The sequence below is a fragment of the Brachypodium distachyon genome, chromosome 1 (genome assembly GCF_000005505.3).
Source record: "Brachypodium distachyon strain Bd21 chromosome 1, Brachypodium_distachyon_v3.0, whole genome shotgun sequence".
Classification (NCBI taxonomy): domain Eukaryota; kingdom Viridiplantae; phylum Streptophyta; class Magnoliopsida; order Poales; family Poaceae; genus Brachypodium; species Brachypodium distachyon.
The window spans coordinates 10,879,400-10,937,956 of NC_016131.3; the positions used below are offsets into that span (position 1 = coordinate 10,879,400).

The following is a 58,557-nucleotide window of genomic DNA, read 5'->3' on the forward strand; positions in this document are numbered from 1 at the left end:
GTGCTATGTTCTAATCACTCGGGTTGGAACCCTTTGACCGGTGGCATTGGTCCTCCTTTTATAGACAAGAGGATACCACATGTGCCAGTGCATGCAGCGTGACACGTTGCCTAGACGCGTGTCGCAGCCACACGAAATACACTTTTGTTCATTCGCGCTGGACGCCATGCAGCGCCCTGTCTACTGTACACGGTAGAAAAAATGGGTCGTAGGGTAGTCGCCCTAGCCTTGCTCAGCAAGGCTAGGCCTGCCGATAAGACTCCTGTCAGTGCATTAAATGCACTGCGCCCGCCGTTTGTCCTGTCTTCACTGTTCTGCAGGTTCCCGGGAGCATCTTGTACTCGGCCCTTAGCTTTAACTTTGCCAAAGGGCGCCTCCTCGAGGCAGGCTTCCCGGGCTCGTCACTTCCCGGGAGGCCTTCCTGACGGGGCTTCGTCACTGGCGACCCACGCATCCCGTATCAGTGGGACCCCGCGGGCCACTGGTACGACAGTAGCCCGCAGGCGTGGGCCAGCAGCCCTGAAGCTCTCAGCAAGTGCTTTCCTCGGTCGATTGCCGGGCTACGTCCTATCCGACGCGTGGGTCCCAAGGGGGGAAACCCTTGGCACCCGGCTTCGCGGGCCGCATTTGCAGTTTCACTCCTCCGAGCAAAACGGTCGGGCGCACGACTTCTTGCCTTATCCCCCTTAATCACCAAGGAGTTAAGGCCATGTCATGCACCCCCCCTCTTAATCTGCAACTCTTTAGGGCTCTTTATTGCCGATCGTGGGGGTGTCCGTTGTAGGCTGCCAGCCCCGGTAAATACCCAAGGCCGGTGGCGGGCACTCCCCACTGTCTCTCGCTCCTACCATTGCCTCCTCTCAATCTCCCCACGCCCCAACTCCAACCAAATCACCTCTCCACCTCCGCCGATGACTTCCAAGGGCCAGAACCGTCCCAAGGGGAGCACCAGCAAAGGGGGAAAAGCACGAAAAGGCCAGCAAGAAGGAACTGTCGGACCGAGCTCGGAAGGATGAGGAAATGCGGGCTAAGTTCGCTTTCTTCTCCCCCGGGTACAACGGCGAGGGAGTCGACAAGCTGGTCTTGGCGCTCGCCACCAAGCACAACGAGCATGGGCCGACGCGGGTCCTCCCCGTCGGTGCGGAGCGCGACGGGCATTACTTTCGGATCTTCGGGAGGTTCATCCTTGCCGGGTTCGTGCCGCCGCACTCCTACTTCCTTTCAGCCATCATGGAGACCTATGGGCTCATCATGGCGCAGCTTCACCCCACATCGTTCTTCACATTAGCTGTTTTCCAACACCTCTGTGAAGCGTTCGTGGGGATGATGCCGTCGGTGGCGCTATTTCGCCACTACTACTACCCGAGGGTGGAGAAGAAGGCTCCCCTGTCCTCGGGGGTAGTGTTCTGATTTCGTAATAGGATCAAGTCGGAATTCATCGAGCTGGGGAAGAAGAAGATCGAGCATGAGTGGCGCCGCGACTGGTGCTGGGTGCACACTGACAAGCTCCAGGAGTTCCACGAGGAGCCCCTCGGGCCTCCGAAGGGCTCTGACGACTGGACGCTCCGCAACCAAAAGGACGAGGAGCTGGCCCCAATCTGTGCGAAGATCAAGGCGCTCCGTGAGGCTGGGCTCACGGACATGGATGGGGCGCGCCACTTCATCGGGAGGCGCGTGGCTCCCCTGCAGCGGCGCTCGCATCCGGCGTGGATGTACAACGGGGTCGGCGACCGGACCCGGCTGCAGCGCACGGACCTCCTCCCGGAGGAAGTGCAGTTCTGGTTGAAGGGTATCACCGGCGAGGACGAACCTTACCGGCTGCCCCCGCTTGGAGCGCACCCGCTCCACGCCGGGATCCTGAACCCGGGAGCCCGGGATCTCCCACTCTGCGACGAGTGGGGGATCGTGGAGGACCCCTCGGTGCAACCTTCCCCCTCGCAGCCCAGGCCCCAGAAGGGCAAGGAGCCGGCGGCCGACTTGGGGGAAAGGGGGCCAAGGCCTGGCCTCCGCCACGGCTGAGGGCTCGGACTCCGACGACTCCTCGCTGGGCGTCGGAGGAGACCTCAGCGACGACAACGGTGACGACGACGTCCTCCGGCAGCCGGCGGAGTCGTGCCAGAGGAGGACGGCAAGGAAGATGACGTCCCCCTAATGAGGCGGTCTGCGGCGGAGCGGGCGGGCAGGCGGGAGGCCAGCCCGTAGCGCCAGGAGCCTCACAGCGACACGGGGGCTGGGGCCTCCGATGGCAGTAGCGCGGCTGCTCCAGCCGCCCCGCACGAAGCGGCCCTCCGGCGAGGAGCATCCTGGCGGACAGAGTGCTCAAGCTCAAACCGGCAGGGTAAGTCCAATGTTGTCCAGAACAGCTTTGATTTCGTGAAATTATTCTGTGCTTGTCTAATTTGTTCTTGTGTCTTTCAGTTCGTCGAGGAAGAGGGGGCAAACCAGTGCGTCACCGCAGCCCCAACCAAGAAGCCTCGCCCGGCATCGGGCGGCGGCGATCAAGACGCGGCTGACGCAGCGGTTGTGACGGCGGCACCAGCCGCTGGGGACCCAAGGGTCCCTGACTCGAGCTCGCAGGGCACTGGCCTGGCGGCAGGTACATGCAAGTTCGAACATTTCCTTTACCTATTCGCGCCAATTCCCATGCTTGACGTAGGTGCCGTTCGTGCAGCTGCCGGAGGGGTTCCGACTGCACCCGTGCCTACAGAGGTGTGGGTAATCGACCTCACGGGTGAGGTCGACGACGACGCTCCGGCTGAGGTTGCCTCCGTCGGAGCTCTTCAGCAATCGGTCACGGCGCCTGCCGGGGCCATGACTGCCGCCACATGTGATGCCACGCAGGGGGCGCCGTTTGAGGCGGGTGACACAGAGCAGCCTCCGCCAGCCGGGGCGGGCGGTGGTGCCCTGGAGAAGCCCCCGAGCCCCTATCTCGCCCCTTCGGACGAGCAGGGAGCAGCGGGGCTCGGCCAGGCCGGGGGCGCGCCATCAAATCTTGACGCGCCCTCGGGGTCACAGACGGTCGCGGCTGGGTCTTCCTCCTCCGCCGGAGCCGCCTTCAGCCTGGGAGCAGGGGAGCTCGCCGGGCGGACTTGGGGTCAGATCACCTTCGACCCTAGCCTCTTACAGCAGGGACACTAAGTGATCGACAACATCCAGCAGCAGTAGCGGATGGTCGTCGATTTCTTTAACGACGCGCAGCAGCACCACGCCCGCGTAGTGGCGGATCTGGTTGTAGCGCGTCGGGAGGCGGAGGATAGTGCACCAAGCTGCGGCGGCTCCGGGAGGAGCTCTAGCAGGCGCGGTAAGCCGGGGCAACGCCTGCTGTGCAAGGGGTGCCGGAGGCGCAGGTCCTCCAGCAGTTGTGGGATCTCCAGCAAGAGCACCAGCGGGAGCTCGAGCTGGTGAAAGCCACACATGCCAAGAGCGAGGAGGAGCACCAGGCGGCTCTGGACTCTTTCCAAGGGCATCTCCGGGAGAAGACGGACTTACTGTCCGGTTACTCCCTGGAGATCCAGCGCCTCCGCCGCGAGGTCGGAGAGCTGGAGACGGCGGCTGCAAAAGCAGCCGAAGCCTCAGCGCGCCGAGAGAACGAGCTACAGGACCAGGCCCGCTCCCGGGAGCGCGAGCTTGCAGGGCAGCTCAAGGCCGCCCAAGATGCCAGCTTGTCCCTTCAGGGCGAGCTCGACATGGTGTGGCATGAACTTCGGCTAGTCGACGACGACAACACCAAGAAGGCGTCCGAGATCGGCAGACTGAAGTCCAAGTGCCATGAGCACAAGCTGCAGGCCCAGGAGGCTCGCGGTGCGTGCACCGAGCTGCGGTCCCGTAGGACAGGGGAGGGGGCCAGGCTGAAGAAGCTGGCCGACTCGGCGGTGGAGGCGCTGCAGGGGTTCGACATCCCTATGGCTTCCCTCGATGGGGCAGACATGGGAAACTTTACTTCGTTCTTCGCAGACTTCGTCGGCCGGCTGAGCAGTCTGCAGAGCCGTGTGACCGCCTTCGGAGACCGGCAAGTCGGCCTTGCGGCCGAGCAGGTCGCCGGGCATATTCTCACCCGGGTCCACTCTGCCCATCCCGACTTTTCATTCGAGTCGGTCTTCGACACCTGGTCGGACGAAGAAGAAGCCAAGACCGACCGGGAAGCGGTGCAGGGCGTCGTGGACGAGATGGTTGCGTGGATGCAGGGCAAGGTTGACGAAGACGAAGCCGCTGCCGAGGAGGTTGCCGGAGAAGCCCCCGATGCCAAGGACGCATCTGACACCGACGCAGCCGCCCCGGGAGCACCTCCCGCATAGTTTCCTTCCCTTTTTTTTTTATTTTCCTGCAAGTGGCGCGCGGCGCCTCAGAACTTTTTATGTTAGCTTTCCCTTACATTATCAGTGTTACTTGTTAACCCGTTTTGCTCAAGCCTCAATATACGTCCAATGCTACTTTTACTTGCCTCTTTGCCTAAGACTAGCTTGTCAGGGAGGGGCTTTGTCCTTCTCGTGTTTTAGCCTTGCGTACCCGGAGACTCGCCAACCACGTGCTTGGCCAGACTAGGGACCCGGGACGGACCCGCGGTGCCGACCTAGGACCAAACAGCAGCGACCAGTCACTCCGCCTGAGGGTTAACTACCCCAGCGCGCACGCCTCCGGGACGGACCCGCAAGCCACGTGTGGGGGGCGTCCTCACCCTACAAGCGTCCTTCCTACGCTCCAGCAACACGGGGACCGAGCTTACCCCAACAAACCGGTGTTACTAAAGGAAAAAACCAAGGACCCAGGATGAGATACTTAGCTTCCCATTCTTTTTGGACTTGTTGCACCTTGTTGAGAGCCGTGGCAAGGACGCGGTGGCAGTGCACCCTCTAGCAGCACCTTCGGAGCCGCGGAGGCATGCACCACCACCGTGTCTTTACGACGCCTCTCGCTTGTCTCATCACCATTTCTGGTATCGTTTCGTAAGAGATGTGGCAGGGCCGCGATGGTGGGAACACCCTCAGTGACAAGCGCAGAGGGATGCACCACCATCGCCTCTCTGTGACATCTCTTGCCTTCTTACCCATTGCTGGTGTTGCACTTGACCTGGTCTCCTTAAATAGCTAAAGCGCTGCTCTTGCCTCCACACGCCTGGGACCACCAGTCGCCGCGTGGAGGCACTGGCCCAGTCTCAGTTTCCTGCATCAAGCCTCGAAGTAATTGCCATATATGTACTACTTACTCGCAAGACGACGACACCTGTGACCACCCCACGAGCATCACAATGTGCCTTCGCCTTATCTCTACCCTGCATGTCAGATTCCTGCAGTGCCCAAGGTACATTCAATTTTTTTTCGGAATGTACGAAAAACAGTATAAATTGTGGATAGCTGATAACCTCCTGCCTCCCAGCCCCCGAGCACAGAAGAGTTGACCTCAAACCTGGGTGTGAGCATCTTTACATTTCCACGGTGCCTCGCTGGCACGTAGCACGTTGCGGACGGGTCTGGCAACTGCTAGGCCTCGTTCCGGGGCGTCCTGGCAACGAGCTTGGTTTTTGGGGTTTCGGCAACCCCCTACTCACAGCCAAGGATGAGGAGACAATTCTGTGTACCTAGAGCAGGAGACAGAAGCACTGACAAACAGCAAAGCACAATATTTACCAATGCAACACTTATCTTTATTCAACTTTATGCTAGCGGATTACAATCGGGCCTTACCCGGCTACACTAGCTTAAAGAGGCACGCTGCCGCAGCGTCACCCGTGGGTAAGGCGCCACCGTTTTACAGGTAGAACTTGTGTAGGTGCTCAATGTTCCAACTATTGGGGACCGGCAAGCCTTCTTCGGTTTCCAGCCGGACAACCCCCGGTCTGGTCACTTGCACTACCCGAAAAAGTCCTTCCCAGATTGGAGTCAACTTGCTCCCGGCCTTCGTCCTTGTATTCGGCGCAGGACGATGTCTCCAACCTCCGGACTCTTTTGTCGTGACAACGACGGAGTCCCTGATGGTAGCTTGGAGCTCGTACATCAGCCCAGCATCGAATCTCCTCGATGAAGGTAAGGTCATCAATCCTCTACGTGTGTTGGCTCTTGTCGCTGTACGCGCGTACCCGAGGTGACCCATACTTGAGCTCGAGGGGCAGCACAGCTTCTGCCCCGTAGACGAGGGGAAATGGAGTTTGACCTGTTGCCCGAATCGGTGTGGTCTGCAGTAACCACAGCACGGGCTGGTGTTCTTGAACCCAGTGTTTCCCGTGGCCTTTGAGCTTGACAAAGGTTCTCGTCTTGAGCCCCCGCAGCACCTCTGCGTTGGCTCGCTCAACTTGCCCATTGCTCCTCGGATGAGCAACAGAGGCAAAGTGAATCTTAGTGCCCATGTCCTCACAGTAAGCTTGGAACACCGCACTAGTGAATTGCGTGCTGTTGTCGGTGATAATGCCGTTAGGCACACCAAATCGGCACACAATGCCCTTGAAGAACTTGATGGCCGCCTGCGCCGTGACGGCTCGGATAGGCTCCACCTCGATCCACTTTGAGAACTTGTCGATGGCCACGAGCAGGTACTCGTAGCCACCAACTACTCTCGGCAGCTTGCCGACGATGTCCAACCCCCAGACCGCGAACGGCCACGAGGACGGGATGACTTGCAGGGCTTGCGCTGGTTGGTTGCTCTTCTTGGTGTGAAACTGGCATGCTTCATAGGTCTTGACTAATTGCTCGGCATCGGCTAGCGCTGTCGGCCAGTAGAAGCCGTGCCGGAACGCTTTCCCAGCTAGTGCCCTGGAGGCCACATGGTGCGAGCATGTGCCTCGATGTATATCTTCCAGCAACGCGCGCCCTTCCTCCCAGGGCACGCAGAGGAGCATGACTCCGTTAGGACGCCTCCGGTAGAGTTCTCCGTCCACCAGGGTGTACATTTTAGTTTGCCGTGCTACTCGCTCCGCGGCAACGTCTTCCTCCGGGAGGGTCCCGTCCCTGAGGTAGCGAATAATATCCGTCCCCTAGGGTGGTGGCTCCTGGCTAGTTTATGCTACCAATTTGGCGGCATAGTCTCCTGCAGCTGCAGGGTCACCTTGAGTTGCCGGAGGGGCTTCCCCGGCAACTGCCTTGGGGTCGACAGAGGGCTTCAACTTGTTAGGTTCGTTGCATAGGAAACAAAAAATTTCCTACGAGAAGTGCGGAAGAAAACCCAAGAATATATATACTAGATGTATGTAACGAGAGGGATCATGAACACCATACCCTCGTAGACCGCTAAGCGTTACGATCACGAGATCGTTGTTGGTGTAGTGGAACTTTCAATGAGATCAATCTCAGTGCCGAACGGACAGCACCTCCTTGGTATCCACACGTTCAGCTTCACGTTGTCTCCTCCTTCCTCGATCCAGCAAGCGAGAGGGAGAGGTAGACGAGATCCCAGCAGCACGACGGCGTGGTGACTATGGTGAATATTCTCACGGGCAGGGCTACGCCGTGCGCGTGAGAAGAGGAGGAGAGGAGGGCTCAGGGGAGAGAGATCCAACTGAAAGCTTGGGGTGTCTCTCTCCCTTGCCCCCCCTTCTATTTATATAGGGGTAGAGGAGGCGTGGCCGGCCAGGACTATCCCGTGGCCAGGACTCTCATGCGGCTAGGACTCTCCCGCGGCCAGGACTCTCCTCCTGGCCGCATGGGCCCTGTGGGCTAGCCCCTCGGCCCATTAAGGTCAGGGTGCTCCCTCACAGGCCCATTTAGCCCAGGGATAGGTGGGCCTCAAGGTGGAACCCTCCGGATCCCTCCGGAACCTTCTAGAAGCTTCCCGGTCAAAACCGGGAAATATTCCAAACTTTCCAGAACCCTGAAAACAACTTTCCATATATAAATCTTTATCTCCGGAACATTCCGGAGCTCCTCGTTGCGTCTAGGATCCCATCCAAGACTCCAAATCATAATTCGATATCATCATCATTTATCTCATCTAACCCAAGCAACATGAAACGTTAAGTGTGTGACCCTACGGGTTCGAGAACATGTGGACATGATCAAATATCAATAACCAATAGCGGGACCTGGATGTCCATAATAGTTCCCACATATTCCACGAAGATCTCATCGGTTGAACCACTATGTCGAGGATTCAATTAATCCAGTATCCAATTCTCTTTGTCTCGCGATATATTACTTGCCTGAGATTTGATCGTCGGTATCGCCATACCTAGTTTAATCTCGTTACCGGCAAGTTCTCTTTACTCGTTCCGTAATATAATACCCCCGCAACTAAACACATTAGTCGCATGCTTGCAAGCTCATTAGGATGTTATATTACCGAGAGGGCCCAGAGATATCTCTCCGTCACAAGGAGTGACAAATCCCAGTCTTGATCCATACAACCCAACAAGCACCTTCTGGGATACCTGAAAAACACCTTTATGATCACCCAGTTACGAGATGACGGTTGATGCCCACAAAGTATTCTTCCGGTATTAGGGAGTGGCATGATCTCATGGTCTAAAGAAATAATACTTGACATAATAAAACATAAGCAACTTAAACTTAAGTGACACGATCAAAAGCTATGTTTAGGTTTGGGTCTGTCCATCACATCATTCTCCTAATGATATGATCTCGTTATTAAATGACAACACATGTCTATAATTAGGAAACCTTAACCATCTTTAATCAACGAGCTAATCTAGTAGAGGCGTATTAGGGACACGGTATTTGTTTATTTATCCACACATGTATTTGAGTTTCCAATCAATACAATTATAGCATGGGCAATAAACATTTATCAAGAACAATGAAATATGATAATAACAAATTTATTATTGCCTCTAGGGCATATTTCCAACAGTCTCCCACTTGCACTAGAGTCAATAATCTAGTTTACATTGTAATAAATCTAACACCCATGGAGTCTTGGTGTTGATCATGTTTTGCTCGTGGAAGAGGTTTAGTCAACGGGTCTGCGACATTCAGATCCGTATGTACTTTGCAAATCTTTATGTCACCATCCTTGACATATTCACGAATAGTGTGAAACCGGCGTTTAATATGCTTGGAATTCTTGTGAGACCTCGGCTCCTTGGCGTTGGCTATGGCACCAGTGTTGTCACAATAGATGTCCATGGGATCCAACGCACTCGGAACCACACCAAGTTCAGATATGAACTCCGTCATCCAAACTCCTTCCTGTGCCGCTTCTGAAGCAGCCACATATTCCGCTTCAGTTGTTGATGCTGCCACAACGCTCTGCTAGGAACTCCTCCAGCTAACTGCACCACCATTCAAAATAAATACGTATCCGGATTGAGACTTAGAGTCATCCGAATCAGTGTCAAAACTAGCATTGACGTAACCCTTTACGACGAGCTGTTCGTCACCTCCATAAACGAGAAACATTTCTTTAGTCCTTTTTAGGTACTTAAGGATATTCTTAACTGCTGTCCAGTGTTCCACTCCTGGATCACTTTGGTACCTGCTAGTCAAACTAACAGGATGACACACGTCTGGTCTAGTACACAGCATGGCATACATAATAGAGCCTATGGCTGAGGCATAGGGGATACTATTCATCTTTTCTCTATCTTCTGCCGAAGCTGGACACTGAGTCTTACTCAATATCTTACCTTGCAACATGGGCAAGAACCCTTTCTTTGCTTGATCCATTTTGAACCTTTTCAAAACTTTGTCAAGGTATGTACTTTGTGTAAGTCCTATCAGGCGTCTTGATCTATCTCTATAAATCTTGATGCCTAATATGTAAGCTGCTTCACCAAGGTCTTTCATTGAAAAACTTTTATTCAAATAGCCTTTAACACTTTTAAGAAGTTCTATATCATTCCCAATCAGCAATATGTCATCCACATACAGTATTAGAAATGCTACAGAGCTCCCACTCACTTTCTTGTAAATACAAGCTTCTCCGTGAGTTTGGACAAATCCAAACCCTTTGATCACCTTATCAAAACAGAGATTCCAACTCCGAGATGCTTGCTTCAGCCCATAAATGGAACGCTGAAGTTTGCATACCTTATTAGCATCCTTAGGATTGACAAAACCTTAGGATTGACAAATCCTTATTTACCTGGTTGATCACGAGTTGGGAGCCCCCGCGAACAACCAGGCGCTTGATGTCGAGGGCGATCGCCGCGCGCAGGCCGACAAGCAGTCCCTTGTACTCTGCCATGTTGTTGGTGGAGTTGGCGAAGTCAAGATGTATCACGAACTTGAGCTGGTCCCCGGTGGGCGACTCGATCACTACTCTGGCACCGGCACCCTGCAAACAGAAGGTGCCGTCGAAGTACATGACCCAGTATCCTTCGTCCAATCTGCCGGGAAGGCTCGCTTCTGGCTCTTCTTCCTCTATGCCCGTCGATGTCCACTCCGCGATGAAATCAGCGAGAGCGGTGCTCTTGATGCTCTTGGTGTTTGCGAAACGCAGCCCGAACTCCGCTAGCTCCATTCTCCACTCGGCCACCCTTCCGGTGGCTTCACGGTTGGTGAGGGCCGTCTCCAAGCAGAACCGTGCTAACGAAATACACGGAATGCTGCACTAGCCGCTTGCGGGGCGCAGCCTGCGTGGGCTGTCCCTCAGATCCAAGGGAAGAGGAGATAGTCGGGGGTTCTTTCGGCTCGCCGGGAGCCCCCGGCCCTTCCGCCTCAGCCCCCGGGACTTGCTCTTCCCTCTCAGAAACGAGCACGGAGCTCACTACCTGGTCCGTCGCTGCTAGGTACAGCAGCAACGGCTCGCCCGGTTTGGGGGCGATAAGGACCGGCGGAGACTTCAGGTACCTCTTCAAGTCCTGGAATGCCGCTTCCTCCTCGGGGGTCCAATTGATTGGACCATTCTTCTTCATCACCTTGAAGAAAGGCAGGGCTCGCTCGCCCAGCCTTGAGATGAAACGCCCGAGCGCCGCAACGCACCCGTTGAGGCGCTGGACGTCTCTAACCTTGCGGGGTGCCTCCATCTTTTCAATCGCTTCGATCCTCTGTGGGTTGGCTTCGATTCCCCGGTGAGAGACCAAGAAGCCCAGAAAATGTCCCGAGTCCACACCGAACGTGCACTTCTCGGGGTTGAGCTTGATCCTACGGAGATTGTTGAACGTCTCCTATAGGTCGCCGACGAGCGAGTCCCTACGTCGTGACTTGACGATGATATCATCCATGTAGGCCTCGATGTTCCGGCCTAGCTGGGGCCCCAGATACTCGCGCAGGGCGCGCTGAAATGTCAAGCCCGCGTTCTTGATAAACATTGCTTTCTCCTCGTTCTTGATAAACATTGAAATGTCAAGCCCGCTGAAACAGTAGCAGGCAACCGGGGTGATAAACATTGTTTTCTCCTCGTCTTCGACTGCCATCTTGATCTGATGGTAGCCAGAGAAGGCATCTAGAAAGCACAAAGACTCACAACCCGCTGTAGAATCTACTATTTGATCGATACGGGTACAGGGAAGAGGTCCTTTGGACATGCACGGTTAAGATCAGTAAAATCTACACACATGCGCAATTTATTTCTAGCTTTAGGGACTACAACAGGGTTTGCTAACCAAGTGGGGTACAACACTTTCCTGATCGCCCCGGCGTTCTTGAGCTTTTCCACTTCCTGCTAGATGAAGTCCTTGCGTTCTTGTGCTTGCCGGCAAACCTTCTGCTTGACGGGCCGTGCGTCCGGCCGCACCGCCAGCCAATGCTCGATCACCTCCCTAGGGACTCCGGGAAGATCTGACGGCTCCCAAGCGAACACGTCAGAGTTCTCCCGGAGGAAGGCGACGAGGGCGCTTTCCTATTTGCCACCGTGGCTTGCACCAATGGAGACGGTGCGTGCCTCGTCGCCGGCATGCAGGGGCACCTTCTTGACCTTGCTGCCCTCCTCCTTCAGCTTCGTGCCCTTGCTTACGCGCGGGCTGGAGCTGAAGATGCCCCCGGCATCCTGTCCGAGAGCGTCTCGCGCCTTCTTCTATGCGGGTTGTTCACCTGCAAGTGGATCCTCGGTCCCGGTAACGTCCTAGTCACCGGGATCCGCCACTGCGGAGGTCTTCACGACATCGCCCACGCACCAAGCAGCGTCCTTCAGGTCGCACTTGATGGAGAGTACGCCGTATGTTGACGGCATCGTCATCACGTCGTAGGCGCAATGGGTTGCCGCCATGAACTTAATCAGTGCTGGCCGACCAATGATCCCGCTGTACGGCAACGGCGGTGTGAGAAACATCGAAAACGATGTGCTCAGTCCGAAACGCTTCCCGGGAACCGAAGGTCACCGGGAGCGTGATTCGCCCCATGGGCTGCACCACTCCGGGGTTGATCCCTCGGAACGGGTCCATGGGCTTCATCTGCTCCAGGGGCAACTGAAGCTTCTCCACCAGTTTGGCGGACAGCAGGTTGAGGCTTGCCCCACTGTCCACCAGTACCTTGGTCACCGTCACATTGTTTATGATCGGTGACACTACGAGGGGGAGCACCCCTGAACACAAGGGACGGATCGGATGATCGTCTGAGTTGAAGGTGAACGGCACATGCGACCACCTCAACGGCTACTGCGCCTCCACGCTGGGGAGGAGGGCGCAGACCTCACGTGTGAGCCGCTTCACGGTGGTGTGAGACGTGAGAGCATACGCTCCCCCGTGGATGCAGGCGACGTCGCGAGGCTCCTGGAAGCCGGGCTCGTCGGCGTTGTCGTCGTTGTAGACATCCTCGCACTGCTCAGCGCGAGGCTTGTTGCATCCCCGGGGAGGCCGGTCCTTGCCGTCGCGGGCCTGACCGTGACCCCCTGTGGGTTCTCCTTTGTCACCGCCGGCTGCGCCTCGGCTTGCTCCACCGCGGGGGTTGTTCGGGCAGTCCCGGGAGAGGTGCCCGATATCCCCGCAGTTGAAGCAAACCCCGGCAGCGCGACGCTCCTTGTGGTGCTGCTCGCGCTTCTCCTTGATGGTCTGGAGAGTGCGGCAGTCCTGAGCGTCGTGGGTGGCGTTGGTGTGGATGGGGCAGCGCGTGGCCGCTGCCGGCTTGCTACCCGATGCTCCCGCCGACGCTGCCTTCTTGGCGGGCCTCTGGGGAGCCCCCGGCTCCGTGGCAAGCACTTGCTTCCCGCCGCGTTTTCAGGAGCTCTTCTTCCTGGAGCCCTCCGGTGGGTTTGCTGTTGCTTTGGCGGCAAGCTCGGGCGCCAAGCGCCCATCCTCAGCCATTGCGCATTTGTGCGCGAGAGCGTAGAGATCCCTTGTGGTCCGGATCCGGTGCGTGTTGAGCTTCTCACGCATCTTCGGGTCCCGGACGTTGATGGCGTACGTGTTGATGATGGCGGCCTCTTCCGCCTCAAGGATGGAGTAAGAAAGGTTGGAGAACCTGTTGGTGAAGTCCCGCAATGTCTCCCCCGGTTTCTACATGACCGTGTGCAGTTCCGCCATGGTTCCCGGGCACTTTTAGCCGCCCTGGAACGCGTTCACGAACTGCTCGCGCAGGTCAGCCCTGGAGGCTCTGGACCTGGCGGGCAGGTTGAGCAACCAAGTCCTCGCTGATTCTTTGAGGACAATCGGGAACCAGTTGGCCCTGACCTTGTCGTCGGCGTCAATGGCATGCATGCCCAACGTGTAGGTCAGGAGAAAATCCTTGGGGTTCATGGTCCCGTCGTACGTCCTGAGCGTTGGCGCTCGGAACTTGCGGGGCCACGTCACTCGGCGCACCTCGCGAGTAAATGCGGCGCAGCCGTCCTCGGCACCCATGGGAGCATCTTCCTGCTCCTCGGGGCGCTGGCATTCTGCCTCATGCCAGCGCTCCAGCCGCTGGCGGAGGTCTTCTTGCTGGCGGGCGTTCAGGACGCCTCGCACGTCACCCCGTGTAACGGTCAGTGCCGAATCCGAGGACCCCATGGGATCCTCGCCTCCTTGCCCTCCCAGTGGGGGAGGGTGTTCTCGCTGCGCAGTGCCGCTGCGCGTCTTCGGCCCACGAGTGGACTCGCTGGCCGGCGCGTGCGGCGTTGTGGCCGCTCGTGCGGCTGGCTCCGGCACTGGGCGTCGCAGGCCCCCTGGGTCGGTTGTCTGCCGACGGCCGAGGAGGCGGAGGTGGCAGCTGCGACTGCTGCTGCCGTGGAGGGGACCCTGGTCCCCTTGTGCTTGTGACGCACGCGCGGCATCATGGGACCGAGTGTGCATGGCGAGAGTGTCGCGCAAGTCGACCCGGGGCTCATCTGCCTTCTTGGGCGGCATGGCGAGCTAGTCGTTGAAGATGTCGCATGCGAAGACGCCGGTGTTGACGACGATGACGCCGGCGGTCAACCGAAGCTTTCTGCACGCCCCCCTACCTAGCGCGCCAGATGTCGGAGCACGGTCTTCGGCACTGGGGATGCCGAGCACCCCCTTTTTGGTTCGGTGGAGGGCGAGTTGATCGCTCCGGCGATCGCCGACGTGACGATAGACACGAAGTGTGGACACAAGAGTTTTACCCAGGTTCGGGCCACCCAGAGGTGTAATACCCTACGTCCTGCTTTGAGTTGTATTCACAAGTTTGAGTGCGTACAATTCACTCGGGGAGTTCCCAGGTTGGCTACTTAGGTGAACGTTGTGCTATGTTCTAATCACTCGGGTTGGAACCCTTTGACCGGTGGCATTGGTCCTCCTTTTATAAACAAGGGGATACCACAGATAAAGTGCATGCAGCGTGACACATTGCCTAGACGCGTGTCGAAGCTACACGGAATACACTTTTGTTCATCCGTGCTGAACGCCATGCAGCGCCCTGTCTACTGTACACGGTAGAAAAAATGGGTCGTAGGGTAGTCGCCCTAGCCTTGCTTAGCAAGCCTAGGCCTGCCGATAAGACTCTTGTCGGTGCATTAAATGCACTGCGCCCGCCGTCTTGTCCTGTCTTCAGCTTCCCGGGACCGGGTTCCCGGGAGCATTTTGTACTCGGCCCTTAGCTTTAACTTCGCCAAAGGCCGCCTCCTCGAGGCAGGCTTCCCGGGCTTGTCGCTTTCCGGGAGGCTATCCTAACGGGGCTTCGTCACTGGCGACCCACGCATCACGTATCAGTGGGACCCCGCGGGTTACTGGTACGACAATGGTGTATTCCATTTCTATGATTTGAAAGTTGTATGATGAAATACACAGTCGCTTGCTATGTAAACTATTCAATTATATTTGTAATTAAGCCTTAGTTGGGATTTCTTTTGCCAGCAATTGCAAGAACTGTACTCATCGAGATTTGGAGTATTTCACAGAACTCTGAATATCTCTTTCTTATTGTGTCACTTTGGATCACATTTTGCATCAGGAAATTACCAAGTTTTGCTTAACCAGCAACGAAATGTAATCGAAACCTTTTCTCCTGACCATTAGCTGGTTTTATGGCCCGATATTTGTGTGATTCAAGTGGTTAATGCTATATTAAATTGTGGTAAAAAATCTGAAAATATCCCATTAAACTATAGTTGTGGAGAGAAAAAAGTGTCCTGACCATAAATAGTACTCCGTAGTCCGTATCTTGTTTAGAAGAGATCTTGTGGTCAATCGTAGTCAAAGAAAAAAAAAGGGATAAATTGTACTCACCCAGTCCCATAATTGTTAGGGTCTTGCTTTTAGTTTAAATTTGAACTAAAACCACGACAAGAATTATGGGACGGAAGGAGTAGTTCGTATTAGCTCTCCAACCCTCATGAATGTTCATCAAGAATTTAAGATATCAATTGAGAAATTAGACCGATTTGATCTTGGTGAGTGCAGGACGGATTAAGCGCGCCCTAAAGCGTGCCGCAGCCTCCGGTCATTTTTTTTTGACCGGAGTCGGAAGAGGAGACCCCTACTTGATTTTTATAAAAAAAGGGAACCGAAAGAGTTCCAAGCCGTACAAGTTCCAATAGGGAGATTACAAAGGCTAGGAAAGCCAACATTAAAACAAAGAGAAGGAAATTACAAGAGGGAAGAAAGGAATGCAACTAGTCAGGCCAAACTTCTAACCAACGATGAGCAGCCAGCTTCTCTTTCCCTTTGAGATGATGAGACCAAATTTTCAGCGTTTCAGAACAGTGCTTCGCAACAATCGTCAGGGGAACAATGCGATTATCAAAGACTTTGCGATTTCTTGCTAGCCAAATATTCCAAAGCACAGCCACAATAACCACCTCCCAAGCAGCCACCTTTTCGGGAGCGGCAAGCGTTTTCCAAGAGTAATAATATCCTCAATTGGTTCCATCCCTGAGGTAACGACACCCAACAGCTGAAAGACGAGCAGAGAACGGGGACACACCAGGGCCAAATGTGTGGGAGATTCGCTCGTAGTACTACCAAAAAGGCAATCATCATCAGCAAGGATATGTTGTTTCTTAAGCAGATCTCACTTTAATTCTCCCTTTCAACCAAAGCCAAACAAACACCTTTTGTTTATTCGGAGCTGAACAACCCCAAAGAGCAGAGCATGCAAGATCAGAGACACCCTGTAACAGCCCAAGAGCAACATTTACATTTAAACCCTTGTTTGGACCTGTTTGTAATTTATTTCTTCTTGCATAACATTTTACATTTGCATCCATGCCAAGCCATGTCTATTTATTTGTGTCACATGAGTTTTAAATTTGCATCTCAACTTGTGGTTTGAATTCTTGTTGTTTGAATATGCTAGAAGATCCAAAGATGGATCACCCTTCTATGAGTTTGAATTCCTTTTCCATAATTTATAAAAGAGAGTCAAATGGATTTTTTTTCAATCTTTAAACCCATTTGAATATTTCCAAATACTAGTATCATATTTGAATTCTCCTACTTCTCAGCTTTTCAAAATGGTGTTTGAAATTTGAATCTAAAAACTATTTGCAAAAACAGAAAACAGAAAAAGAAAAAGGAAAAAGAAAACCTTACCTGCTTACCTCAGGCCCGGCCCGGCCCAACAGCCACCTCGGCCCCGCCTCGCGCGCGCCTGCCTCGCAGCCCAGCAGCGCCGCGACCCACTTCTCCCGCGCGCCGCCCTGCGTTGCGCCTCCCCGCGTTGAAGACGTATTCTCCAAAAATGCGCTTTGTCGCACAGTGCCTTCTTCCTCCTCTGCCTTTTCTTCCTTCCGACCAGTGAGCCCCGCGCGCCACGTCCGCCTCGACATCGACAGCCACCCCGCCTCGCCTACTTAAGCGCCTCCAGCACCTCCTCCTAGCCGCGCCGTCATTAGGAAACCCTAGTTAGGGTTTCTTCTTCCCTTTTCTTGCGCCGCCGTCGCCGTTTCTCCCAGGGCCGTGGACGCCGCCATGTCGTGCCGGCGCCTCCGGCCGAACTGCGACAAGCTGACCGCGTCACCGGGAGCGCCTCGTCGTCCTCTACGCACATGTGCAAGGAATTGGACAGGGATCGACCACCGCGACGCCTAGAATGACTCCTTCCTTGCCGGCCGTCGCCGCTTCTCTGACAAATTCCGGCGAGCCCGTCCTCCAACCTTCGTCAGCTTCCTCCAGAGGAACCGGGGTGAGCTCCTCTTCCTCCCTCTTCTTTTCGCGCTCGTTTTGGTGCGTCGTATCGCCGTAGCCGAGCGCGCGCGCTCCGCCGTGCCGCCGGCGAGCTTTGGTGCTCAGCCGCGCCGTCGTTCACGCTAAGGCTCATATGGTGGCCTTCGTGCCACCTAGGCTAGTTGTTTCCCCGCTCTGCTTTTCCCTGTTAGGTAGTCCCCTCCGCCGCTAGCTTGGTCGCCGGCGACGAGCCTCGCCGTGGCCGCCGCGCGTGCCCCAAGCAGCCGGCTTGGGTTAGTTCAAAGGGGTCTGCGCCCTGGATCTTGTAAGATCCGTTTCGCAGCCCGCCTGGCTACCTTGCTTGTCCGTTCGCTCGGTCAAACCGACCCGTGTTCGAATCCCCACGGCGCAAGGGTAAAATCCCCATTTTTGTGCTTTAACCGGCCACTGACACGTGGGCCCCATGGACCCACCTGTCAGTCGCCTGGTGCACCGATGCGCCCGGTGGACCGACTCCATGCGCCGGATCCGTGTGGATTCCTTTTCGGTTTTTGTTTAATTGCAGAAAAATTGTGTTAATCGTGTTTAAATCCTAGAAAATGCATGCTCTATCCAAATTGGGCAAACCATATATGTTTTGGAATCAGAAAAATGCAACGAATTTAACTGTGCAATTAGATTTACATTTTGAGGTTTCAAATTTCAAATATGTCCCAGATTTGAAATTCAAACGTATGAACTTGTTTGGTCTCTAATTAAAAATTGGTAACCCTTCTGTAATTAGTGTAAACATCAAAGTTGATTGTCCTCGCTCGGTGCTCCGACACCGGGGGCGTGCGGCCACGTCCCCCTTTTAGGTTCGGTAGAGGCGTCTGGGACGGAGATCCAGTGATCGCCGACACGCCCGATGAGGCCCTACGGGGCCGGTGACACAAAGTGCTAAGGGTGCGCGCTAGTCCAAGAACAGGTGCACGCACGTTTTTTACCCAGGTTTGGGCCACCCGGAGGTGTAAAACCCTACGTCCTGCCTCTCTGAACTGATATTGATTACGGATCAAATGTTTACAAGTTGACGAGCAAGTTCCCGGGTTTCCTCTCAATGTCTAAGTACTCCTTACTGCTCTCTGCTGGCTGTCTACTGGAACCAACTGATCATCAATCTAACGAGCCAGCGAAGGAAACTTGTGGAACTGAACGACTGTCCAACAAACCCCCTTGACCGCTGGCACGGGTCCTCCTTTTATACACAAGGGGATGCCACATGTGCCACGGCGCATGAGCTACAAGTGTCCAATGGGGAGACATGCAACTCCCCCCGGTGAGCTGGTGGCATGTATGGGTGCCACCTCCGCTGCTAGGGGCCTAAGACCCTAGGGTAGAATTAGACAACCACTGTTCCTTGGATCAGACGGGTTACTACCCGTTGGTCGGCTCGTTTACTGAGCCGTGCGCCTTACTCCTTGCCTTAATGGGACCGCGCGTCCCGCGCCCGCCACGCGCCCGCGTGGCGCTGTCCACTGGGCTCCACGCCCGAGGCGGGGGCACGCGCCCGGGAACCCCCAGTCCCAGCAAGTCAACCCCGGGAAGCACCCGGGCCCAACGCACCCGGGAACCCCCTCCCAGGAAGCAGCTTCCCGGGAGGTGCCCAGGCGGGAATATTCCCTGAATCCCCGCTAGCCCTTTTCGGGCTGGTAGCTTGCCGGGGAGCTCATAGACACTCCCCGGGATGAGACCTTCCCAGGAACCCGGGAACGGGCCCACGCGTCGCGCAGCGGTGTTACCCTGGGTGCCACTGGTGCGACAGTAGTCCCCGGGCGTGGGCCGGCATCACCTGATCCCGGAAGGGTCTCCCCCTAGTCGGTTGCCGGGCTACGCCCTTAACCGACGCGTGGGCCCCAATCAGTCGCGGGCCCGCGTCCCTTCGCTGCCCCGTGTGCGGCGCCGTTACAAGTGGAGCAGTGGATGCGCGATCTCCACCCTAACTCCCCCCCTAAATAGGGTAGTTAAGGCCACTCCGCGCATTACTCCCAGTGATTAGGAGTTATCCCTGCGCACCCGTAGGGTACGAAGCCGGCCGTTACCAAACGGCCGGGCGTCATAAAGCCTCTACTGTTGCCAAAAGGGGAACAACACTTTGCCCCTTCACCTCCATCCTCTTCCGCATCTCGTATCCCTGCGCTCCTGCCAGCTTCCACTCTCGCTTTCCATGGCGCCCCCCACCACCAGGAAGGGGAAGGAGGTCCAAACCTCGAAGAAGGCCGCGACAAGCAAGACCGAGGTGGCAATCAAAGCGGCTGCCGCCAAGGACCACAAGAGGCGGGAGATGCGCGCCACAGTCGCCTTCTTCCGCCCCGGCTATAACGGCGAGGCGCTGGGGAAGCTCCGGCACGCCGTCGCCTCCAGTTTCAACGAGCACGGGGAGACACAGATCTTCCCGGTGGGCGCCGACCACCAGGACAGCGATTTCCAGGTGTTCGCGCGCTTACTCCTCTGCGGCATGGTGCCGCTCTTCTCTCTGTTCCTCCACGCACTGATGGAGTCTTATCAGTTGCGGGTGACGCAGCTCCACCCCACCTCACTCTTCCTCCTCGCCACCTTCCAGTTCCTCTGCGAGGTGTTCGTGGGGGTGATGCTGTTGGTGGGGCTCTTCCGCCACTACTTTTACCCGCGCATCGACAATGCGAAGGCGATGTCGTCAGGGGTGGTCTTCCGCGCCCGCGACCAGATGAAGTCCGAGTTCATTGTCCGGTCGGGGAAGAAGATTGAAAAAGAGTGGCGGGGTGACTGGTGCTGGGTCCGGGTGGAGGACCCCCAGGAGTTCATCCAGTCGCCGGCGGAGTTGCCGGTACCCCAGAACGGCTGGCAGGACAGGTACCACCGCGACGCCGACCTCCTTCCCATCGTGGAGAAGATCAAGGCGCTGCGGCTAGCGGGGCTCACCGATGTTGACGTGGCACGCACCTTCGTCCATCGGCGCATAGCCCCGCTGCAGCTACGCTCCCGGCCCGCGTGGATGTACACGGGCTCCGGGGACAGGACACGCCTCCAGGCGGACGGCATGGACTTGGAGACCCTCAGGACATGGGTGAGGGGGATCTCCAGCGAGATCTTCCAATCAACGGAGTTCCCGCCGGGGGTTTCCGCTCTCCACGCCGGTGTCAAGGCGCTCAACGACATCGTCGGCGCCTTCCCGCCTTGCAACGAGTGGGGGCGGATGGACGACACCCTGACCCGGGTCCCGCACGCTCCCCCGCAAGCATCCCGCGGGAATCAGGTGCTCGAGGAGAGCGAGGGCGGGTCCGAGCCCAGCTGGCCCTCCCTACGGTCGCTGGATGACGAGGCGGGCTAGGTGGCCGCGTCCCCGGAAGTCGTCGCCGTGGAGGACGACGATGAGGAAAGCAGCGACAATGCGCCCTTGATCGTGAGAAGATCGAGGGCGTTCGCAGCGGCCGCAGCCATCTCCTCAACATCGACGTCTGCCCCGGCAGGGGCCACCAACCTGGCGGCGGCGGCCGTTTCCGGGGCGCCCGTCGAGGTATCGACGGCACCCGCGGCAATAGGGGCCGCGGGTGCCTTGGCGGCGGCCCCTGTCTTGGCGGCAGCAGCCAGCACCGCGGCAGGAACCGGTCCCAGGTTTCCCGCCGGTACCCCGGCAGCGCCAACGCCTGCGGGGGTCACCGGCGCCCCGGCAACGGCCTTCGCCCCTATAGCGGGGGCCTCCGCCAGTTTGGCTCCCGGCGCCGTGGCGGCATCGCCGTCAACACCCGGAGCTCTCCGGGTTACAACGACTCCGCGGGTGCCCACGGCGCCGCCCGCTCGTGGAGTCTTCTGGGGTTTCGCGCTCCGGCGCAACCCCTCGAAGTCCACATCGCCGGCGGGTGCCAGCAAGAGGGCGAGGAGCGATTCCCCGCCCGGCACACCAAGCAAGAGGACGCGCGCCGATGCCGACGGGGGTCAGCAGCGGCGCGGGCGTGTCCCTTGGCGACCCAGCCCCAACGGAGACAGGGCCAGCACCGGGTATGTCCTTGTTGATTCTCTGCAACTACAATTTCTGTTAGCTAGGCTCATGAACGTACCTACCTCCTTTCTGCAGTGGGAGGCAGCTCGCCCGCGGCAATCCTTGTGGATGCTCCCACCGGCGCAAGCGAAGCAGAGGAGGCTGCCCCAGCAAGCTCGACGGCCGCACAAGGTAACCGCCCTGGTCGCTCTTGTCCGCCTTTGAAGGCGCCATCCTTCGCAGGTCCTCATGCTTCTCATTGTTGCAGGCACAAGTGCGCCCATGCCCGGAACAGGCGCAGCCGTGGTCGACCCTGACTCGGTCGTCGAGGCCGCGGGGGCGGAGGTGGAGGCGGAACCGGCTTTCACATCCGGCCCCGCTGCGACGGACACAGCGGCAGCAGAGAACACCGCCGCCGTCGTGACGGCACCTGGCGACGCGCCCGAAGCCGCGGACGTGGTCGGCACGGGCTCACTTGTCGTCCAACAGGGGTCAACCTCCGCCGGAGGCAGGGAGCCTTCTCCAGCCCCGGGGTCCCCGAGCACAGGCGCGGGAAAGTTGCCGGGGAAGGACGGCAAGACCCCCGGGAACAAGTGGGCGACCCTGTGCCTAGCCCCACTTTGGCAGCAGGGGCTTCATCATCCTCGGGGGCTCGCCCGGGTACCGACCTCGGCACCCTCGCCGGGGTCGCTTGGACCCCCTTACCTGGGATCTGAGCGTCTTTGAGCGAGGGCACCGGTTCCTGGACGTCGTTCGGGACTAGCAATTGGCATTCGTCATCTCCTACAACGAGGTGAGGGAGCACCACACCGCCGCCAAGAATCAACTCGGCGAGGTGCGGGAGGCCGTGGAGAGAGAATGGCGCAAACTCTCCCGGCTGCACGAGGTGACGCGCCTTGCCGAAAAGGAGGCGCGGCTGGCCTGGCAAGCCCTAGAGGCCGCTTGGGAGCCGGTAGTCCCGGAGATCGAGCTCCGTTGGCAACTGGAGACCCAACGCGTGGAGCTTCAAGGAAGGCTCGACACGATGGCGGCCACCCTCGAGGTGGCCCGGAAGGAGCACGCCAAAGTGCTTGCAACGGCCCAGACGCGGTTGGACGAGAAGAGCGAACTGATCGCCACTTACCGCCGTGAAATCCAGGGCCTCCGCGTCTTGCTGGAGGTGCAGGTCAAGGCTGCCGAGGATGCGGCGAGAACGGCGGCTCGTCACGAGGCCGAGCTCAACTCCGCCAAAGACAGAGCGGCCAGGCTCGAGGCCGAGTTGGCCGCCGTCCGGGAGGAACTCGCCAAGGCCGGCGAGGACAACGCGACCAAGGCCGCAGAGCTTGCGAAGCTGGAGGGCCGCGTTAGCAAGGCCAAGAAGGCCGCGCAAGATGCCTGACTCCACCACAGCACGCTGATCGGGCAGCGGCAGCTCGAGACGGAGAAGCTGACAAAGATCGCCCAGTCGCTACGCGACCTGCTGCCCAAGTTTGAGCTGCAGGCGGCGGAGGTGGATGGCACGGACGTCACGACGCTGATCCCCTTCTTCTCCGACTTGGTGGGGAAGCTCGGGGCGCTCGACGTCCGGATCGCCAGGTATGACGCCAACGAAGTCGCCAACTGCGCTCGGGAGGTTGCCGGGACAATCCTCTCGCGGATCCATCTCCGGGACCCGGAGTTTCCCTTCGCGTCCCTGCTGGACGCTTGGTTCGACAGCGAGGACGAGCCCACGCACACCCAAGCAGTGCGCGAGTTCGTCGATGAGGTCGTCGAGCGAATGCAGAGGAAGCCGGAGCCCGATCTCCCCGCCGACCCCCCGGCCGAGGACGGCGACAACTAGTTGCCGCGGCCCCCAGCCGTACTCGTTGCTTCCACTGTACCTTCTTCTGTTTGCTTTCCCTGCAAGTATGGCGCTTAGCGCCGTTTGAACAATCACCTTTTGATTAGTCTATGTAATCATTCGGCACTTAGTCAATCAAGCTTGTTAATTTGCTCAATTTTTGTCCCTTATTCCCGAGGCTGCCTCGTGGGGTGGTTCCCTTAGCCTTTGCGTGTTACCCCTTGTGTTGCCGGGGACTCGCACGCCCCACCCTTGACCAGACCAGGGACCCGGGACGGACCCGTGGTGCCGACCTTAGGCCAAGCGGTAGGCGGCGAGCCACTCCGCTTGCGGGGTAACTACTCCAAGCCGTGTCCTCCCGGGATGGACCCGGGAGCCACATGGGGAGCGCACTCCCCCGCAAGCGTCCTCCTCACACCCCGGCCACGCGCAGGTTCCGGGACCACACTTGGCAAAGCAGCGTTAATTCTTAGTTAAGTATTTTGCCTTGTGTTGGGGGGGACTCGCGTGCGCCTCACCCTTGACCAAACCAGGGACCCGGGACGGACCCATGGTGCCGACCTGAGACCAAGTGGTAGCGGGAGCCACTCCACTTGTGGGGTAACTACTCCAAGCTGTGCCCCTCCGGGATGGACCCGCGAAGCCACACGGGGAGCGCACTCCCCCCGCAAGCGTCCCTTTGAACACTCCGGCTATGCGCGGGATCTGGGGCCGCACCCAGGGAGACAGTGCTCAGTTTCGTTCAATTCTTAGCGAATTCAGCGTTCATGTTCAGACACTTAGCTTTTTCGTTCGGTCCAATGCCTCGCGACGCTCGGCGGTAGAGTGCAGACGGGGCATTGCGTTGGTAGGAAACCACCTTGGGTACCTGTACAAGGGAAATGATCTCTGAGGGATGCGGCAGGAGCGCGGGGGCAGGATCGCCGCCAGCGGCAACCGCCGCCGCCGATGCTACCACCACGCTCATGCGGCAACCCTCGCCTTTAGGGACGGGCCCTGGCTTTCAGGGAGGAACCCTGGCCTTCGGGGAGGACTCCGGCCCGGGAGCAGCCGCAAGACGGCTATAACGTCCTCGCCGCCAGCTTCGCCCCACCCCGAACGGCGGGCACGGGTGGCGAGGAAGTTATAGCCTCTCAGCGACAGCCCCCGCAACTAGGGAGACCTGGCTTTTTTTGGGGAACTCGTCCCAAGGGATGTGACAGCCCTTGTCACCCGGGAGCAAAACTGCTCGAGGGCCGCGGCAGGGACGCGGTGATGGGCCGGAGCGGGCGACGAGCGCTGGTACCGGCGCCATCACAGCGTCCTCGCAACGACCCGCGCCCGAAAAAAGCTCTCTCAGAGGGAATGCGGCCGGGTCTCTATGATAGTGCACCCGTCGGCACAAGGCACGGAGGGCATGCAATACCATAGAGTCTCCGCGGCAGCCCCTGCTCCTTGCGGAGGCGTCCTATGGAGGGTGGCGACAAGGGCACTGCGGCAATGCACCCCGTCAGCGTCGGACACTGATGGGATGCACCCCCACAGTGCCTCTGCGGCGACCCTCGACCAGGAGCTGCCCACTTGAGGGAGCGCGGCAGGGGCACAACGGCAGTGCACCCGTCGGCGCAGGACGCCGATGGCATGCACTACCATCGTGCCTCTGTAGCGTCCCTCGGGGCTGGCTCGATGGGGTGCTGCTGCAGGGGCGCGATGGCAGCGCACCCGCCGGCGCTAGGCACGGGCGGGAAGCACCTCCTCCGCGCCTCCGTGGCACCACCCGCCTTAACGGCCCCGAACCCGGCTTCACTCTGAGCCGTTCTATGGTTGGGGCGCGCCTTTTATAGGCGCGGGAGGGGGATTTGCCACCGCGCGCGACGGACCCGCGCAGCACCTGTGGCGCCCTTCCTTCGAACGTGGCGCAGTTTCCGCCGCCATGTTTACCAGGCAACCGTGGCACACGTGGCGGCAGCCTGTCGACTCAGAAGCCTCAGAGTGCAGTGAGCCCCTTGTGTTGCGGACCTCCCGCACCACAAGGCACCGGCATATGGTGCGACCCGTGGGCAGCTCACGGGCACCACAGTGTACAAGATTCCACTCTTCCCTGCAGGTTAGACTCTTACCAGACCCTAGGTGCTGCAATTTTTTTTGAAACTTACGAAAATAAGAGAAAATAAGCAACACAGACAAATCCCTCCTGCTTCCCAGCCCCCGGGCACAAAGGGGTCGATGCCAAACTCCGATGTGAGCATTTCCTTTCCCAGGCGCAGCGACTGCGCGGTGCAAGCTGCGGGAGGCTAAGCAACTGCACGCCCAGTGATGCACGTTGCGGGAAGCCGGCCAACGGCATGTCCAGTGATGCACGTTGCAGGAAGCCCGCCAACGCCATGACCCGTGCCGGAATGATCCGGCAACGGGTTCACGTTTCGAGGCCACAACAGCCCCCTGCTCACAACCAAGTATGGAAAGACACCTTTGTGCACTTAAAGCAGGAGACAGAAGAGGAAAAAACACGCGAATAAATAAGGCAAATCCAAAGCTCAGGGGCGAAACACTTATCTTTATTCACGATTAACTAGCGGTTTACACGCGGGGGCTGCCCGGTTACACTAGTTCGAGAGGTATGCATCGGAGGCATCACCTGAGGGTCGGGCTCCGCCGCTTCACGGGTAGAACTTTCGCAAGTGCTCAATATTCCAGCTATTGGGCACCGGCAAGCCGTCTTCGGTTTCCAGGTGGACAGCCCCCGGCCTGGTCACCTGCACTACCCGGAAGGGCCCCTCCCATTTCGGAGTCAACTTGTTCCCGGCCTTCGTTCCTTGTATCCGGCGCAGTACAAGGTCTTCGTTCTCGAGCCCCTGGGGACGGACTTGTCTGTCGTGATAACGACGGAGTCCCTGCTGCTAGCGCGCGGCTCGCACAGCAGCCCGGCATCGAAGCTCTTCGATGAAGTTTAGATCGTCGACCCTTTTCCCGTGTTGGCTGGTGTCGCCGTACGCGCGTACTCAGGGAGATCCGTACTTGAGCTCGAGGGGCAGCACCGCTTCTACCCCGTAGAGAAGGGCGAAAGGAGTTTCGCCCGTTGCCCGACTAGGTGTGGTCCGGATGGACCACAGCACAGGCTGGAATTCTTCGATCCAGTGCTTCCCGTGGCCTTTGAGCTTGTCAAAGGTTCTCGTCTTGAGCCCCCGCAGTACCTCTGCGTTGGCTCGCTCTGCCTGTCCGTTGCTCCTCGGGTGAGCGACGGACGCGAAGCGCAGCTTAGTGCCCATGTCTTCGCAGTAGGCTTGAAACGCCGCGCTCGTGAATTGCGTGCCGTTGTCGGTGATAATGCTGTTAGGAACACCAAACCGGCACACAATGCCCTTGAAGAACTTGATGGCCGCCTAGGCGGTCACCTTCCGCACTGGTTCCACCTCCACCCATTTGGAGAACTTGTCGATGGCCACGAACAAATATTCGTAACCGCCAACCGCCGTTGGTAGCTTGCCGACGATGTCCAGCCCCTAGACCGCGAACGGCCATGAGGACGGGATGACATGCAGGGCCTGCGCCGGTTGGTTGCTCTTCTTTGAGTGGAACTGGCATGCCTCGCATGTCTTCACAAGTCGCTCCGCATCGGCCAGGACCGTGGGCCAGTAGAAGCCATGCCGGAACGCCTTGCCGACCAAAGCCCGAGAGGCCACATGGTGTGAACATGTGCCTCGATGTATGTCTTCCAACACTGCGCACACTTTTTCCTGCGGCACGCAGATGATTTTGACACCGTTCGCATGCCTGCGGTAGATGTTACCATCTACCCCAGTGTACATCTTGGCTTGCCGGGCTACACGCTCCGCGGCGACGTCATCCTCCGGGAGAGCCTCCCCTTTCAAATAGCGGGCGATTTCTTCCGCCCAGGGGGGAATCTCCCTGCCAACGCATGCCGCCATATCAGCGGCATGGACCCTCGCTGCTGCAGGGGTTCCTTCGGTTGCCGGAGGGGCGTCCCCAGCAGCCGGCTGGGGGGCGACTGAAGGAGCCACTTGCTTCTGACAGAACACCCCGCCGGAGGCTTCCGGCGCTCTGCTGCCATCTTGGCCAGCTCATCAGCAGCGAAGTTATCCTTCCGCTTGACGTCTCTCGAAGCGCAAACTCTTGAACTTTCGGTCCAGCTTGCGGACCTCCTCCACGTACGGCGCCATTTGAGGGCAATCGTAGTCCTTGTTCACCTGGTTGATCACGAGCTGGGAATCGCGCGAACAACCAGGCGCTTAATGTCGAGGGCGACCGCTGCCCGCAACCCGGCAAGCAGGCCCTCGTACTCCGCCGTGTTGTTGGTGGAGTTAGCGAAGTCGAGTTGAACAACGAACCTCAACTGGTCCCCTGTTGGTGACTCGATGACGACCCCGGCGCCCGCTCCCTGAAGACTGAACGCACCATCGAAGTAGAGGACCCAATGGTCCTCATCCAACTTGCCGGCAAGGCTGGTCTCCGCTTCACTTTCTTCTACGCCTGTGGACGTCCATTCCGCGACGAAGTCCGCCAGGGCCGTGCTCTTAATGCTTTTGGAATTGGCAAAGCGGAGGTCGAACTCCGACAGCTCCATCCTCCATTCGGCCACCCTCCCGGTGGCTTCACGGTTGGTGAGGGCTCGCTCAAGGTAGAACCCGGACACCACCGTGACGCGGTGCGCCTGGAAGTAGTGGCGCAGCTTGCGGGACGCAAGGAGAATCCCCAGAAGGAGCTTCTGTACTTGCGGGTACCTTGCCCGCGCGTCGCGTAGCACCGTATTAACGAAGTACACCGGGTGCTGCACCAACCGCTTCCGCAGTGCCGAGGTTGCCGGCTCGGGGGCGGTCCCTGGGTCTGAGGCGGTTGCCGGGGGCCGCCCAGCCCCCTGCCCCACCGCCCCAGTCCCCGGGACGTCTTCCTCCCTCTCGGCAATCAGCACCGAGCTGACCACCTGGTCAGTCGCCGCTAGGTAGAGTAGCAGCGGCTCGCCCAGCTTGGGGGCAAAGAGGATGCGTGGCGACCTCAGGTACTGGTTGAGTTCCTGGAACGCCGCCTCGGCCTCGGGAGTCTAGTCGACTAGACCCTTCTTCTTCATTACCTGGAAGAAAGGCAAGGCACGCTCGCCCAGCCTGGAGATGAAACGTCCCAGCGCGGCAACACAGCCGTTGAGGCGTTGGACATCTTTCACCTTGTGGGGGGCCTCCATCTTCTCGATGGCTTCTATTTTGGTCGGGTTGGCCTGTATCACCTGGTGTGAAACCAAGAAACCCATAAGCTGCCCGGAGTTGACACCGAAGGTGCACTTATTAGGGTTCAGCTTGAGCTTGATCCTGCGGAGGTTGTCGAACATCTCCCGCAGGTCATCAACCAGCGAGTCCCTAAGGTTCGATTCGATGACGATGTCGTCCATGTAGGCCTCCGCGTTGCGGCCTAGCTGGGGCCCCAAACATTCACGCAGGGCGCGCTGGAATGTGGAGCCCGCGTTCTTCAACCCGAAAGGCATGCATGTATAGCAATAGCAGCCAACCGGGGTGATAAACGCTGTCTTTTCCTCATCCTCGACCGCCATCTTGATTTGATGGTAGCCAGAGAAAGCATCTAGAAAACTCAGCAAATCACAACCAGCGGTAGAATCAACTATCTGGTCGATACGGGGTACAGGGAAGGGATCCTTGGGGCATGCACGATTAAGATCGGTAAAATCTACGCACATGCGAAGCTTATTCCCTGCTTTAGGCACTACTACAGGGTTAGCCAGCCAAGTGGGGTACAAAACTTCCCTGATTGCCCCGGCAGCCCTAAGCTTGCCCACCTCTTGCTTGATGAAATCTTTCCGCTCTTGTGCTTGCCGCCGGATCTTCTGCTTGACGGGGTGCGCATCCGGGCGCACCGCGAGCCGATGCTCAATCACCTCCCTGGGGACTCCGGGAAGGTCCGACGGTTGCCACGCGAACACGTCGGCGTTATCCCGGAGGAAGGTGATGAGGGCGCTTTCCTATTCGGCGGCCAGGTTCGCACCGACGGTAACGGTGCGCTCCTTGTCGCCGGCTTGGAGGGGCAACTTCTTCACTTTGGCGGCCTCCTCCCGGAGCCCCTGCCCCTTGCCGGGGCGCGAGCTCGAGCCTGCGCCTCCCCCGGCAAGCCCTTGCGGGGTGGCACGGGCCTTCTTCGTTGCCGGGGCATCACCCGGCAAGCCGTCATCCTCGACAACATCCTCGTCGCCAGCGTCAGCTGCAGCAGCGGCCCAGACGACCTCGCCAACGCACCAAGTCGCGTCTTTGAGGTCGCACCTGATGGAGAGGACTCCATAGACGGACGGCATCTTCATCACGCCATAGGCGCAATGTGTGGCCGCCATAAACTTGATCAGCGCCGGCCGACCAAGGATCCCGTTGTAGGGCAACAGGGTATGCGCCACGTCGAACACTATGTGCTCGGTCCTGAACGCTTCCCGGGACCCGAAGGTGACCGGCAGCGTGATGCGTCCCAGCGGGCGCACGATCCCGGGGTTCGCCCCCCGGAACGGTTTGGTGGGCTTCAGCTGCTCCATCGGCAGCTGGAGCTTTTCCACCAGCCTGGCGGACAGGAGGTTAAGCCCTGCTCCGTTGTCCACCAGCACCTTGGTCACCGTCATATTGCTAATGATCAGCGAGACGACGAAGGGTATTACCCCTGAACCCAACTGCCGTGCTGGGTGATCGTCGGCGCTGAAGGTGATCGGCACGTGCGACCACCTCAGCGGCTGTTTCGGCTCCGCATCCGGCAACAGCGCGCACACGTCGCGAGTGAGGCGCTTCACCGTGGCGTGGGACGGGAGAGCGTAAGCTCCCCCATGAATGCAGGCGACGCCACGAGGCTCCTGGAAGCCAGGTTCATCGCCGCCGGTATAGTCGGACTCGCGCTGCTCCTCAGCGCGCGCCCTGTCGCGTCCCCGAGGAGGGCGTTCCCGTCCAGCGCGGGGTTGGCCGCACCCCCCTTGGGGTTCACCCCTGCCGGCACCGCCGCCGGCCGGCCTCGAACCCGCTCTGGGGTCATTCGGGCAATCTCGGGAGAGATGCCCGATGTCGCCACAATTGAAGCAGGCGCCGGCGGCGCGGTGCTCCTCGTGGCGCTGCTCCCGCCGCTGCTTGATCCCCTGCAAAACACGGCAATTCTGCGCGTCGTGGGTGGAGTTGCTGTGGATGGGGCAGCGGGGCGCGTCGCCCTGCTTCCCGCCAGACTCTCCACCCGGCGAGGCCTTCTTCGCAGGCCTCGCGGCAGGAGCCCCCGAGTCCGCAGCGAGGACTTGTTTCCCGCTGCGCTTGCGGGAACCCTTCTTCTGCGAGCCCTCGCCAGGGCTCGCGGCAGCCTGGGCTGCCAGCTCGGGCGCTAGGCGCCCTTCCTCGGCCATGGCGCATTTGTGCGCCAAGGTGTACAAGTCCTGCGTCGTCCGGATCCGATTTGTCCTGCTTCTCGCGCATCTTGGGATCGCGGACGTTGATGGCGAAGGTGTTGATAATGGGGGCCGCCTCCGCCTCCGAGATGGAATAGGAGAGGTTGGAGAAGCGGTTGACGAAGGCCCGCAACGTCTCTCCCGGTTTTTGCACGACAGCGTGCAGCTCCGCCATGGTTCCCGGGCGCTTATAGCCACCCTGGAACGCGCTCACGAACTGCTCGCGCAGGTTTGCCCAAGTGGCGACGGACCCGGCAGGCAGGTTGAGCAACCAGGTTCGCGCTGATCCCTTCAGGGCCATCGGGAACCAGTTCGCCCTGACCTTGTCGTCAGCGCCGATGGCATGCATGCCCAACGTGTAGGTCAGGAGAAAATCCTTGGGGTTAGCGGTCCCGTCATACGTACCGAGCACAGGTGCTCGGAACTTACGGGGCCACGCCACCCGCCACAGCTCGCGCGTGAACGCGGTGCAGCCGTCCTCGGGGCCCATGGGAGCGTCTTCTTGTTCCTGTGGGCGCTGGCACTCCACCTCGCGCCTGCGCCGGCGCTCCAAGCGCGGGCGCAGATCCTCCTGCTGGCGGGCATTCAAGATGCCACGCGCATCGCTCACAGAACAGTGGGCGATGAGTTTGAGGACCCCTCCGGGCCCCCGTCTCGTGCGCCGGCGTGCCCTGCTGCGGCTCGTACCGCATCATGACGCGCACGGCGACGATGGCTTCAGCCGGGGTTCGCACGGGGGGCAGCCCGTTTCCTGAACGGCTGCTTCCCGCCCTGGCCCCGGACACCTCCGGGTGTGCAGGGTGCGAACCCCCCGGGGTTGCCTGTGACGTGGCGTGCTCCTGGTGCCGCTGCCGCGGGGCGTCCTCTGGCCGCGACTCAACCCGTTGGCTGGCCCGGGCGACGCCGTGCGTGCTCGCCCGACTGCCCCTGGCACTGGGGGCAGCCGGTCCCCTTGGCCGATTGTCGGTCGACGGCCGAGGAGGCGGCGGAGGAAGCTGCGTTTGCTGCACCCTCGAGGGCTCGGGGTTCTCTTGAGCCCCCAACTCAGGTCGCACGTCGTGCGACCGCTTGTGCGCTGCTGGGGCCTCACGCGGGTCTATGCATGAGCCACCAGCCCGCTTGGGGGGCATGGTGACTAGACTCGTCGGTGAAGAAGAGCGAAGCCGACGCCGATGGAAACTTCTGCTGCCGGCGATCTCCGGCGTTGTCCACTCCCGCGCCCCCTACCTGGCGCGCCAGATGTCGTCGCTCGGTGCTCCGACACCGGGGGCGTGCGGCCACGTCCCCCTTTTAGGTTCGATAGGGGCGTCTGGGACGGAGACCCGGTGATCGCCGGCACGGCCGATGAGGCCCTACGGGGCCGGTGAGACAAAGTGCTAAGGGTGCGCGCTAGTCCAAGAACAGGTGCACGCACGTTTTTTACCCAGGTTCGGGCCACCCGGAGGTGTAAAACCCTACGTCCTGCCTGTCTGAACTGATATTGATTACGGATCAAACGTTTACAAGTTGCCGGGCAAGTTCCCGGGCTTCCTCTCAATGTCTAAGTACTCCCTACTGCTCTCTGCTGGCTGTCTACTGGAACCAACTAATCCTCAATCTAACGAGCCAGTGAAGGGAACTTGTGGAACTGAACGACTGTCCAACAAACCCCCTTGACCGCTGGCACGGGTCCTCCTTTTATACACAAGAGGATGCCACATGTGCCACGGTGCATGAGCTACAAGTGTCCAATGGGGAGACATGCAGTGCATGGGTGCCACCTCCGCTGCTAAGGGCCTAAGACCCTAGGGTAGGATTAGACAACCACTATTCCTTGGATCGGACGGGTAACTACCCGTCGGTCGGCTCGTTTACTGAGCCATGCGCCTTACTCCTTGCCTTGGTGGGACTGCGCGTCCCGCGCCCGCCACGCGCCTGCATGGCGCTGTCCACTTGGCCCCACGCCCGAGGCGGGGCACGCGCCCGGGAACCCCTAGTCCCCGCAGGTCGACCCCTGGAAGCACCCGGGCCCAACGCACCCGGGAACCCCCTCCCGGGAAGCAGCTTCCCGGGAGGTGCCCAGGCGGGAATATTCCCCGAAGCCCCGCTAGCCCCTTTCGGGCCGGTAGCTTGCCGGGGAGATCATAAACGCTCCCCGGGATGAGACCTTCCCGAGAACCCGGGAACGGGGCCCGCGCGTCACGCAGCGGTGGTACCCCGGGTGCCACTGGTGCGACATTGATCGATGTAACTCTTAGAACACAGTAGCCTACTTGGTTAGACCATTTGTGTATTTTAAAGCTGCTGTTTACCATGATCTAATCACCTAATGGTTAACTTGTTGCTCAATGGAATCTTTTCACTTGCATATTGTTGCATCATGTTGTATTGTGCATTGCACCTATGAATGGTTACTTATTGGCGTATTGTGTGATTTGGTTCTTTACGTTAGCGACTCCAACTTACTCCGTCGACGATCCGGGTTCCCACACTTCTTCGGATCCCCTCTCTCGGTGCCCAGCGACTGAGAATCCAGGCAAGCAGCCATTCCTTGAACATGTTGATTATACACAATGCCTCTCTCTCATTCTTGCATTAAGTTACGTTCTCGGTTCTTGTCACGATACCTCTAGGATTGCATAGCTTTAGCCAGCTCTACTTATTGCTCTGTGTCTTATTCCTTATCCTATTATCATGTCACATGTTTGTTATTGCCCTAGTTGGTCATTAGAAGTTTGCTTAGCTTGCTAGTTCAGTGTCCTTACTTGGGTTTATACAATTGCTACATCCACATGCTACTTTCTGTATTTAACTGCAATTATTAAACTGTGACCTGTTATTACATGCACAAGGCAGCGATGGGAGGCCGTGCTAACGCATTGGTGTTTTGTTCCATTGGTGTCGACCTAAGGACTGAGTTCTCGTTTTCGCCGACCCAAGAAATTTCGCGCTAACCGCTTGTGGGAGAATATATGGGTTCCCCCTCGGCTTAGTACTCGTTTCATAGCTCTTCCAGGGGCCACATAGTTCGGGCGTTCCATTTGGCATTTGCATTACATGCACATAGAGATTTGTGAAGATTTGTTGGTACTTTGCATACATATAGGACTGCGGCACACGTCTGGAGTGGTCATTCTGCGGACACTGAACCACTACCAGCAGTTCCTGCAACTCTTGACTCCGTACGACGATTCAGCCGGGCTCTCGTTTCGGATTAGACTCAGTTGGGTGGTTTCCTGGATTAGTTGTGGGGCTTGGAAACATCGTGTCGCTCAATCCTGCCGGCACATGCTTTTGCGTGTGTTCCATGCTAGTGGCGTCAAGGGTTGGACGAACGTGTACGGGTAAATTGGCACACCCTGCAGGGATAAATCTTTCGGAAAGCCGTGTCCGCAGTCATGGATGACTTGGTTGGTCATTACTTGATCATAGAGAACTCATACCATTTAATTAACTTAATCTCTTAAACTTGAGTGGTAATTAGCCTTAATCATGGATATGCTTAAACTGCTTAAGTGTGAGTGCCTTTGGATCATTTCCTCACAAGGGGTTGAGGGGGTGATAAGAGGTTGTGTTTGTTTGGTGTTATATATTAGAAGATCACTTCACTTAGTAGACGCTTCTCATCCTCTACTTAGACGATGTCATTAGAGTGTCTCTCCAGATATTTTGCTGTTGCATAACCCCCACCATAGTACCATCCTTTGAGACTTGTTGCACATCTAGTATAGATCTCCCGTATGTCTTGCGAGTACTTTGTACTCAGTTGCTTTGCAACGTTGTTTTCTCCAGAGTTTCCGGAGGAGCAGGTGAGTGGTTACTTCGTGGAGTTCGACGACTTTAGCCAGAAGATTTCAGAGCAGGGTTCTGTGAACTTGTGGCGGGCTCTCCTTTCAGTTTCAGCCTCTTAGGCAATAATAGTAATTTGTCCGTACTCGGGCCTAATTTGCTTCCGCTGGTGTAATGATGATTGTGGACATGTGTCCGTGAGTTGTAATAAGTTGGTATTTTGCTCCATGTATGAGCTTGACTTAATTCTTGTGTCTTAAAGTGATGTAATGATATCATTGTTGTTCCAACCTGCGGTGAACAAATTGCGTGTGTGTTGTGAAGTGCTCATCGTAGGGAGGCACTGGGGCTCGATTTATGCGCGAGTTAGCATTTGGGGCTAAATTGCATAAATCCAGTCTCGGGGTCTCACACACCCCCAAAGTTTTCAAGCTGATACAGTGCCTTGACAGAGAAGGATTTTGATGGTTCCATCCTCCAAAATCTGTTGTCGGTCTCGCCACTAATCGGAACCCAACCTGAAATCTGAGGAATGATGGCATTGTATTAAGAGCAAGCTCGGTCAGAAGTAAAATGTCTCAAGGGAATATCCCACGCTCCGTTACTGTAACAGTTAGCCACCGAAATGTTTGGGCGAGTAGTATGAGAGTAAAGTGCCGGGAAGAGTTCAGCCAAAGTCGAGTTTAAGATCCAAACATCATGCCAAAAAGAAGTAGATTCCCCGTCACCAATATGAACGGTCGTGAGTTGTCGATAGCAGCCCACAAATTCATTAATTCTATTCCAAATCAAGCCTCCAGATCATGTAATATCCTCGAGATCTCTCCTAGGATGGTGAGCTTCTTTAACCCAAAGCGCCCATGACGACCTTGGGTTAGTGTGGAGTCTGTGCACAAATTTAGCAATGAGACATTTATTTTGAGTTGCAAGATTTTTAACTCCCAGGCCCCCTTCGTCAAACGGACGGCAAACCTGCTCCCAAGAAACCAAGCAATCGCTACCATTAGAGAATTTCTTTCCTTTCCAGAAAAAGGATTTTCGCAGCCTATCAATTTTCTCAATAACCCACTTCGGCAAAGCAAGACATGACATGAAAATAGGCGGAAGGGCCGAGAGTACTAACTTGGTAAGAATCAGCCTTCCACCTCTAGAAATAAAATTCATGGAAAAGCTGGCCAATCTTTTGTCAACCGAAGAGATCAAAGGAAGATAAGCTATTTTAGGAAGTTTAGAATCCGAGAGTGGCAGACCCAAGTAAGTTTGAGGGAAGGAGGCAACCAGACAGCCGAAAACTGACGAAATTTTAGAAGCTTCTTCTGTCGAGAGATTGATGGGAACAAAAGTAGATTTAGTGAAATTAATATGCAGTCCAGAGAAGCTAGCAAAAGCATCCAAAATTTCTTTGAGCAGCCGTGCCTAAAAGATATCTCCCTCCATCACAATCAAAGTATCATCCGTGTACTGCAAAACAGGACAAGGCTGGTCCCTAAAAATGGGATGCTTCAGAGCACCATCAGCAGCAAATTTCTTGATTGTTTGCTGAAGAACATCCACAATCAAAATGAATAAGAGAGGAGATAGTGGGTCACCTTGTCTCAATCCCCTCTTCAAATTGATCCATTTCCCAGGAATCCCATTAAGGATAACAACAGTTTTGGCGGTATACAACAAGCTCTGTATCCACATACACCAAGTATCATCAAAGCCCCGGACCGACAAAATTTTAAAAAGAGCTTGCCAAGAAACAGTGTCAAAAGCTTTATGAAAATCTAACTTCAGAACTAGTGCCTTTTTCTTTCTTTGCCTGCAAGCTTGAACCAGATCCATGGCATATAAAAAGTTATCCGCAGTGCATCTATATTTAACAAAACCAGATTGGTCATTATCCACCAGCTTGGTAATCACATTTTGCAATCTTGCCGCTAGAACTTTAGTAATCCACTTAACCAGACAATTCAACAAGGATATAGGACGGAAAGCACCTAGCGAACTGTCATTTTCTTTTTTTCGCAGTAAGATAATGAAAGATCTATTAATTATGTCCAGCTGCAAGCTCCCATGGAAAAACTGCGAAAAGAATAGCAAAATATCTTCTTTAACGATAGGCCAAAAATCTTGGAAGAAACCAGAGCCAAAGCCATCTGGCCTGGACTTCTATCCCTTGGAATATTTTTAATAGCTTTATGAATCTCTTGGAGAGAAAAAGGCCGTGTGAGATCAGACAGATTCACATGACTTTCATACAGACAACCAATCTCAATGTCATTAGAAGACCAACCCTGTACCCCAACAAGCTCTTTGTAAAAGCCAGTGAGAATTTGTTGTTTTGCATCATGGGAAAAGTAGTAACTGTCATTATCATGAATAACCTTAATTTGATTGTTTCTCGTTCTGGCCGAAGCTCTAGAGTGATAGAATCTGGTGTCTTCATCCCCAAGGACACACCAATTAATTCTTCCCCGTTGTCTTGCAGCCACAGCAAAGGAATGGATATAAAACTGAAGCTTATCTTTAACCATCCATCGGAAAAAGAATTCAAGAGCCGATAAGGGTCTATTTTCCTCTAGCCAGTCCAAGAAATTCAAAGTGAATTTGCAGCAATCAAGATAGACTTTAATAGGCCTGCAAGTTTTCTTCCAGATTTTAATTTTACCTCTAAGGAACTTGAGTTTGCCGTTTAAAGTAGCAGCCATGTCTAAACCATTATGCCAATCAGCCCAACTGTCATGCACCAGATTTTTGAAAAGTGGACTGAACTTCCAGTAGTTTTCATATCTGAACAAACTGGACTTTGGGATTTGAGTGGAAGCCTCTACCTTCAAGGGAAAATGATCAGAAGTACAACGAGGCAAGCTATGCAAGGTTGAATTCGGAAGAGCCAAATCCCAATCAGTATTGAAGAAAACTCTATCGATTCTTGTCAAGATCGGAGTGGATTGCATATTAGACCAAGTGTAGTTTCGATCCAGGAGGGGAAGTTCCTGAACCTGCATATCATGCAACCAATTGTTAAACCTTAGAGTTTCAGTAGTCGTCACTCGCCCAGAGTTACGATCATCAGCAGATCTGACAGTGTTAAAGTCTCCAGCAATAATCCATGGGCCTGTAACAATCTGTTGCAAATCAAATAATTCTTGAAAAAAGTTATCTCTGTCAGCTTCGGAATTGGGTTCATAAACATTGGTGACCCAAAAGGTAAGACTTGAAGCACAACAATCAAACTGAGCTGAAACTGATCTGTCCCACAGAGATTGTTTAAGGTGGAATTTATTATTATTCCAAGCAGTTAAAATCCCACCCGAAGCACCCATGGCATCCAAATGAACAAAGCTCATAACAGATGGAGGAAGGAAAGATGCAAGTTTGAAAGGGGAGATATTGTTCAGTTTGGTTTCCTGAAGCAAGACCAGATCGAAACAGAGGATGCAACTGAATATCTGAAGGCTAAAGTATTCACTGGTTCCCTTGCGAAAGGGCTTCAGTTATGAAAGAGACCAGCCGCACGTCTGCACCATTTATTTCGACAAGAGCCATGGATGGTGCCATCCACGACGAACGATATTTTACCACGGCAAAAGGCTTGGAAGCAATGGACTGACCACAACCATCAAACGGATTCTGCATGGAAAGTAGGCAGGAACCGCTAGTTTATTATGTAGTGTCGTCATGTTTTAAATTTTTGCGTGTAAAATCGAACATATAGGTAGTACCGTATGCATAATAGGAGAATCCTGCTGGTATTTACAACAAACCCTCTAAACGCAAGAGTAAAGAAAGCCGTGATGTTAGTACCGACAGCTTCGTTGGTTTTGAGTAGAATTTTGATTTCAAATTTTGATGTTTCCATCGCATAACAAGTTACGGATCAGCCATAGCTCCAATTAGGAAATAAAAAAATGAATTCTGAATCTCTTTCAGTCCAAACTAAGAGAGAAAAAACACTAGCCCATAAATTTCCAAAGCAAGTGAATGGTTGATGAAACATGCCATCATGCTAACCACACAAGTATCTTTATGCCCTTTATTGCAGTCGTTTCGAGTATACACAGCAAAGGACAGAAGACGTATCCAACTGTGCCGCCAAATAGACCCACAAAGGCAGCAGCAGTTTCAAGAATGCAAGACCTTTACAATTATGTGAGACCTCAGTTGTACAAATACAACATATGCGAGTATCCACTCACTTCACAATTACTATTACAACATCAAACTGCTATAGGAAGTATGACACGACCACAGTGGTCATATGAAAGCTGCACAGAACAACGTAAAGATGGAAAAGCAGCCAAAGGACTGCAAGCAACTGCACAAGTGACAATGGGAAGCATGCTGTTGAGCTCCCAGTCATGTCGATGGGCAAAGCATCACAAGGGAGGAGAGCACCGTGAAAAGAATTACGGGCCACGAGCCCTGGTGAAACATAAGCATCCGGATGACTGACCATCCGGTATCATGCCACCACCTTTGCTTGTGTCAAGAGCCTCCATAAGCTGCACCACCTCATCCATATCAGGACGTTTGTCAGGATTTGCATCCCAGCATTTACGCATAATATTTGCAAATGCACTTGGACAACAACGGGGTACGTCTGGCCGCAAATTCTGCCCACAGATGAGGAATTATTATATTTGCTGTATGTGTTTTGCATGATCATAGGAGAGAAGGGAAATAGCATGGCAGGAGTATATCTAGAACACATGACAAACCTGATGAACAACAGCAGAAGAGACATCAGCAAAACTAAGGTCCGGGTATGGCATGTCACAGCAATAGATTTCCCATAGACAAATGCCAAAACTGTAAACATCACATTTCCTGTTGTATGGTTTACCATCAAGAACCTGTAAATACATACAACAACACATAATTTTTATTTAAGCGGGGTATCATTCTGTGAAGGGTGAAATTTAGAAGGTCATACCTCTGGGGCCATGTAACCAAGTGTGCCTGTCGCGCCAGTCATATCCTTGGGATTCTGGGCCTCAACGCGAGCAACACCAAAATCAGCAATCTTAAGGTTTCGCTGTGTATCAAGTAGCATGTTTTCTGTTTTCACATCGCGATGTACAATCTTTTGTGAGTGTAGATAGCTTAATCTGAAAATGAAAACACCAGATATTACAAGTGGATTCAGATAGAAACAATGCATGGCAGTGATTTGAGCTCAAGTTTTTACTACCCTCTGGACAGATCCAATGCAAGCTGAACCACAACTTTGTATGCGAGCTTCCGTCGTCTGTTCTTTATCAGGTACTGCTTCAAAGTGCCTCCAGCGAGATATTCTACCACAACACAACATGCTCTAACCGGCAAGTTGGCACGTGCACCAGTGTCGTTGGCTGGAATCTTAAGGTCAGTGGTCCCCATAGATGCACCAACAAACTGCAAAAGAGATTACGACATGTATTTAAGTACTTTCTCAAATAGCCCGAAAGTACTGTGGATGATACCAGCTACAAATGTTAATCTCGAATTATAAGTTAATAGTCAGTGAGCTATCAGCTTTACTACAAGAACACGCACATGAATATGGACAGGATTGCTGAACTCAGGGGCGGAGGGAGAGGGGGGGGGTGCAGCAGGGGCCAAGGCCCGGGCCATGAAAAAGAAACTTAGTATGATCTGGGATTACTTCTACCTAAATCTGTGCATTTTATAGTTATGGCCCCCCTCAATATTCACACACAAAAACAACAGCCATAGGAAAATCTGCTCTTTGACGAACTGACTTCTAACTTCTCATATTCTATGCCAAAAGCTAGCCCAAAAGCATACGAGAGGAGGCAGCCTGCACTCATCCCTGGAACCGGCCGGTCCCCAACCATTCCTCCCCCAACTATCTACATGCGCCTGGGCTTCTTGACTTCTTCTCTAAATTTCCTTCCAATTTTTGTCCTTTTAGTCAGCCCTCCCAATCAAAATTTCCTGCCTCCGCCCCTGGCTGATATATAACAAGAATCTGAAATTCACCTTCGTAACATTTGGATGGCTGAGCTTATGCCAGACAGCAACTTCCTGCTTAAATGATGATCGTAAAGCAGCAGTTTCGGCTTCTGTGGCAAAACCATCCTCTCCCCAATCCAATAGCTTCACTGCATATAACAATGAGGAATATTATTCATTCATTCCATGAATCAGCATTGTATAATGTGCACAAATGTGGGGGAAAATAATGCCCAAATTGATGACGCAGCACAGTCGTAGCACATTTCAAGTAAAAACTGGAGATCTTAGTGATAGAAAAGTATACATTCAGTAAGAAAATAGGATAGATATAATTATGTAAGGCTTGAAGGATGCAACTGTAGGAAACTAGGAATATTTGTGCACTGCAATACAGCCATTTCAATCTTACAAAAACCACAATGAATAATGTGAAAGATTGTAAAGGGACGTCAAATCCCAATATGACATAGAAATGATATCTGAATTAGTATGCAGCCAATTTGCCTTAATTAAATTATAGAATTCTCCACAAAGCAAGAAGATCATCTCAATGTGTGCTCAATGGAACAATGTCTTCTTGTTTTTTGTAGCAAAACTACCAAACTGGAGACTCTGATAGATTAAACTGAAGTTGGCAAAAAAAAAAAAGCTAAGCTTGGAAAGTAAGTCCAAACAGGCAGTACCCAGTAGCAAAAGCTTCAGATAGCATTCCTTTCAGTTATAGTCAAATATATCAACTACTGAGCACGCTGCAGAAATGTTCTCAACAGTTTGGGAAGATTCAACAAAGAAGATCAATAGAGAAATATTAATGGAAATTTAAATAAATGGATGTTGAGACATCTCCATTTAAAGCAAAAACAAATTGATGTATAGTGGCAAGCGGCAACTGGCAAAGGTGCAAAAACTAGATGAACTAACAAGAGGGCGAGCTTTGAAGTGTGTTCAGATAATTTTATCTGGGCTGCAATCAGATAATTATATGCATATAGAGTCACAAAGTAAGCGTATATAGTTCTTGCCTATACATATTCAAAGTGGCGGAAAGGCGGGTGTTTGACTATAGGCCTGGACATTTTACTCGGTACTCGGCGAGCAGCTCGACTCATTAGGTGCTTGGCTCGGTAGGCTAACGAACAGAGTAGAGCAACACTAAAGAGCCTAACGAGCAGAGCTGGCGAGACTCGTGAGTATGCTCATTTTCTCGTTAATTTGTCTCCTGTAGCTTGTTGTCGATCGAACCAAAGACCTTTTGCTTTGTGGATGCTGGCATAGCTGCATGCCTTGTTGAACCTTTTATTTATTGCTTCTGTATGAGGACACCAGAGGATGTAGTATTTGTGATGTAATGGTTATTAGACTTATCAGTGCCGCTCGAAACTCCAGTTCTTCACTGCTGCATGCTGCTACTGTTATGGTTTATTATGTTGTTATGGTTTATTATGTAATGTTGTTGTATTGCTTTTCTTGTCATTATTTCTGCCTATATGCTGCCCATTTTTTCACTGTTAATGAGCTTAACGAGCGCCCGACGAACGAACCGAGCCAAACAGGCTATGATGATCGTTAAGGTCGAGCCTAACGAGTCAAGCCTTAACGAGCCGAGCATGCTCATTAGCCAGGCCTATTTGACTATGTTAACTTGCTAAAAACCAGAACAAGTGAAATTCTTGGATTCACAGTAGGTTGGCCCTTTATCAAATGTTGCTTCTACCTTGTAAAGGGCCTAGAAGCCCAACTAAACTATTTACTTGTTATGTGAATTATCAAGTGTAGGAAAGGGAAAAATATGAATTGAAGAAATCAAACCTGAAAGTACATAGTGGCATCTCGGTTCTAAAGACGAAAAACAAAACTAGAGGTGCCTAGAAACCCACTACACACATATTGTTGCCAAAAAACAATGTATTATGCGGAACCCAAAGAGTTAACATGAAGTTCTGGATCAAGTAACAGAACACCTGACTCTACCCCTTAGTCGGTGCTCCATTTTGTAGTTTGGTATCTTAGTATCTATTTCTGTTTTTAGCTTTTGAGTTGCACCGGGTTGGATCAACAGCCACCAAAGGTAACATAATGCGTGGAGTACTACTGTCACGCTTTGCTAAATAATTATGGTTAAGGCATCCATTTAGAATTTGGAGTGGGTTTAAATAAGCATGCCACCCTTGGGGGAACTGTATCCATTGATGGTTTTAAATCATTGGGGAAGGATTGGATACAATCAACATGAATAAACACATAGGATCATGTGTGCCACTTCTAATTATCCTAGAAATTGCAAATTTGTGCTTGATAATATCAATAAACACGAGTAATAATCATGTGTTATTCGATCACATAGCATCATGTGTGTCATTTGAACTGAATATGTAAGAGATCATACAATCAAAATATGAGCCCCTAATCAAGCAAAATCTATTCACATTTTTAAGTGCATTGAGATATATACCTGCAACATCCTGGCCATCGTACGTGCCACGGTACACTGTTCCATATGTCCCCTGAGCGATTACATACCGGATCTCCAGCTTAGCAAGGTCAATCTCCCAGTCCGCCTTGGGTCCCTGGGATTTGAGATTGGCCTTGCCCCATTTCTTGGTGAGCTGCTGCTCTAGTTGAATATCAAGGCTAGTGAGATCAATCTTGTCCGCGCACACATACGTGTCGCTACTTCCCAAGCTCCCGGACTTCTTCAGCTTGCTTTTTACCTCAGGAACCTCACTGGTGCTCGATGCCATCTCTCCGGGCGGGCAGCCGAAACTAGATTTGTCAAGAACTAAGTGGCAAGTCCAAAGACCAAGAGTTCCTTATCGGAGACGCAAAGTTGGTGCACTACAGAGCATCCCTGGGGGCACCAGATATTGAACCAGGAACTGCCTCCTTCACGCCAAAGCTCGCGAGATCCACGGGCGGAGGAGGAGGACCCAGTAGGGAAAGAAGAGCGGCTGCCCTGCCTTGATTTTTAACAAAAAGAGAATTTTTGATTTTCTGTCTACCTTGATCTCAATTCGGGAGCGATAGAATCGGAGGGGAGGTCAACTGGCGGCGGCGAGGAAGACGAACGAGGGGGCTGCTGGGGCTCTTCGCAGCGAGATGGGCTAGAAGGAGAGAGCGGTGAAGTAAAGAAGAGGAAAAAAAAAAGATATAGATAGGCTTCGGGCGGGGAAAAAGAGGAAATATCGCACGTCCAGAGCGTTTGTGGCAGATCCATTACATAGCTTGTTATAAATATTTTGAATTTTATGGAAAAAGTTTCGAATGAGTTTTTTTTTAACGCCATCATGGGTACTTTATTGATTATGAATAATAGTTACATCGTCCACTAAAGAAGTAACAATAAAATTTGAAGGATCGCTTCGACCTCTATGGGAAGCAAGAAGATGAGCAATACTATTACTCTCACTAAGACAATGTTCTATAATAACATGAGTAAATGACCTAGAAAAACTGTAACAATCTGAATAAATCGTTGCTGTTGTACTTGCCGAGACTCCTTCCGCTTGCATTGTCGTTACCACCTCCATGCAATCAGAATTGATCTGAATCCGTGAGCAGCCCATTTGGTCAGCAAGGAGGAGAAGTTTCGAATGGGTTTTTCTAAACAGTCTGGCCTGAAAAAAGTTACGTATATGGTTATCATTCCGTCCGAATAGTCGAATACTATATCTAGGGCTCCAGTGACCGGGTCCAACTCCTCATTTCCTTCATCTCCACGACGTTTTTACTGCGGGGCCTACTAGAGATACTCTAATTGTGCAAGATAAGGATTTCGTCCGAGGTTGCGAGTCGCAAGGATGCTGATCCGGCTGGAGATAAGAGCAACTCTAGCGGTTACCGAATTTAGTGACCCAAAAAAACGCGTATTCAGTCTACCGATCTTGTGTTTTCGGTTTCAATTTGACACGTGCAGACCAGATCTCCAATACCTAATCTGTAAAACCGAATCTCTACACCTGGCCCATCTAGCCCAGCCAAACCCAACTCATGTTCATCTTCGTCCTCCCGCACGACAAGGAAGAACGGTACGCATGTTCCTGGTTAAATCTCCAAATTTCAAACCATTTTTCCTCAAATTAAAGCCTGAGATTCAATCCTCATCAATCAACGAGCCGATTCACGGAAACGGTTTGCCGGATGGAGCTCCGGACAGGCACGGTCGGGGGCGACCAGTGGCGAGGTCCAGACTCCAGAGCGGTGGCTGTGACCTCGGAGGCGTCCACCGGAGCTCGGGAAGATGGCGGTGGAAGAGGGCTTGCCGGCCCAGATTCCGGCCAAGATTGGGCCGGGACCTCCAGCCGGGTCGGGCGCGGGGGTGGTGGGTGGCCTGGGGAGGTCGCTGTGGCCGGGTTGGGCGCCGTGGTTCAGTGGCGGTGGCTCGTTGGCCGGATCGGGGACACGGAGAGGAAGAAGATAAAGAAAAACAGTCTTTCTCAGCAGTTCGGTTGCCTGTTTCGGTTCGCTCGAGGCAGTGGAGATGTAAGGATTTGGGAGGGTGTATTCGGTTGATCCGAACTTTTTTGTCGATTCGGTACCATATACGGTTTCTGTTCTGGTCATTTTTTGGTACCCAAAACCGAAAAGTGACGGTTATTTGCTAGTTCAGCACCGTATATGGTATCTGCTAGAGTTACTGTTAGCGCGCCGGCGGCCGAGGAAAGGGGAGTCGGACAGATCTGGCAAGCGATGAAAAATAAGCTAAGGGGTGGAGATTGAAGAAGAGCTCACAACGTCAGCCTTGGTGACCGTTGGAAACTAATGAAATGAAACTCACTGGAACACCGTGCAGTTTGACCACGGTGTACGAACTTGCCGAGATGATCGCCTCAGATCAGATGAAAATTGGCGCAACCCGCAACAACATAAGGGCCACGACGTTTCTTGGCTACAAGGAAGCCCGTCGAATCTACACCAAGTCGTGCGAGATTTGGGTCAAACGAAGCGGTAGACCTCATGGGGAAAACTACGCAACAGTAGAGCGGGCGAGGAATTCAGGATAGCGACGATGTCTCCAGACTCGAGTACGGCCACGACATCCAAACTCGTCCTAATTAACAAACTGAGGATATCTGATTTGTCCTACCTCCTCTTAGGTGTCTCACAACAACTTGGAGTAGGAGCCAAGGAAGCATCTAGATATTTCAAGAGTACAGTACTAATCTTTTAACACAGTGGCGGACGCAACGTTACGGCATGGTCCAGCGGCCGCCACACCTACTATCTATCCATAAACCTAATGTATATAGTTTATATTTCATACAATTTATGACAATACTTGATTTTTTATTTTTGAATGTATTTGTTGAATACGGAGCAACATATACATAGTATTCTAGTGAGTTTGCATTGTACATGGTTTTTTCCTTTGTAAACTCCTATACATAGTATTCTAGTGAGTTTGCATTGTACATGGTTTTCTCCTTGGTAAACTCCGCCACACCTACATTTTTTTTTCATGTGTCTCCTATTGACCACAAGGAATCTTTCCATGCACCCGACTAGGGACCTAACCCTAACCTGGTCATACTATACAAGCCGGGTGAGGGGAAACCCCATCACATCTTTGAGATGAGGTAGAACTTTAGAGAAACCTCTTGCCACAAGTTGCATCACTCACAAATCTCAAAGGAAGAAACAAACCATTGGATCATCAATGAGCTTGAAGTTGTAGATTTTGTGGAAAGGCATAGAAACACATGACTTCTCGTTGCATGTAGAACCATAAACAAAAGATCACATTTATTGTCGGAGCACGGGTCTCTGGCACCGGGGACGTTGGACACCACCTTGTTGTTCGGTGAGGGGCGAGGCAAGCGCTCCGGCAAGCGCCGGCGTGACGAAAGACACGAAGTGTAGACAATCGGATTTACTCAGGTTCGGGCCAGCCGGAGGTGTAACACCCTACGTCCTGCTTTTAGTTGTATTCACGAATTTGTGTGCTCTTACAGATTGCCCGGGGGGTTCCCGAATAGGCTACTTGTTACTTACTAGGGTTCGAATCCCTTGACTGGTGGCATTGGTCCTCCTTTCATAGACAAGGAGATACCACAGGTGCCGATGCATGTAGCGTGACACATTAGCTATACGCGTGTCATTGCCACAAAAATTACTTTACTGTTGATCCACGCTGGGCGCCATGCAGCACCCAGGCCACTGTACACGATAAATAAAATGGACTTATAGGATAGCCACTCTAGTCTTGCTGAGAAAAATTAGCCCTGCCGATGTGACTCCTGTCGGTGCATTAAATGCACTGTGTCCGTTGTCTCGTCCTATCTTCACTGTTCTACGGGTCCTACCTGCATGCCCGAGCGCGGGTTGCGGGGAGCACACCCGGCCTGTTGTCGGGGCAGCGTGCCTTCCTCTTCCCGGGACCAGAGTTCCCGGGTACCCACCGAAGCGGGCGCTTCTCCTGTTCCAACTCTTGGCTTTGCCTTCGCCAATAACCGTCTCTTTGGGGCGGGCTCCCCGAGCTTATCCTTCCCGGAAGGCCAACCTGGTGGGGTTTCGTTACTTGCGACCCACGCGTCCCGTATCAATGGGACCCCGTGGGCCACTAGTACGACATTTATAGAATTAAATAAAGTCAATATGGTTCACTCAGATAAGAAGGCATCATTTTGCTAGTAGAACCAATAACAACACACTAAAATCGTTGGATTTTTAAGATCCCCCGACAAGTTGAGTGAAGCTTTTTATCATGATACATTTTCGTTTGATAAGGACAAGTTTGACATATGTTTTACACAAAGCTAGCCTTTTTTTAAGGCTAAAATATTCACCGGCTACATACACTTTCATACATGGTCAAATAATAATCCTAAAGTGGTAAGAGTGAACTAACTATCATATCAATTACAAGTTCTTGTAATGTTTGTTCAATCTTTCATGACAGTGAGTTTCTTCACATTAGATATTTCAGATCTTGCTGGATAAGCTTATCGACCACAATGTTATAGGCCTTCTCAGTAGGATGAAAGCTGTCCCAGAAAATATAATCATAAGCATTTGGACATGCAGGGTGATATTGAATGAATATTGCTGCATTTAGCACTGTGCTGCCACAACATCCCTCAGTTACCTCCTTGAAACCTATATATTAGAAGATTTCACGCTGGTCAGTGTTGCGATCACAAAATTTCCATTACCACATTTTCCTAACGACGAGTATATAAACAATTACATATATCATTTTGGTCAATTATGCAACTCTTGTGAATTTCATTCATCTATAGTTTTGTAAGATTACAATATTTATGAGGTTGTTTCTCATTGTTATATGTTAATATGGTTTTAATACATCTATATTCTAAAGTGGCAACTGACGGCATAATGTACACTCACCGTAAAGCCTAGGTTGTTGAATGAGATCAAGCAAATTGTAGTATATATCGATGTAGACAAACTTTGAGCCTTGAACACCCAGTTCCGCATTTAGACGATCTATTTCCTTTGAGATTTCAGAATTGAATAATTCTGCCGCTTGATTCCTTTGTGGCTCACATTCTCTTGACCCAAGTTTTCTTTGTGAAGGACAGCATCCAATTGGTGGAATCCCAATAAATCCAATCCTCTTTGCACCCATCCCATTCAATGTCTGTACGTAAGAGTATAAAAAGCTTAGAGTTGAAAGAATGAAAATAAAAGTAGATGGCTGAGTATTTATGGTCCAATAATAATTATAGAACATCCATATGCTCAGCCTTGTTCAGAGAAGTCGATGTTATACGAAATGTCAATAATCTAGTAAACTGCAAATAAATAGCTTGCATTTATGATGAACTAATGTTTATTTTCAAATGGACTACCAAAAATGGTCCATAGGGTTTGAGTACAAGGGGCATATGCATAACTTCAAATATTTCAAGACCATGAGAACTTTGTGAACAAACAGAGCATTAGACAAACTTTTTTTTGTCAAAGTACTATAAGCATAGAAATTTCCTAATTACGGTTAGAGTTTGAATAAAGTTCCTTACCATAGTAAAGTTGACCGCGGAAGATACAAGAAACTTCACATAGGAAGGAAGATCATACTGATGACGCCTCAAAGGAATTGTAAAATAATTATTTGCAAGGTCATTTGCTCCCATGACAGTGAAGTAGACGCCTTCCGAGATGACACGTGCCATCTCCTCCTCTCCGACTAAAACTTTTAGTTTCTCCTTATATTCAAGGAATAATTTAAGTTGCCCGGTACTTGACGTAGCAGTCTGAAGCATAAGAAGTTAGTATTTGCAATTTCTCATAACAATATGAGTTTCAGGGGGAACATAAAACGAAATATATGAGCCATCTATATTTTGAGATGCAACTGATAAGTATGACTTTACCGCGGGTATCGAAGTTAAGGGATCATATCCACTACCTCCAGAGGCAAAGGCGACTCCAGTGAGTAGGTCATTAAGTTCAAGATCCTCCCCAACATACGGAGGCAGTAGATCCTTAATTCCCAACTTAGAAGCTGTTTCATCAAGAAATAATTAAAACAAAAAACATTGGTAGCGATTAAAGTTTTTGCTTGGTGTAAGATTAGATGTGCACAAATAGTTGCTGAGCAAAGAGTTCAAACTTTAAGAGCTTGACCAGAACATGGTTTATGAATAATTTCATCCGGACACAATAACATAACATTTGTTACAAGACATGCATATCTTTTAATAGATGACATAATATCAAAAGAAACTTTTAGAGATACAATATTGAGTCAAAGAGTATAGTTTGGAGAAATGTTTTAAATATAGAAGAAAATGGCAATTATGCCATTAAGGTTTTGAATTTCGTACGTACATTTTTCTATCACGAAGGAGGCAATTCCTGATGTGCACTACATCTGATTGAATTAACTTGTTTGACCATGAACAAATTATACTATATCCTTCTCACATAAAAAGAAAAAGAATTTTTTAAGCGACAACGATGTGTAAGATGTATTGATGTATGTATATAAATAGTACTACTGTGGACTCATGTGTGTTATGAAGATATACTTAATTTGTCTATTAAACACTTCACCGAAAGAGATTAAATTGCTGCTCCTGAGATGAAGAAAATTGTCAAAAATACTTAATTTGTTAGAAGACTCTAAACAAGTTTCATGTATAAATGTAGATTGCAGACAAACTAATTATAAACATCTAAATATCAATGCCATGCCTACAATGCTCTAAGTTTGGTGCTTATATTTTTTATTTTTTGAAGTAATGAAATTCATTGTTTATACATAAACAAAACTAATATGCCACGATTTTACAAGCACACAAACTATTCGGATATTTTATATGTACAATGTTTTTTCTATTTTTATGTTAATTGTTTTTAGACCGAAAAATTATAGTTGTTATTTCACTTGAAAGATGTGGTGCGTAGTCACCTAGACAAGTAATAACTTCCTAGCCCCGCGATGGTTCACACGAACATATATGGATGAGATATACTCCAGCAAGTTCTTTTTTTCCTTATCCTTTTAAAAATCGAATCTGGTATTTTGTTAAAAAAAATCGAATCTGGCACACCTGTGACCACTGCTTTATTTTTCATCTCAAGCATGTTTTGTTTTGCAATTAATGTGCCTTAAGTATACATGGAGCACTTGCTTTCATATAAAATCGTGAAATAATCTGAACACCTTTTAGATTCGACTGACAAAATTATCTATGAAATGGAGGCAATGTATGATGCATTATGAGCTTTTGATATACCAATGTATGATGCATTATGAGCTTTTGCCATGAGTGCCTCCACAATGTATGCCAAATAACTATTTGGCATTTGGCATCGTTTTTCACCACCGTGAGGCCGGTGCTAGCAAGAGAATACTAGCATGCAGCTGCTATGCGTACTAGCAAGAGAATACTATTTCCTTTAGCTGTCTCTAATCTCCAGCGCCATAACTCAAAGAAGCTTGAGTTGAATGGATTTTGCCGCTCCCTGCTCTTCAAGTATCATGCCGTAGCAATGACTAAAGAAAAATCCATGCAAAAGAGAGGCAAGAGACAGATGAGATTTTATTTGTAGGCCATATGATTAACCGGATGCAGTACATTTATTTGTAGGCCAGGGGACAAGCCTTGCCTCTTCTTCATTTGCTTTTCTACCCTGACCAGTGACCACACGTTCCTTAATTGTTCAGCTGTGCAACTTAAACCAAAGAATTAATGCAACATACTGGCCGGGCCGCTCTCATGTTGAATTTGTTTCAGCTTCTTTTTTTGTTTCAGCTTTAACGTGGGCACACAATTACTAGTACAGAAAGGTTGTGAATGTATGTATGGAGACCAACCAATTTATAGTATTTGTTGGGTTTGCATTAAATGAGGAAGGAAAGAGAAAAACAAATGTACTTCCTCTGTCCCGAAATAAGTAACGTGGATTTGTATAAATTCCGTCCCGAAATAAATAACGTGGATTTGTATATATTTATTTTATTTTGGAACGGAAGGAGTAGGATGAATGCATCGTGCATGATAATTAACCGAATCGAGCCGATGGACTACATGCCACTGTAGGTACTCCGCGTACGATAGATGAACGTACCTGCAGGCTGCGAGCTACTCCTTCCGTCATGTATTAAGTGACTCAAATTTACCAAAATATGAATGTATCTATGTGTAAAAAGAATTTAGATACATGTAATAGAAAGTCACTTAATATGGAACGGAAAGAGTACAGTATAGACTAAACTGCATTTTGCCGCTTCTTCGCTCCCCTCATTTACATTCATTTTTGTGCAGTCTAACAGTCTAACGTGATATAGTATCATAGATATGACTATCTTTTCTTCTGATATTTATGTAAGTACAGTGTTTGGACTTGGGGTGCCAAAGTGCCTCCTGCACCCGTACTGGTACTGCAGGGGTACGCATTAAAGCAAACATATGGTTGATTCGTGCAAACGAACATGAAGGTACAGCAGCAACAGAGAGAGGGAAATATGTACTCTTCCAAAAAACAGAAATCCATACTACTCCCTCCATCTAACAAAAGATGTCTCATGTTTGTTAAAATTTGGATGTATCTAGACAAGACTTAGCGTATAGTTTTTTAAATTTAGTCAAAGTTGAGACATTTTTTGTTGGACGGAGGAATACATGTTTAATTTCTCATATTTGTGTAAGCAAAGTTCCATGATCGAAGTGAAAGTAAAGTAAAAAACGGCCATGCGCAAATATGTTAGCAATCAGTCAGTTTCCAAATCAACAGAAAGGGTCAAAAACGTTCTGCGCGCATGCTAGTAACACCAAAATTAAGTAGCATGAAAACCAAAATCGTGTACTCCGTAGGTTATATACATGTTGGTTGTACTAGTACGTAACGTACCTAGCATGTCTCCAGGGACCTTCCCGTTGGAGAACCTCCCGGTGGCCTTCCCGCCGGGGAAGTCCTGCCCGTACGGCGGGAAGTTGGCCTTGGCCTCGGTGAGCTTGTGGTTGTTGTTGCCAGGGTCGACGATCGAGTCGCCGAACATGAAGACGGCCGAGACTTTACTACTCGTAGCCACCGTGCCTGCTGCTCCATGGGCGTACGGGAGAACAAGCACCACCACCACCACCACCAGGCGGCTAACTATGAGACGGCCAGCGAGGAGGCAGAAAGACGCCATTGTTTTGCTTTCTTGTCTGCGCGTACTATACATGTTGGGGATGGATGGATCGATCACACCGCACCGCGTGGTGAGCTTTTATAGCGAGATACGAGTAACCAGCTGCTCAGCAACAGGAGTACTATAGTGGTATGGAGCAAAAAAAAGGTACGTGCGCGTGGCCGCGCACATGGAGGCGATGACACGATGCATGATGGATATGGTTGGTGGCTCGTCGTTGCATGAATTGAATGCCTTTTCTTTCCTGTAGGAGAGGACGGTTTAATGTAGGAGCGTGATATACGAGCGTTAGAATCATAGGAGGGGCGTGTACTGTATGATCGATGATGATATGCTACGGGGCTGATAAAGTTTAATGCGGTCTAGCCCTCCATGTTTCATGTGCTGCTGTTTGGTCCTTCTCCTTGGATCATTGGATGGAGACCTATCTGCAGTGCAGCTGCAGCCTTTAGAGCACTCAATAGTGCGGCCAGAGGCGCGCCTGACGAAAACCACCGGCGCCGGAAGAGTAGGCCGGATCAGCTGGGTGGAGTCGTGGAGAAGACGCGCCACCGGACCGGATGCTGGAGCTCCATCGGGGAGGCATGGGTGACAGTTGACACAAGGGCGCCATTGAACGCCGCGACTTGTCCCCCACCCGTGGCGCGCGGTGCACCATTAATTCGTCAATTCCTCTCCTCGGCACGTACCGATGATCTGAGCACCAGATTTTGTGTGTGCGTGCTTGAGAGATTTGGGGCAGGAGACGAGGAGGGAGATTGAGGAAGAGGATGACAGAATGCGGGGGAAATTGTTCAGCGCCCAGCTCCAAAAGGATGGTTACAATTCAAAGCTTGTTACAATGAAGTCGGTGGGTCATTAGTCCCCCCGCTCGTAGCCTGAGGTTTTTTTTACAGTGTCTTGAATTCTTGATAGCCCTCGTTTGCCTCTGTAGGTCTAGGGAAATCAACACAGATCATCTGACCAAAAGTCGGCAGGAGTTGGCGACAATCATCAAGAATTGCCGCTCCTGAAGCTCAATAATTGGCGCACTTCTTAGCCGCCTCAACAAACCACCAATGCAATCTGATTCCAAGCACAGTACTAGTAGCCTGTGAACGTCGTGCCATGGTTATTGGTCAAATCGCCAGTTGAATTCCCAGACGAACTGTTTCCTCTTCAGTTGTAGCAGCATCAAGCACATTAATTTGCACGAGACAGTTGGATTTCTTCTCCTGCACAATTGTTTTCTCTTTATCTTTTTTGGAGTAAGTATTAAGTCTAGCACATGCCCAACGGGGCGCCGAGACCAATCCCCAGAATTGATCCAGACGTTCTCACTTGCGGGCTGCAAACCCTCGTCCAAATAAAAGTCCAGCAACACGGGTAGTATCTTCACAGCAAGCTTTGCAAAAGGGAAAGCTTTACAAATGAATGCACAACTTTTTTTTACACCCCATGACATACATATTTTGCAGAATTTTCCGTCTTCATGTCAATACAATGCTACAGATATACACTGATGTATGAACTGCATGCTAGCTCATCTGAATGTATGGCCATCAGTCAATTTGGCGTCCCTTAGTTTCTACTGGGAAGAGAAGGCAGGCAACTCCAGCAAGGAATAACACCACCTCAAACACAAGGACAGCTTCCATTTGATGGCAGCTCCGTAGCATACCAACGGCGACAAGAGGGCATATAACCCCACCGATTTTACCAATGGATGTCGCGATTCCAACACCAGTCGAGCGTACTGATGTTGGATATACCTAGAAAAACAGGAAATCAGTTAGCTGGTACGGAAATCTGCTTCAGAAATAGTAGTACTATATATAGATTGCTTCAACTAATGCATGATCAGACAAACAAATTGGACAGGCTAACAACAGACAAGCAGATTGAGTTAGGGAGGACAGACGCCGCAGCGATGGAGAGCAGAATGCTTAGAAATCTAATCCCATGCTAGTGCTTTCAGTAAACTTTGATGTTCAAAATGGTAAAAACAAATTAGGCAACAGAATCTGCAAAACGACGAAATTTAAAAGTTGATTTAGCTAAGAAAATAGTGTTGCCCTTGTTCTTACATCGGATGGAAGTCTTCCAAAGTCACTGATAAAGCAAGAGAACATCATCCTACCATCAATGGCATGACGAACGCAGTAGAATGTTCTATTTCTATTAGGTTCTTTTGAGAACTCCAGTATGTAATGAATTAAGATCTAATAAAGGATAATTATTTACAACATGTGCTAGAATGATAAATCGAAAACATTGAATATTGAATAGTCAAAACTACCTTGGCGTGAAGATAAATAATTCAAAACTACCATTTGAATAATCTGGATATATGGATGCATACAATATTCATACTTACAACCAAAATAACAACTAGGTGGTATTTACGAAAACTATTACTACAAAGTCACAACGTTAAAGCCCATTTACTATATAAAAAATTGACACAGACCTCTGGGGCATATAAACATATGACTGTGGAGCTACCCATGGCACAGGCACGGGCACCGAATAGAAGGGCAGTTGTCAATAGCTCGTTCTGATGAAGCACAAGTGGTTCAAGGAAAGCACAGCATGTGAACAGCATGCACCACATTGTAGCTTTTCGGCCAAGCCATTCAACAAGAACAGCGGATAAAATTAGACCAGGAATCTCTGTTAGAGCAGTGGAGGAGATTAGTTTTTTGACATATTCTATAGCCAGTCATAATGGATGAAAAAAACGACTTACAATATGGTACCTGCTAAACTAGTAAAAAATGTATCTTTGTAAACGTTAGCATCTTCTTGACGCTGTGCATTTTGTAGCCTAGAAGGGCAGCGTCTATTCGCATCGCTTAGTTGCGTTGTCAGCAAGACTAGCCCGTAATAAGCAAAGGAATTTGCATAGTAAACAAACCAAAGAAGAAGAGTTGATCTGAGCAACTCTGGTGCCAATAGCTTTCGCAATGCAGCAACAACACCAGATTTGAAGCTCGAGGCATCGTCATCTTTGCGTTCTGTCTCTGTGACTGGAAGAAAATGATCTGTCTCGGTCTCAGACACGAAAGTGCTATGAACAACTTTGCTTTGTGGGTGGTATGTCAGAACTCCAGAAGGAAGAGCTGATTGATTTGTCATTGAGATTCTCTCAAGGACAAGTGTTGCATCAGACATTCTATTTTGTGCACAAAGAAAGCGTGGTGATTCTGGTGTGGTTCCAAAGAAAGGAAGCAAGAGAAAGCATGGAAGGGCGGTCAATGCTAGCAACCACCGCCAACTCAGTGTCAATATGACAACCTGCAATAGGAGCACAATTGAATAGTATGTTACATAATTATAAATCTGTAGGAACATGAATCACGAGTAGAAAGTTGCAAACACATTAATCTGAAGTTCAACGGGATGTCAGTTATTTTAAACTTCAAGAAGCAAATCAAAGTTGAGATGAGAAGGTAAAAGTGTGAAAAAGATGATGAACTCACAAGTGTTCCTACAGATTATTTATCACCATTCATTTTTTTACTTGTCAACTGAGACACCATGGTATCTAATACACACATACTGACCATTTTTTATTGCTATACGTTGTAAAAGTTATTATAAACATACTTATACAGAAGTACTTGTGATGATAAATCTATTGATACCATTTCTGACATGATAAATGCAGATCCTTTGGGGTATATAATATACTAGTGGTCAAAGTTGTAAGAGGTTTTCATCAAAGTCTCCAGAACTAACTGTTGTATTCTAAAATGACATATAAAAGAGAAATGAATTTATTTTTAGACAATAAACAGAATGAAATTATTATAAAGAGTACAAAAGGATGGATCAGAATTCACATGTACATACAGTCAGAAACATTCTCAACTGACACTCAGTTCCAAATAGTCTAGTTCACAAACCTGCTTGTATCTTATTCTTATATCTCTAGGTAAGCACTCCCTCCGTCCCAAAATAAGTGACTCAAATTTGTCCAAACATGGATGTATCTATACCTAAAAAGCGTCTATATACATGTAATAGAAAGTCACTTAATATGGGACGGAGGGAGTAGTATTTGTGCTGTTTATTCATATACTTTTCTATTTCTACATCCAAAATGAAACAGTGCAACAAGTTTAGCATGAGAATGTGAAAGCTACAGGTCACGTTAAGGGGCAACAAAAGATGCCATACCCATGCCAGTGAAGCCTCCAGGATGGTGCCAACAGTCCAAAAAAGGGAAAAAAGAACCATCCAAGTGCCACGGTTTTGTGCAGGAACAAACTCCAAAAACCAAGACGAAAACACATGCCCACCACCGACTCCTACTCCAACAAGAAATCGAAGAGCGAGCAAGCATAAATAGTCAGGAGACAAAGCACTTAAGAAACCCATGCCGCTAGTAAACAGAGCTGAAAATAGCAAAGCAGTCCTGAAACACGAAAAATATGAAGTTTATTCAGGAGGTGATTTGGTAAGTGGATGCAAGTATATTAACATATGCAGAGAAACGAAAGATGGATAATTTGCACATCTGCAATTCGAGGATCAAAATTCTTATCAATACTTAGGATTGCTAAGGTCATGACATTTGTTCAGAATCAAAATTCTTAACAAAATTTGGCATTATTAAGGTCATGACATCATGGATAATCAGAGTTTTTTGTTCAAAAACTGAAACATGGATGCACCACTTGTAACAGTAACTTACCTCCGCCCATATTTGTCGGAAACAAAACCCCAAGTGCATGACCCTGTTAGCATGCCAGCAAACACTACACTTGAGAGTAGACTCTCATCTTGGGCAGAGATTTCCCACTCATCCCGCACCAATGGTCCAACAAATGACAGTAGATTGAGCTCCATGGCTTCTGCAACCCAACCCATGCCTGCATAAGCAAGAACAAGTGCCTGGAATTTCCCAAACCCCATGGCTGCTAGTGCATCATCCGTAGTGTATGTTCCCATGTTATCAACGTTGTTTGCTTGATCGGTAGTTTCAGAACCAAGTCTGTAACAAACTTTTTGGTCAAGTATTTGCCCGTCTCAACTTCAAGCTGCAAACAGTATGCATCCTGCAGCAAGTTCATGCATACAGACCCAAAACATAACCAATATTAACTATGTAAGTGCTGCATATATTAAGTCTTCACCATTCAAACCTAAAAGTACAAAATACCACCAAAGCCGGCAGCGTTATCTGTTATCAGGCGGTACAGAATGGCCGGCTATGATTGCCACAGCCGGCGTTGGTTCAACACAACAGGCATAGGTTCTGCTCACTGATGGCTTGTTGCTGTGGAGTCAGAGCCACCAGGTCGTGTAAGATGGGTGATGGGCAACGACAATAACGTCAACTTCTACAGGATGAAAAATACGGTCATAAATCTACAATGACAAGAGGAAGAGCAGGGTCTTACTTAAATGCAACACAGGAAGCAAAGTGACCATCTGACGAAAAAGATAAAACCCATCCTTTTCAAAGCTTGTCAACACCCAGACCTTTATTTAAACCTAAACCAAAACACATTGAAATTAAGTTGCTCGTTACTAGTAACCTACAAGTCGTAAGGCCAATGGATTTCTGGCTCTATGAGCGGTCAACAGCGACGCTGGTTTTGCCTTTGTGTGTTTGGTCCGGCTGTGGCCGCTTTTAGCAGTTGCGGGGACAGGTGTGTTCTATCCGGGCTGTGGAGGAGCTGCTCGACGCCTGGTTTGTGTGCTGCCGCCGCCCCAGCTGCGCCGCCGCGTCCTCCCCTCCCCCGCCCCTCACCGCCCTCCTCCGCTCCTCTCCTCGCACGCAGTATGCACAAAGGCTCTTTCCTCCACATCTGATGAAGGCTAACGAAGCGTGATGATTCGACAATGAAGAATTCAAAAAAGGGGCGAGCACATCCACACTATTAAACAGACTCGCCGTACAAAAAATTATCTTGGATCTATTCGATTAAATAGCGCGTAACTCTAGAAGCCTCGAGAAAAATCAGTTGAGCTCGCTTGCTCACTGTGGTCAAAACACCCAGAGCTTAATCCGCACGGAAACGAATTAATACCCACGGCTACTATCTGGCATAAAGTTCCGAGCGAATCTTTCAATCGGCTTTGCACGTTTTATTACAGTAAGGGAAGGAGCGAACCGCGGATGGAAGATCCTCGGAGGAAAGCGGCAGCGGGGGCGCCCGACGGAGGAGGATGGGGAACGATGCTGCGATTGATTGCTTTGGCAGGAACGAATTCAGTGTTTATCTGAAACAAGGAACTCATCGTATGAGGTATGACGATGGGGAAGCGAAGAAACAAGAGTGGCGAACCGGCGATGACGTATGGGCGCTTCGGTTCGCTTCAGCGGATAAATTGCAGTTTCAGACGACTGTCTGTCCGGTACATATTAATTGTCTCAATTTTGTCCAAATATAGATGTATTTATGCCAAAAATACATATATATACATCAAGAGCTACACCATTATGCACAGAGAATACTGACCTTATAAATAGACCCTCTAAACAGGAGTCTATATGCATGCACTGAAGTTTCTTTCGGATCAGATCAAGGTCATGGACATAGTTGCAGTAAATCAGTTGAAATAATCATAAGAAAATACTTTGGGATAGAGGATTATATGTTCAGCAAACTCCCAGCATGTTTCAGGTTTCACCAAACTCTCAACAGGTTGGCCAAACAACAGGCTACGTAAACAG

The 58,557-nt window shown here is 51.6% G+C and overlaps 3 protein-coding genes across 8 annotated transcripts; all 3 read right to left on the reverse strand.

Annotated features, from left to right (window-relative positions):
- Nucleotides 1–38,331: 38,331 nt before the first annotated feature.
- Nucleotides 38,332–43,423, reverse strand: LOC100826412 (serine/threonine-protein kinase STY13). The gene is made up of 6 exons (XM_003562000.4): nt 42,741–43,423; nt 40,313–40,434; nt 39,522–39,724; nt 39,264–39,438; nt 39,049–39,183; nt 38,332–38,943 (listed from the first exon to the last, which is right to left on the reverse strand). Exons 1-6 carry the CDS (start codon nt 43,027–43,029, stop codon nt 38,737–38,739), a joined length of 1,131 nt encoding a protein of 376 aa, XP_003562048.1. The 5' UTR covers nt 43,030–43,423; the 3' UTR covers nt 38,332–38,736.
- A 3,505-nt stretch (nt 43,424–46,928) lies between these two features.
- On the reverse strand, nt 46,929–51,960 carry LOC100829164 (GDSL esterase/lipase EXL1). The gene is made up of 5 exons (XM_003562007.4): nt 51,608–51,960; nt 48,622–48,752; nt 48,268–48,501; nt 47,633–47,885; nt 46,929–47,380 (listed from the first exon to the last, which is right to left on the reverse strand). Exons 1-5 carry the CDS (start codon nt 51,921–51,923, stop codon nt 47,193–47,195), a joined length of 1,122 nt encoding a protein of 373 aa, XP_003562055.1. The 5' UTR covers nt 51,924–51,960; the 3' UTR covers nt 46,929–47,192.
- Nucleotides 51,961–53,256: 1,296 nt separating this feature from the next.
- On the reverse strand, nt 53,257–58,206 carry LOC100831920 (organic cation/carnitine transporter 7). Of its 6 annotated transcripts, none has more exons than XM_024463046.1 (6): nt 57,995–58,206; nt 56,569–56,868; nt 56,052–56,289; nt 54,629–55,166; nt 54,340–54,542; nt 53,257–53,641 (listed from the first exon to the last, which is right to left on the reverse strand). In XM_024463046.1, exons 2-6 carry the CDS (start codon nt 56,823–56,825, stop codon nt 53,432–53,434), a joined length of 1,446 nt encoding a protein of 481 aa, XP_024318814.1. In that variant the 5' UTR covers nt 56,826–56,868; nt 57,995–58,206; the 3' UTR covers nt 53,257–53,431. The 6 variants fall into 6 exon arrangements, with proteins under 6 accessions (XP_024318814.1, XP_010232286.1, XP_010232278.1 ...); XM_010233984.3 differs by having other exon boundaries at nt 56,569–56,932; XM_010233976.3 differs by having other exon boundaries at nt 56,569–57,217.
- Nucleotides 58,207–58,557: the final 351 nt, after the last annotated feature.

Bases quoted from the DNA above. Each gene is read 5' to 3' on its own strand.
- LOC100826412 (XM_003562000.4), bottom strand. From the start codon at position 43,029: ATGGCATCGAGCACCAGTGAGGTTCCTGAGGTAAAAAGCAAGCTGAAG. The intron at 40,435-42,740 runs GTATATATCTCA...TGTTATATGCAG, and splicing joins CGATGGCCAGGATGTTGCAG to TGAAGCTATTGGATTGGGGA. The intron at 39,725-40,312 runs GTGAATTTCAGA...TCTCTTTTGCAG, and splicing joins GCCATCCAAATGTTACGAAG to TTTGTTGGTGCATCTATGGG.
- LOC100829164 (XM_003562007.4), bottom strand. From the start codon at position 51,923: ATGTATAGTACGCGCAGACAAGAAAGCAAAACAATGGCGTCTTTCTGC. The intron at 48,753-51,607 runs GTACGTTACGTA...TTGATGAAACAG, and splicing joins GGTCCCTGGAGACATGCTAG to CTTCTAAGTTGGGAATTAAG. The intron at 47,886-48,267 runs GTAAGGAACTTT...TCTTACGTACAG, and splicing joins CCGCGGTCAACTTTACTATG to ACATTGAATGGGATGGGTGC.
- LOC100831920 (XM_024463046.1), bottom strand. From the start codon at position 56,825: ATGGGAACATACACTACGGATGATGCACTAGCAGCCATGGGGTTTGGG. The intron at 56,290-56,568 runs GTAAGTTACTGT...TTCGTGTTTCAG, and splicing joins TCCGACAAATATGGGCGGAG to GACTGCTTTGCTATTTTCAG. The intron at 53,642-54,339 runs GTCTGTGTCAAT...CTGTTTTTCTAG, and splicing joins TATGTTTATATGCCCCAGAG to GTATATCCAACATCAGTACG.